This window comes from Lottia gigantea (assembly GCF_000327385.1).
Source record: "Lottia gigantea unplaced genomic scaffold LOTGIsca_144, whole genome shotgun sequence".
Taxonomy (NCBI): Eukaryota; Metazoa; Mollusca; class Gastropoda; family Lottiidae; genus Lottia; species Lottia gigantea.
Genome location: NW_008707688.1, coordinates 472929 through 528686, shown reverse-complemented (window position 1 = coordinate 528686; position 55758 = coordinate 472929). Strand labels below are relative to the sequence as shown.

The following is a 55758-nucleotide window of genomic DNA, read 5'->3' as shown; positions in this document are numbered from 1 at the left end:
AACATACGGTATAATTTAGTATTAGCAGCAGTATTGACCGTAAATATGAAAACAGGATCCGTAACTGAATCTTCCATCTGAATTTGACACTCATTTCTTACAGTGTGTACATTACTTTGATCACGAGTTTTTACAGTGCATTGTTTACATTGATCTGTTTCGCACGTGCCTAATTCTTCACTAGAACTTGAACTGTCAATTGTATTCACCGAATCTTTTTCACGTGCAGACATACAAACTTTTGCAAAATGACCATTTTTACCGCATTTTGAACAAATAACACCTTTTGCTGGGCAATCGGTAGAATTCGCGAGATGTTTTGGGGATCCACATCTGTAGCAAGTTTTCTTTTCAGATTTAGACGAATTCTGTGCACCGGATTTTTCCGATTTGCGATTACTTGAAAAATTAGTTTTAGACTTTGTATTCAAAGAATTAACATTTCCTGGAGGAGAATTTGTACCCGTAGTACCAGTAAGCACTTTCGATTCACGTATGCCGGCTTCAATGGAGCGAGCAAGTTCAACCGCTCGTTGTAAATTTATTTCCGAACCTTCAGTTAACAAGCGTTCACGAATTTTCCGATTGTTAGTCTTTTCAATAAGTTGGTCACGTATAATTTCATCGGCCATAATCCCAAAACTACATGTAGAGGCTAAACCATGCAAAGCAGTTACAAATTCATCTATAGTTTCGCCGGGTTGCTGGCTTCGTCCGCGGAATTTTGACCTTTCCGAAACCGTATTTAATTGTGGTTGAAAATATTCTCGTGCCGCTTGCAAAGATTCTTTAAATGTGTCACCTGGACAGGGAAAATTGTAGAAAATTCTTTGGCCCTCAGTGCTTAAGCAATGAATCAATAAAGCTCTTCTCTTTCTATCTGGCATACTTTCTGCAGAAATCAGCTCTAAATAATTCGTAAACATGCGCTCCCACACCCTCCATTCAATACTAGGTTTACCGGGTGATGGTTTGTAGGCTGGAGGTAGCGGTATACTTGGTTTGTAATTGTAGAATGTATTACGTGCAGCAGGTTCGTCACTGTATGCAGGTAACGATGTGAGAGTTTCTCGGAATAATGTAGGCATATCCGATGTAGGAGAATCCATTTTGTAGTATTAAACTTGTTTACCTCGTCGCCAATTATTTAGTATCGTAAGGACGGCCAAGCGTAGCATAAACAGGACAGGAAGAATCGAATATAAACAAATAAACTTTAATCATCAAATTCAGACATCATGGCGGTTACATACATGTGTGTACTTCTTTCTTGTATTCATACGCATCATAGAAAAACATAGTCCATAAAGGAAAAACAACTCCAATTAAGTATACGAGTGAGATTAATAAGCAATATAACACTTATATATATATAGGGAGTTCCTAAATTCCCCCCCCCCCCCCCCTTGCTTCCATCCACTAAATTAGTTAGGGACAAAAACTACCTGATCGTTTTATATTTTGGGTGTCCGCCGTCTGCCCGTACCACTAACCAGACCAATGCCTTCTGATTGCTGCAAAAAGAATCCCTGCGTAGGTCGTTGAGACTTGGTATATCTTCATTGTTCACTGTATATCAAAGTACTTAAATATATACCTGTTCTGAAACACTTTAGTTTTTGTCCATATCTATTTTAGTTTTTGCTGTGGAGGGGTGTGGGGGCGCTTTAATTACCAAATACCCAGAATATTTTTTGAAAATTAGTTGAACCAGTCTTGGCAGGATTAATGCCTCAATAAAAATATTAAACATATATTAATGATGAATGATTTATTAACATTAAGGTAATTACAAAATCAATTATTTTTACCTCACATCGGCTTTGCGAAAACAGAAATTATTGGTTGTTTGGTTTGAGCTATCAAATTTCAAATTTTGAAAATTTCAAACTCTGAATATGAGACATTTTACATGTATGCCCAAAGTCGAAGTTTTCACACAGATAATATGCATAAATGTCGACAACAACTCCGGATGTCCGGAAAAAGGAGAAAATGCACTATATTCAGGTACATAAAGGGAGGGTTAAACAAAATATGATTTCCGTTGGTACACATCAAAGACATTTATAAAACAGTGACGTTCTTAAGCAATGGAATGATGATGTAGCTGGAGAACGGCAATATAAAAGAATATTTTTATAGTTTATGCTGACCAATTTAAAACAGATTTATCTGGAAGAGAGAATTGGTTGAATATTTGAATGACTTAATATATTAGCTATATTAACCATTTCGACAGACCAGTGGTGACGAATGGGGTTAACACAAAAGGTTGAGCAAAACATCTATATCTTTATCATGTCATAAAAAGTTATATTTTACTCTGTGAACACTACATCGAATGACAAAATAGTTACACACACTGGAAATAAGGATTATAAAATGCAAAAATCAAGAAAATCACTTGTAAGTTGTCATAATTTCATAATAAAATTAGACCATGTATGTATGGTCCACTGACCAAACTAGTTACATTTTTACCTGCAGCTGCAGCAAACAAAAATCTGGAACAATAAAATAATGAGAAAAATCTCAAATCAATAGTTAGTGGATTACACTATTCCGAATTTACTGAATAATGACCAAGAAGTTCTTTTACTCGAGAGTCTAATTGGTGAATGTACACATGTACAGCCGACAGGAATAGTTTCTGTATCCCAATAGAAATCATAAGTTCCATTGATACACTGTTCACGAATAACAGCCACGTTATGGTAGACAGGACGACATCTGTAATTGGAACCCATACAACGGCTACATGTACATCTAGCATACCACAATTTATTGNGGTAACGATTCTCGGAATGATTCTGAACATATTCCCAAGGGCACAACGACTGAATTGCCAATCCACGATGGGAGTGTGAGTTCATGTGGGGGCATGTTTCGTCCGCCTCTTCAAAAATGTCCAAAGGGTTGGGAGATATAGGATCAAAATCCATTCTATAAGTCATGTCAATTGTATAATTTTATTCTATAATTTTATTGTATAAGTTATGCTAAATGTATAATTTATTCTACAAGTCATGTTAATTGTATAATTTTATTCTATAAGTCATGTCAATTGTATAATTTTATTCTATAAGTCATGCTAAATGTATGATTTTATTCTATAAGTCATGTTAATTGTATAATTTTATTCTATAAGTCATGTTAATTGTATAATTTTATTCTATAAGTCATGTTAATTGTATAATTTTATTCTATAAGTCATGCTAATTGTATAATTTTATTCTATAAGTCATGTAAATTGTAATATTTTAAGTCACTTAAATGGTCATATAACAATTTCTTCTTTCTTTTACAATTGGTCTTTTGGAAAATCATTATTGAGTTGACACTTCTAATTCTCTATCATGTACAAATATTAACGAGAACTATTTTGCATGTATAGTGCATAATATTGTAATATTTACATCGGTTTCAAAAAAACGAAATCATGTTAGTTAGAATGGAATGTTCACAAATGATTTCATCGACTAAAGAATATGAATATTGGGATGAAAAGATATATCAAGAATACAGCTCTTGACCCATTGTAGGCATTTAAGTATTTTACTTATGACTTACATGACAAATCAAGCCAAAGAGCTGTTAGTATCAAGATGACATAGCCCATGCTGAACGGGTAGATACAAATATATAAATATTAAGTAAAATTAGTTTTAGTACCCGCCATTTTCCGGTGTTGATTTAATTCTTGAATGTATTTAAATAGTCTTCATAAGTACTAGAACTGTACGAAAATCGCATAATTCCTTCAAAAATATCTCAAACTAGGAATTTCACTTTCTATTTCTATATGTATGACTTTTCTATATATGGCAAAATCTCAAGAAAAGACGAGTCGTTATTATAACATTCGAACGCGGATAATTCTTGACAATGGACACACATGGATTTGAAGTCTAAAATTTCGACAGTTAGCTGTGAAATCTAGTATTGATTAGCTTTGCAAAAAATTCCTGTTGCTTAGACTAAGGAAACGGGTGACGAATCTGTCCCTTTAAAGGCAAACTCATTTAACTAGTGTTTTACTTATAACATACATGAGAAATCAACCAAAGAGATTTAAAAACGAAAAAAACCCAGAAAAGATAGTTAGGCAGCTTCATCCAAATCTGTCAAGAATTGTCCTTTTTTACCTTAAAAGCTAAAATTCCAACGCGTTTAGAGGAACAAGGGCAATAACTCTTTTGATATTTACATTTTTTGATAGGGTGCATCCTTGAATGATAATTAACAATTTCACCAAATAACAATAAGAGTTAATCCTTTTAGAGTGTTTACAAGAGAAAAAATTAACAAGCATACATTATACATTTTCGCTAGAGTTCATCGTCGGATTAAAACAATTTCACCAATTTGCACCTTAATCCGTTGAGAATTTTGTCTACAAATTTTGGACCTACAAAAAAAAACATTATGTCCCTTTAACTTAGAAACATACATACAAAAATGTATAGGAAGATGATGATTAATTTGTTTGGTTTTGTTTTGGACAGATATAATTTTGTGTTTATATTTCTATGACTATTTCAAAACAAATATTTAGTATAACCTAAATCCAAAAACAAATTTTATACAAATCATGAAGCAAAAAAAAAAAACAATAATATTCTCGGATTTAGATTACATTCACATTTGATTAAATTTACTATATCAAACCAAATACATCAAAAAATTATGAAATCGGGCAAGTCAAAACGTTATAATTGTTTTTTTTTTTTTTGTTCCTTGATGAATGGTTCTTTAAGAATGTTTAGAATAACTGCATTCTGTTGGAAATCATCAAAAAATAAACCTAAAGTCCATCAAAATTTGCCGTATCTAAACGAGTTCTCTCTTAGTCATCTTTCGGCCCTTTTGTGCTTAAAATGGATAGGCATCATCCTCGGATTGTTGTAAACACACTTCAAATGTACTTGTAGAATGAGCAGAAGATGTGTGACGATACCTACGGATTGCCGGATCGACAGACAGCCTGCAGACTATATTATCAAAGCAATAATCAAATCAGTTTGCCATTTTTCTAGAACAGGACGATGGAAATTTCACGACCGAAACTGTGAAAGAACACTCAAATATATAGGCTAAGTACAGAGAATAAAGCGGAACCCTTAACACTCCAAAAAATGCAAAAAATGACTTACGTGAGAATGACGTTGAATAAGTAGAAGAAGAACTTTGAAACTCCTCATCCTGAAGGATTAACAGTGGGCAACTTGCTTTTAAAGAACGTGATTATATGGATGTTTATTATATACACAATGTCTTATATCCCCCAGTTCCATTTTCACCTGCTGATTACCTTCCTAATATTTCATATCCGTCATTTTCTGCGGACACCTTACACTCGGATATCCCTTTTGATAGTAAGTCGAGAAGGAGAAATGGACATCACACCGGACTAAATGATTGCTTTTTGATACTGAAAACTCTCAGCGACCATGCCTTGGAAGCGTGGGATGAAATTTCGAGTGCCCCCAAGGAGATGTGAAGTAATCAGATGCTTATAATTAATGCTATTCTTAAAATCTAAAAGTTTTTTTTATCTAGAAACATCTAGAAAGGCGACAACCTCCTTCCATTGACAACTAATAAACTTTATTGGTAAAATGTTTCCAGCATTGCTTTACGTGACATTTATCTTTTCTTTCAACCGCCCATATCTTTGTTCATTTCTTTACGACTTAATTCACGATCTTGAAAAGAAAGTAACTGAAAGACGAACCTGGTGGCGTGGAAAGGAAACCAAACATAAATAAGTAAACGATCTTGTTTTCGGTTTTCATATGTTGCTTCAATAAGACTTTTGCTAAATATTAGTTATCAAAATCAAATTTAAATCTTTAACGAAAGCATTAATGACAAATGAATTTGTAATAAGAGATGGTCAATCATCCAACCGAGATCATAACAACACATATTTCAAATTAAGTCATACACCAGGAAATAGTATCCAGTTCTTTTTTTTTAGAATTTTTTTACAATCTTCTCGGGATCTTCATAAATATTGTTGACGGACCATATAAATAATATTACCCCCTCCCCTCTTTCCGCCCCTTTTTTTTTATTTTCCACGCTGGTAATGGTTCATGATTCAAAAGGGAAAATTTATACCATGCTAGTCAAAACCAAATATAACGGCTCCTATCTGCTCTTACACGTACTTTTGTTATGCTATCACTTATGGAATGCTATAGGCGAAAACGGCTACCCGATTCAGATTCAGATTCAGCTTTACGGTAACTGTCGAGGATTACCAAATGGTTTTTAAAATGATTATCGTCAATCATGACAAGATACGTTACATATCGCGATACAAGGGTCACGATATGATACATATTGCGATATGGGTAATGGGATAAAAATTAACATTTTATCTTCAAAGTTGATAGAAATGGTTAGCGTCCACAGTCTTATAAAAAAATTTCTAACAATTTCAGTGAAAAAACTTGTTCTATCATAAACCAACTTTAAAAAATGCCATCTTTTGTATGGAAAGAGAGGTATCGTCAAGTATCGATACACGGCGTCTCGATACGATACGCATGTACGATTCATCGATAAATCGTGCCAGGACTAATTGTGGCATCCTTGATGATGCAACTCTCTGACTGGGTTTGTCAACTCCATTCATTCTAGATTCTTATCGTTAGAAAATGATATCCCTCGGCCATACCAAATATTTTGTTAAACAAGCAAAAGGGACACGAGAGCAGTGAGCAACCAATGATCTTGAATGGATTGTGATACTGAGGTCGCGTTGTTTTAACATCTCTGCAAACATTTATTGACGTGACAATGAACTGTCTCACCAAACTGAGGCTGACCCAGCTTCCCCTCCCCTCCCCCACCCCCACCCAATTGAACATAAAGAAACAAAAGCCCACTTGAAAATTCTGCGTCTCCTACTCAACTGTCTAATAAAAATTAGACCACTAACCAAACTTTCGTTCTGTTTTTTATTAGCTTTTGTTTTTAATTTGGCCACCTAACTGAAGTGGCTGTATTAAAAATAAAAGCTTATAAAAAAAGTTTGGTCTTAATTTAATTAGACTGCCCTACTCAGCCCCCATACTGATGATTCATAAGGAACACCACTGATTCTATGACCTTTGTGACTAGCAGTAAAGTAGACAGAAAGTATGCAATCCAATGCCCTTTTTATGTACTAACCCAAAGAACCCGTACTGAGAAGCTCTTTATATTTTAAATGTCATAATTATAACGTATTGGTTGATACTTCTAAAAGAAAAAACATACTTTTAACTTAAAGTAAAGTCGACATACTGACGTTAATGGCCAGCAGTTTATAATTTCTTCCTAGTACATAAGACCTTTTAGGATTTGAAATGAGTTGTCGAATGAAGACAGCTTCATGCAGGGGTAATTAGAAAACGCCAATTCATAACCGTTTTCTTTTCAACTTTTTAAGTATCGAGGAATCTGTAAAGTGCACAACCTGTAACACACCGGATTTAAGTTAATTGTTCCACTCGAACGAACAGGCGTGTGAGAGATTATTAAAGGCAATGGTCTGCTATTTTCGGACATTGATTTTATTTAAATAATCTTCAGAAGAATTATAAAATCGAATAATTCCTTTTAATGTATTTCGCTCACAAGCTTATCCCAATTCTGAAAATTAAGGTACTCGAAAGAAGAACCTCCTTTTGAGAAAATACCAATGATGTCGCTGTACGATATTTTTTAATTTATCATGTCTTTAGCCTGGATGCTCCAAAAAGGACGACTCGTTAAAATAACTTCCAAACATGGATAATTATGGGTAGGAAGGCGACGGTAAGCTGTGATCACTAATATTAATCTACTAACTTATTCAGATGACCAGAAGCTAATTTTTGAATGAGGCAAATGATACGGGTAGAGGGTTGAAGTTCATAGTAATCAGACCTCATAAAAGGTGTAACAAATAAAGAACGGACTAATGGTTATATGCCGTTTATTTAGACTTCGTGAAAATTTTAATGTAGCCTACAGCATAGCATTGTTCTGTGTATTCACAAGCATTGCAACTTAGCTAATGTTTTAATAATTAATATTGCAATATATTTCACATTGTTCGTGTATTTCCAGAGGATGTTGAGATAAATATAAAAAAAAAAACAGATTCGTCTACTAGCAGCACTTGCTTCGGCACCGTTTACCAAACAAGTACAAAGTCATAATGCTCATGCGATTAGGATCGTTCAATGAGGTTCAATTTTTATCTGATATTTTCCAACCGTCTAGGAAAATAACAAGAACATCCTACACTAATTCTGTCAAAACGAACTGAACATTGAGAATCGTCTAATGGAAAACAAAACAACACAGGCACATTCACATATTGTTCTCTACAATAGGAATCTTCATTGGTTCCAAAACATCGTGTACAATTACACCTGGCCTCCTGGATCACACTAGGTAACCGGTGTCGATCTCGGTTATTCACATAATACCATGGACACGAGGATCGATCCTGATCTGGACTGAAAGGTCCCAGAGCTAACATGGAAGGACATGTGTTAAACAAGCCACTCTCTCGCAGTCTTTCTGTAGTAATTTCTATGTCCCAGTTTCGCCAACTTTCTATTAAATTGGTAGACTGTAAACAGACGTGACCTTCTGAAGAATCGGACCAATTCCACAAGAGAATGATTAAAATCGTCAGGAAGTTATTTGCTGTCATGTTTCACCGGGCTGAAAGAAGAAATACAATAAGCTTATAATATGTACAATAACAAAATTCATTAAAAAAAAGGTGCTCAATGATAATAGCATTCCAATTTTCAATCATGCGTCTGTGGTTCTTGCAATTCCATAAAGATAAATGTTTGATGGTTACGTGTACATGTAAGCTTCAGCTTGCAATAAATGTACTAATATTAGTAGTTGCAGAAAAACAACTCTCGTTCCTGGGTAGCATTCATGCCATGGGGAGATCATTGGAACCCTGTAAGCTTCTATTTTAAAGGAATATAGTCGTCTAGATATTTGCTTTAGCAACCGACAGAGCTTCAGAGCTCAATTTCAGCTATTCGTGTGATTTTTCAGAAATGTTATTGGACATAATAAATACTTGCAAGAATATTACAATCTGAAAGCAACGGCAATCTTAGCTTCAGAGATTTTTGTTCAGTTGCAATGAAACCGGAAGTTGGTCGGAAGGATGACGCGGGTAGTTAAAAGAAAGCTTAACCAGCTGATAAAGCTATAGATAACGACAGAGCACAATTTCGGCTATTTGTGTGATTTTTCTTCTTTTTTCTTTTTTTTTTTTTTTGTTCTGGGATATAATAACTGCCCTTAAGAATATTATCTAGTTATCTGGAAGTCTAGTCTGGAAGTTTGTTCTGTTGCATGGCAACCGAAAGTCGAATTCTAAAAATGACACAGATAGTTTAAAGTAATCTTTATCAGATGATCAAGTTTTAAATCGAGAAAACTACAGAGTGCTATTTCAGCCATTCGCTTAATACTCAAATAATAAATAGCTCCAGTCTAAGCTTTTGTGGTTTTTATTAAGTTGCATGCCAACCGTTAAATAGTTAAAGGTATAAGCTTTGACATTGTAAACGAAGATCTTGATGTGAAAATGCAAAGGGTTAGTGTTGTAGGATACAATAGGATTGACGGTATCTACTGAGATCCTCTCCTGTGACAGATCGTCAAGCGATGGCAAAGGATTTGTTGGAACCAACCTGCACCACTTTTCTAAAGAGATTAATAGCTCTGTATCTAAGCTTACGTTGTAATTTGTAGGGCGTTTCTCTCAAATTTCATCAATCCAACCAGTCACCTTCTCCTGATGACTGTTCAAGAATCAAATTTGTCCAGATTGTAACAAAGAAGGCGTTTTAGACTATGGGCATCAGTTAAACAGCGTCAACAGATGAAAAATTAAAATAGTACCACAAAATCAAGGACAGCCATTCCACTTATGTAAAGTAGAATCTATCATAATGCAACCAATTTTTGTACGAAAAATAACATAATGTAAGAATCAAAGCTATAAAAATCATGCTTACCAGTTAAAAAGTTAAATTCTACACTGTCACAGACAAATCGAAAAACCATTTTATAGAGTGGAATATCTGATACGAACATGAGCTGGTGGTCATCGGAAGCTTCAGATCTCAAGTGAACTGTATTTTTCTTCTAAATTCTCTCATTTTGTAGGCGAACCGACGAAACAATATAACATAATCAATGGTTGGAGATGATCTTTTAACTAATGTGGGTTAGTCATTTCATTGACCAGTATAATTTGAATTAAATTCTCATAACCAGCAATGGTTTGATTTATTTTTCCCTCGTTGACGTCTCAAATTAAATCAACCGTCATCAGTTTCGCCAAAGATACAAAAAAATCTAGCGACTGTCTTCCTTTAAACTTGTACTAAATTAACTCTTGATTCATTATAGATGTCTCTTTCTATTTTGCTTCACAATGTAGGCCTCAAAATGGATGTCATGTCAACGAAAACTATTTGCTGAATAACTTGATTTGATTCATATGTATATGGTTTTTAACCCTAAAAAACGACGTCTGGTTGGTATACAATCGAACATATACCTATAAGCGGAAGTGACAACAGTGCCATTTCTTAGATTATAATCTTGTTTTTGCAGGCAAACCTAAATTCAGATTTTCATTCTAAAGTAATATTGGCGTAATATTGGATAGAGTTGGACGACCTTATCTATATTATTGAATTGGTCTTATATCTAAATGATTAATTAGTACAGTCTAATATATGTATAATTAAACTGGTAAAGTCTAATATCTGTATAATCAAATCTGTAAAATCTGATATCTGTATAATTCAACTTGTAAAGTCTAATATATGTATAATCAAATTGGTAAAATCTAATATCTGTATAATTAAATTGTTACAGTCTAATGTCTGTATAATTGAATTGGTAAAATCTTATATCTGTTTAATTCAACAGGTAAAGTCTAATATCTATATAATTAAATTGTTACAGTCTAATGTCTTTATAATTGAATTGGTAAAATCTTATATCTGTATAATTCAACCGGTAAAGTCTTATATCTATATAATTAAATTGTTACAGTCTAATGTCTTTATAATTCAACTGGTAAAGTCTTATATCTGTATAATTCAACTGGTAAAGTCTTATATCTTTATAATTCAACTGGTAAAGTCTAATATCTGTATAATTAAATTGTTACAGTCTAATGTCTTTATAATTGAATTGGTAAAATCTTATATCTGTATAATTCAACTGGTAAAGTCTTATATCTTTATAATTCAACTGGTAAAATCTTATATCTTTATAATTCAACTGGTAAAGTCTTATATCTGTATAATTCAACTGGTAAAGTCTTATATCTGTATAATTCAACTGGTAAAGTCTAATATCTGTATAATTCAACTGGTAAAGTCTAAAGACTGTATAATGACTGTATATTGTAATTGGTAATGTCTAATGTCTGTAAATTATAATTGGTGGAGTGTGTCAACAATAATCGATAATGTGTTTTATATATTTATTATATATATTATATATTATATATATTAATATTTATATTGATATATTGCACCTGTTAAAGTTTTATATCTGTATATTGTAAATGATTTGGTCTAATATCTTTATATTGGTATAATCGCAATTGTTTTATGTCTGTATTTTGCAAAGGTTATGTCTATGTAATATCTTGTGAAATCCGAAATTTCGACTTATGCAGTCAGAAATTGCGAGCTATAATATATATAAATAAATTTCAATGTGATTCAGAAAAATAAAATTTAAAACAAGCAATGCCACGCAAATAAAATTAAATGTTTTTACGTCCTACTTGTGGAATGGCAAGCAAGATACGCTAACTTCCCAGTATATTTTCAGTATTACAAGGGCTGTAGCTCTGCCAATATGTGTCAAATCTTTCCCAAATTCTATTAATCAGAATTTTGACAAGAACTATTGTATCTATTGTGTCACGTTCTACTTTTAACGAATTTGTAGTGTATCAAAGATGGGACCGTGCTTAAGATGGGACATAAACCTACACACCAAATTTCATACAAATCAGACAAAAATTGTGGCCGTCAGATGCCAATTGTAGACGGACCAACCTACGGACATATCAAACCGACAGGTCGAATATCACTTCATAGATATCTTATAATATAACAAGATATCTATGGGTCACTTATACATTAGCATGCTGGCGTGAATGTGGGCGTATTAGTTGCGTGTTTAGAAGGGGGTGATATAAACAAAATAAATAAAATCAAAATGCCCCTTGTCAATGAAATCCTGAGGCGTATAAAATTATATTCCAGGTGTGCCTAAAAGGAATTCATATATATTTCATATATTTCCATACAGTCATTAAAATACAATAAAATAATTGTTCAGATCTAGTTTATTATTGGTAAAAAGCAATGTTTTAACAAAAACATAGTAACAAGATTATAAGAGTGACAAATGAAAAATGAAGAAGTTGGTGAAAAAATTGCCAATAAATGTTTGGTTGTAGATTTTAGGCACATCAGTAAACCATTCAAAACATCAACACAAAAAATTGATTCTGTGGAGATTTGAACTGGTAGTGATAAATTAATGAATGCATTGGTTTAAAGGGAAATGTAATAATTTATTCATTAAAATATGTACCTAACCAGCTGATAGAGCTGAATTTTATCTATCCATATCACTTTTCAAAATTAAATCTGACAACTGAATCTCCTATAATTCAATAGCTAAAATTTAGCATTGGGTATGAATTCATTGCTTATATTAAGCATACAAAAGCGATCAAACAGAAATTCTGAAATGGAAACAGTCCTGATGTGCATACAAAATTTTGGCATTCTTTAGTAATTGTTGTTTTATGTCAGAAAATTATCATAGGGCCACTTTTATAAAAGTACTCACTCCCATTGCTTTCCAGGTTTGGTGGTCCTGCTATATAATAATAGTTTTCAATTTACATTTTTAGGTAAAGTGATTAATGAGTTTGATCAACACAAAATATGAAAAACATTAAACTTTTATCATAGGTTACAAATGTTTGGACAAGGTAAAGAGTTATAATTCTTATCTGAAAATCATATCTACAGAAATATTCTGAAATATTCTCTTAAAAATGATATGAAATGAAGTTTAACTTCCTACTTTTAAGGGGCTTAGGCTAATGACATCGGGCAACGCCATGTATTCCAATCTTCTACAGCCCTGACAATATTTTTGGAAATTTCAGCATACAAGAACTTGCCATTTAAAAATTTTATGAAACCAACAAACTTGAGGAGCCCTCACACAGTAGCAATTACCAACTGCATGTGGTAGCAAATATTCTTTAGCCAAGATGGTTTTCTAATTTCAGAAATAGTTCATTAAGAATGCATTGAACAAAAATGATAGATAAATTAACACACATGAATAAAAAAAATTAACTAAGATAGCAATTCAAGACAAAGCAACTTCTAAAACAATAACAAGGAAATCATTTTTTACATCTAAGAGGACACTAACTGAAGGAAAACTATGTCCAAGTTCAGCAAACTTCACTTTTGCAAAAAATATTAGTCATAAATCATATAGTTAACCTTTTATTAGTTGTTTTATGACAGATCTTTATAAAAGACCTTGTCCAGCTTGTTCAAATTTTTCACAAAATTATCATTATGAGTTGAAATATGAGTCTGTTTATTTTTGACACCTTTGTTAAGTATTCCTTCAGACTGCAGTAATGTACAAAATATAATGGTTTCATGTATTATTGACTTTTAAGGTGAGATTTTTTGGCAGAATTAGTTTCTAATAGAAAGCATTTAACGCCTAGAAAAAAACAACCTATTAGAAAAATGCAACTATTAAAAAATTAATAAGCTCATTAATAACAAAAACAATATCCACCAATTTAACAAAAAAGCTTATATACAAGTATTTTAGTAGTTTTTAAAAATAGGATTACTATTAAAAAAGATTTTGACACATATTTACAGAGAAAACATATAACAAAGGGCTGGATATTATAAAATGGTTTTGATAATTCTATCTGAGACAACAAACCAGTTAAAATTTAAGGTGGGATAGACAACATTGTCAAGTCTTCAAAAGATCAAAGTTGAAAAAATCATTAAAAAAAATATGGAATTAGTATAATATCAAGTTTTTTAATGTTTTCAATTGTTTTCTGACTTGTTATTCAATTCATATTAAAATATCATGAACCATTCAATTTCATATTTCTTTATTCAATTCGTTTTAAATTTGGATCAAATTGTTTAACTTATTCTTTTACAGTATGTTTATGTATTACAGGCACCATCAACACAATGATTATAAAATCAGAAAATTCAGGAAAAAGGGTTTTTTTGAATTTCCAAAATTACACCCTTCACTGACAAAATCGAATATTGGAGATTGGCGCACCTAATTGGTGAGTTCTGAACAGGCTATGTTTGTTCCAATTCTGGCCTCAATCGAATGATACAGAACCAGATTATGTCACATTCAAAATGATCCCTTCTTTTTCTTTCTCTCCATTTTGAATTGTCTGAACTTGAAATTGATTCCATGAATTCCGCAAGTGCAGAACTTATTGACCGAGCAGCTCCTAGGTATTAGAAGCTTATTACAAATTTTGAGTCCAAACTGTTCGTTTGATTAATTTGTTTTACATGAGACAGTTTATGGATCATTCTCATGTTTTATATATTCATTAATTCATTTTCTTATCATTAAATGTTATTAACTAAAGAAAGGAGTGTTACTTTTGATTTTTAATGTTAGAGGCAACAATATGTACAACTTCCTTTATGTACAGAATCATTTTAATTAAACTGTACAATTTCATATTTCAATATTCACAATCAAGGAGTTATATTTTTAGCTTCAATTTATTTTTAGTTTATTTCACTGACATTTTAATTTTTCTGTATCTACAGGTATAGTCTTGAAAATTAAATATCCAGTTTTAAAGCCATGTTTGTATAAGCATTAAACCTTACATGGATAAAACATTTCTGTTCATTTCTAATACTATGTAATTTCATCTGAATATTTTTTTAAGGATTCTAAATTCTTGATAGCTTAAGAGGCAATAGATTGCAAAGTGACATCAAGGTGATCTGGATGGGCATCTCACAGCTCTGCATTGGTATCCTCTGCCAAATTTGAGACAACATGCAAGTAAGGTCAAGGGATCAAATTCAACCAGGCTATAAATTAAGGGTCAACACTCTAGCTAGCTTATTCTTCCACACATCTTCAAGTAACAAATCTTGGCGCTGTGCAGCCATATTGGAAAATAGTATCATACTGATTCACCATTTCTCTCTCAACTAATACGGCTCCATTTTTTGAAAGCTCCAACTTCTTTGACGGGTACATTACAAGTATGAGCTTTAAGTCGTAGATTTCTATCATCTGTTAACAAGACTACATCACGATATAGATGAACTGGCGCATCTAGAATTAAAACATTAAAGATCATCATTATCCACATTAACCAAGCTATTATCAATCCCTCAGGCTTCTAAAAGAACAAACAGCGCAACGCCATCCTTTATTCTTAAGAATGAAACAACCATTTTTAGAAAGTTAAATTTATATATTTAAATATTCTTTCTACCAGCTTGTCATTGGGCAAACCCTTTGGAATTGATCTTTCTTGCATTATCCATACCTATTTATATTGGTTTTGCTAAAAGATGACATATCTATGTATACCAGAATTACACACCCTGGCAGTGATTAGAACCCACAGTTACCATTTGTTTAACATAAATAAGCAAATGACAACATTCCAACACTCTAACCAACTGTGCTACAGCTGTCCTCATCCTGTCATAATTATGTAGCGTGTATAGTGTAAAGTAGTTTAGAGTTGATAACAGTATTGAAATCCATATTTTCAAGAAACCGATTCAAAGAAGAAATTAAATGGACATACCTTTTCCTTTGGGCATGAAATCTCTAGCTTTATCTTTACAGTAATGTAAACAGCATGATAGAATGAGATCATCATTGGTACCCTAAAATATATAGCCACCTTTCTTGTATCACAGACATTTTTAAATGCAGCCATCTGATTGGATTGTACACTACCGAATACCCCAAATCATATAAAATAAATGAGCAGTCTTGATTTGATTGTACGGCAATGTACTAAATACTGCTAATCAAAGGTCTCCATTACACACGCAGCAAAATTGTTTGAAGTTCATAAACTGTGGATTTCAAGGGTGAGTCACTTTAATGAATTCATGCTATGATGAAATTTGGTGCCCAGAATTAGGAAAAATAAAGTATATTTCTACAATAATTGCTATTCAAATATTACAGGAACAAAACCTACCGTGGCATCAATTTCTTCACTCCTGAAAGCTATGGTTTCTAAGATAGAACCTTTTGATGTTTGAGCTCTAAGATGTGAATGTTTACGTTGAAATTGAGCCTCTAGATATTGTAAAGCTGTGGTAGCGTGTTGCTGTACCATGGAGGCGTGCTCTTTACTATCATATTTAGCTTCTTTACTTCCTTTAGACAGTCCATCTAACTCATTTATAACTACAAAAACATCAAATACATTGGAGTTTTACACCCTATTCTTCTACAACTGTAATGAGATTCTTGATACTTCTATAGTTCTGTTCTGTAGAAGTTTGACCTAATATTATTTAATGACTGCTTCATTTTTTACAAATTTAAAAATATTATTTTATACCTTTTGCTTTTGACCCAATGTGTCAGAAGGCACCTGATCAAATCTTTTTTTTAACAATCAAAAACACTGTTAAAAGTCAGTATCCCAATGCACTGTGGCTGTACAGTTTGAGGTCACTTACCAACAAGGGGAATAACTATGGTGTATTTTTTACTCTCTAAAATGGAGGCTAGATTGTTAAACTGATCAATGAAACAATTGGTATCAGGAACCAAAAATCTGGGATGAATTTCTAATTCAATCTTCTTATGTCTGTCTTTCTCTAACAGAGCCTGCAACAATACATTGAAAATATGGATCCATTTATATGTCATTTACAACTGGCAATTATTACTTTTCTTATACTGAATGAAAAATTGTGTCTTTTGACAATAATTGGCAAGTTGGAGGATCTAAATCACACTAGATACAGCTAAATGTTGACATAATTATTAATATTAATCAGACTTTATCAATTCACAGCTCCTTAGGAGAATAGTAGACCAAGACTACTTTTTCAGTATGTAATTACAACTATACCTCGACATTTTCTTTATGTTTTGTTTGCTCCTTAACTTTCTTTTTCAGATGTTCACGTTTAACTTTAAGATGGCGGACATGATCTTCATCCCCACTAATAACCTCTATTTCTTCTTCACTTTCAACAATAACATCTTCAGACTATAACAAAATGACACACAATATCAATCAAATAATATACAATAGAGAGCAAATCATTGACTACATCTTAAAGTGAGTTATCCAACTTTTAATTATATTTCAGGATAAAACAATTTAGCATTGAACTAACTTCAAAGTTATTGTGTCCATAATACATTCAATTTTAGGTACCAAACCTGCTTCCAAACATTTATTTGTCTTTTTGAGTTCTGTTATTCCATTTTCTAAAAACTAATTCTGGTACTTATGTCAAAGATAATACTTAAAGCCAATTGACTAACCTCTGAATAGTCATTTTGCTCATCAACAGATTCATTTTCTCCTTCAGTAACGGGTGCTATAGAATAATACTGTTTAGTTTCTACATTATATGATAACATAGGTGGTTCTATACCGCATAGATAATCACTAAATAAACCAAATTTCTCTAGCCTTAAAGCATCTCTCGCTATTTCCTAAAAGATATAAAAAAAAATTACACAATGGTTCTAAATCTCAATTTGACAAATTACAAGCTTTTTACATTCAATCATACCAAAAATTTTAATGTTTTGAAAGTCACTTTGTGGAATTATTGCGATCAAATATCAAACACAACATTTAAAAAAACATTTTTGCTCAAATGTGCATGAAATTGAAATTTTTGCTAAAGGACATTCCCTTATTTAATAAGTTCAAAAATAGGTGAACATAAACGGATCTTATACATATTCAAATGCCATGTAGATCTTGTCACTAGATGGGTAGAAAATTTGGTCAAAATCAGAGAAAGATAGATAATTCAACAAAGAAAAGTAATTGATTTTAACAATACCTTATCAACAGTAGAATGAACAAAACAACTTTCTACAGGTGCTCCTAGCATAGGAACAAATCCTGCCATTAAATTATCTTCATTTAATATAATAGCATCACAATTTTCTTTCTTATGTCTATAGAGTTTAATATGGGATGTATCAACATCTTTCAATATATTACACAGATCAGCTGTACATTTCCAGGGATCTATCAGTGGTCTACAATACATAAAAAAAAACACATAACATGCTTGAAGCAACTTTATCAATGACAAAAAATACAACATAACCATCATAGCGATAATATCAAAATATCAGATCAGTTACTGAAGGAAGAATGATATCCGCAAACTTTAAATTCTTCAATTTAATTAATTGGAACCCCTGCTTACAGTTTTCTCAAATCAACACAATTTTCAATGTAATTAATTGTTTGTTATGAATTCCCATCTGTTTTCATTTCAAAGTATTGACTGAAGCAAAAAATGCTTGAAAATATGTCTGTTTAATGATATTCTAGATCAGGAAAATAAAAAAAAACTTTTGTGGTCAAAATTTAATTCTGTCCATTAGAGGTCTATAAAACTCAAGTGTATTATTCCTTGAAATCCATTTCTAAAGTATCATGATAATTAAATAGTTTCTCGATTCCTAACCTTCCACAAGAAAGTCTCTCTTACCCTACGTCAGGAGGTCTAGGAGTTGGTGCAGGATTCCACAGACCAGAATGACACATCATCCAATCAGTCCAGACTTTTAGACCAGGTGTCAACTGATGTAAATCTTCATTCATTAGACTAGCTGGGTACTCTGAAGACTGGAGGTGGGTAGCCATTAACTGTGAACATCGGGTAGCTAACAGACCGAACATATCCAATCCCATCTGAACAGCATAATCTTGTAATAATGATCTACAACTATCCTCTAGTGATTCATCTATAAATACAATCATAAATATTGTAATATCATATTCATATCTCATATCCTAATGTCTTATTATAATGTCATATTGTACTGTCATATTGTACTGTCATATTGTAATGTCATATCGTAATGTCTTATTGTACTGTCATATTGTACTGTCATATCGTAATGTCTTATTGTAATGTCATATTGTACTGTCATATTGTACTGTCATATTGTAATGTCATATTGTAATGTCTTATTGTAATGTCTTATTGTAATGTCATATTGTAATGTCTTATTGTACTGTCATATTGTAATGTCATGTTTGAGATATTCATAATCAAAATGATAAATCTAACTTGGTAATATATATATATATAAGCATCATAATAGTAAATGCAGATTAACATTACAATGAATGGCTAGAATGGTTGCAATCAATGATTATCCTATTCAGGCATCATTTCGAAAAAGATTTGGCAATGTTAGTTGTGTTTCAAAAACATGAGTCAAAAACAAGAAAACCAAACCCTGGCACACCTGGCAATATAAGTTTTGTATACCTTTTAAAGCTGTATTTTCAATAGCAAACATATTTATAGCCATCAACTGTATTAATCTATGACTACTGATGACACATGGTGAATGATGTAATAAAACATCAAACTCTTGTAACATCTGACTACAACTCTCTGCAAATAACTCCATTCTGAAACAAGATGTGAAATGTTACACCCACTATGGCAATGGAATAGTTCGGTCGATAGCAAGATTGATTGTCTTCGTCTTCAAGGCAATTAGGCGCTGTTGGTCTGAATCCTCCTCAAGGTATGAATAGTCCTGGTGTTGGCTTTTACCCCTTACCCTATACAGCAGTATCAGACTGACAGGACCGACAAGTTTCTTGTCCAAGGATTGCACAAACCATTAAGCACAGGATGTTGATTATTTGCCTTGTAATAGAATCATGAATATAATTCCTAAAAAATGTCAACTGATTAGTGTCTACCTACCGATTAAATGCAGAAATGCTAGTATGCTAATTATCAAATTCAAAATAAATGGATGGTAAAAACACTTTTTGTCAATTAGTCATACAACCTAGGTTGCCTTTGTTAAATAACCACCTTCATTTAGTGGCCAATTCTCAACATACCTTGACCGCTTGCTTAATAGATTGACCGTACTTACCCAATTTTAGTAAATAATTTTCCATGTACTATCAGAAAACTTAATACAAATCTCTTATTCAACTGAAACATAATATGTTTAGTGATAAAAGAAATTGTATGAAACCAGTCATTCAACATTTCTTTTCATTGACATTTTTGACAGCATTTTTTAAGTTAAAAGAGCACAAAATAAATGCTGTACAAAATGTTTTAACCCAAATATTTAGTCAGACTATGACCTCAAATTTTTTCACACCAGTTGACCATTGCCATGAACAAATTTCATTGCTAAGCATTTCGTCTAAAAATAGATTAGTTGAATACCCCTTTCCTTACCTCTATTCCAGAGAGTTGTGACAAATCTTCTTCCTGTGAATCTACGTCTGCTTGATTTTCTGTACTACTGCCATCTGATGAGATCCATATTTCTATACGATGTTTATTAGTTTTCTCATTCTGTTCCATTTTCTTTTTCTTCAACTCTTTTTCTTCTGTCTTCTTTCTCTCCACAGTTTCAGACTGAAATGGAGATTTCTGATTGTATTTTGGAATCTAGAGGATTCATTTGTTACAGTTGATTTATTTTAACCTGAACTACCAGATGGACACTAAGCCTGTGATCATTGTCCCATCTGACTGGCCAGATACTTTTTCCATGTTAACCCTTTTTGATCTGCATTACTGAGAGGGAGAAACCGTGTTAAAAAATTTGATCTTGTTGGGTTTAAACCCTCGTCCATTATGTTAGCGAGCAAAGGTAACTCACTGAGTTACTGCAGCTCCTATTAGCTGGTGAAAGCAGATATGAATACATGAACCATTGCCTATATGTGTTATCCAAATACATGTCAAAACGAGAAGAGCAACTGGCTATTGGACTTTTGCACTCATCTTTGGCTTTCCACACACGTTTTAGACTTAAAAGCTATCATCAGAACAGCAATTTCAATTCTTCTAAAGAAATGACTTACCTTCTTCCTGGCCTCATCAAATAAAGACATCAAACTTTCTCTAGCTGTTATAAATGGATTACTAGCAGCTAAACTTCTCATGTAATAATATACAGCATCTAATTTTCGTCTCTATATCATAATACAAAAAGATGTGGTTAGCTTTGAAAATTCAAATATGTTAAATCACACCAGTGAGTTCAAGACAATGGTCTTTTTTTTTAACATTTGGGTGAAATGAAATGTTTTTACTTTTTTTACTTTGTTCTTTTCTGCTTCTTTTTTCCTAAATATTTGTGACAGAGTGGGAATGTGTCCTCTCATCCATCAACACTAAATTATTTTGAGGGTGCACGCAAAGTTACCTTCTATTGATCTCACTGGTCACTTTTTATACAACAGAAATATAACTGGATAATTAACAGGAAGAGACCTGAAGGCTGCTGCAACCATAATCATTAAGCATGTATATCAGACTCGCAGAATTATAGTTCAAATTTTGAAATGAAGCACAGACTGAAACAATCAAAATATAAGGTTTGTTATACTTACTGTATAAAGAGCTAGAATAGCTAGTTGATTGTATGGACGGCCATTTTTAGGAGCTAATTGTTGAGCTTTCATATACCAACTGTAACATAAACATATCAGACTGTAAGGTCAAGCCTGGTCAAATTTAACCTTACAACCCTTGCCCTACCCATTTCTTCAGACCTGGTATCTTCACTAATTAAGGATATGCATTTAATGTGGTTTAACATGGGAGTTCATTCAGCATTCAGATCCATTTTTAGGTAGATACTTTTTGAGAATTTTCACCATGACAAAAGTCAAATTAGGTATTTATACAAAGCTCATAAAAACATCATAAGACATTCTACAATATCCCTGTGCTCTAAAAAGTTTCACAACATAGTCAAGTAATAAGCTTTCTCATTATTCGTACATTTCCATTGTTTAATCTAAGTAAGAACGTAATTCATGTGATTGAGGTCATGTTGTTGTTTGTAGATAGATATGGAAGTAGTTAACTGACTAATCCATGCCTAATTTTAAAATATTTTCTGGATATCAAAACATCCTACCTCCTAGCACGACCATAATTTGTAGTTTCATTAGCTTGTTCTCTATATCGTGATATATCCCCCAAACATATCAACAATTTCTGTGATATCATTAAACATAGTTTAACTGTTCTGTTTAAATTCTCTGGAGGCAGTTGATTTGAATCTAAAAATGTCTCTAAATCAAAACTATACACAGACTGCATTCTCTTTACTAAACCTTCAAAAAAATCTGTGCCCTGAAACATAAATTGTTGGAACTAGCAATATTATGTCCTTTCTTTCTGCTACAGATTTAAGTTTTTACAAATAGTGAGAGAAATTTGGCCCACTCTTTAAATTTCCAAGAGTTTTTTCCGTTTATTATATCTTTGGTTTGAGTGCAAACATTGTACTCACTAAGCTTTCCTGTTCCTACACCTTGCACCAAGATGTCCAAAATCTATTTATGATTGATAGAGATGGTCTTCAATGAAACAAGCTTCAAAAGCAACCTTACATTTTCACATTTGCCAAACATGCAGCAAGTTTTAATAAATTTTAATATAGTTGACTAACTTCTTGTAAAATCTGTAACAATTGAGTTTTCATATTTTCATCATGTTCTTCTGTTAAATTTTTTCTGAATACTTCAATAACTTGATAATAGGCTGATTTCCATAGCAACTGTTCTATATTATGTTTATTGGCTAATGATGGATCTAATAACAAAACCTGTTGAAGACGACCTTTTAACTCATGTCTACAATGAAAACGATAAAATAAATATGTAGTTTAATAATATATGGCATGCCCATACAGCAAATTTGTTTCTTTTAATATATAAATATAAAATCATTAGCAATGTGCACTCGGCTAAGACTAAGACTTAGACAGCGAAGTTGACAAATCTCACTGCTGAGAGGCATTAGGCATGCTTAAATTGGATGTCAGAATTGAGAGTTCCAATGATTTTCAGTTATTTTTTGGCAATCAATGGGTATTTGAAAATTCCAAGTAACATCGATGATTTTACCTCATTCTATGTAGATTTCTCCATCCTTCTTCACCATTGATTCTACAAGCTACTATATGTGATAGTTGATTATCAATCTGTAATGCCTCGTGTAAAAGTTGTTGAGCTACCACCTGACATCTATGTTTGGACATTGTTGATATCAACTGATCAAAATCAGAATTACTGAAATAAGATAAGATAAATAATTATTGAATCCTTACTCAACTAGTAACACACATATAGGATCAAAAGTTACCAGTTCATCAAGAGAGAGCACCTTTTTTCTGAAGTTGTTTAGTTACATATTCTTTGACTTAAATATGAATGGGGTTATATATTAGTTGATTGGTTGATATTCAACACAAATGCAGACTTTAGCTCGACAGACATTTTTGACTTAAAACTTTTTTATCGTTAAATTTTTTCATGTCTTTCATGGCAATTGTTGAAACCTGCAGAAAAACACAAATGAAACTAGATCAGCATTTTAATCATATCACTCAAAAAGAGACAACAGACATCATCTGGAAATATTATAATACTTTAACATACCTATGAGAATAAGGTCCTTCAAATCTCCCATCATCCTGTTGCTGTTGTTGATTGTGAAATCCATCTGACTGGTTGCCATGGTAACCATGTGAGTTATCTTGGAGGTTATAGTTACCATAACTATAGGTATCACTATCAGTTGGACTAGAGGCAGCATCACCTGTATCTTTGAACTTTAGTTTTGAGTTGGTGATCACAATTGGTTTATTAGGGTTATTTGGATCATACAGAGTTCTTTGACCACCTTTGCTCCTTCCCTGTCCTCGACCTTGACCTCTGTTGCTGTCTCTATGAATGTCTCTTTGTTGTCTGCCACGACCTTGACCTTGATATGATTGAGGTCTATCTGCTTGTCTATAGTCTGAAGAAACACTGTTGTTAGATGTCTGTATCTTCAGCAGACCACCGCTATGTGGTTGAGGAGACAACGGTTCCTGTTTATTTCTTTGTTTATTTTCGTTTGACATTTGAACTTGTCTTTCATTCCGACCTAATGTTATTTTCAAGTTCAAATTTTCACTGTCACCTGAAGGATGCCTGACTTTTGGACCAGCAGAAGAATGGCGTTTTCGATTTCGTCTGCCCCTTCTTTCACCTGGCCAATTATCATCATCTTGGTTACCAGCACTACTTAAACTAGAGTCTCTACTACGATTACTATTTCTAGAACTTTTACTGTTTCTTCTCCGATCCTTCTTTCTGCCTCTATAGTCATTTCTGGGTAAACTTGAATATCCTTTAGGATGTTTGTGATCATTAGTCTTCTCTGGTTCTTGTGGAATCTCCAGATCTGGCGGTGGATAGCCAGCTACACAGCTCTCTAGATATTCATTTAATTTCTGAGCTTCATTAGAAACTTGTTGGGATAATTCTCTTTCTACTTCAGCTCCCCAATCTAAAACTCTTTGCATGGCAGCTTCATGCTCTTCATCATCAAAATTATCAATACTCAACTCGCTACTGACACTCATATCACTGCTGAAACTACCAGCTCTGTGACGTGAATTTGAAAATTTCTTGGCTTTCTGCTTCTCTCCATCTATCTTATCTCGTTCTTTTAACATTCTCTCTGTGATGCCTTTCACCTGAAATTTCCTATCGTCACGTCTTTCTGTATATCTTCTTGCGCCTGAGTCTCTCTGTGAGTTAGCATTCCTATCTCCTCTATAGTAGCCTTCATTTCTTTCATAACCCTTTTCTGAGTATGAATCACCATCTTGGGAGGAGGCTGAGTTTCTTCTACGATTCCTACCATAATTATCTCTGTGGAACTCTCCTGGCTTTGGACTAGAACTTCTGCGACTATTTCTTCTTGGTTGGTCATTCCTATTGTTGTACTTATTACGTTTTGGAAAAGTATTTGATTTTTCATTTTCAAAATGGTGATCTGGCTGACTATCAGGGGTCTTCACAGTCACCTTAATATCTCCAGAAGTATCTTTCATATTGATTCGTCTGTGTGTTGGTTCCTTGTTGTCCCAGGGTATACTAGAAGTTTTAGATGGAGATCTTGCCCAAGATAATTCTGTTTCATTTTTAACAGGACTAGACAGAGCAGAATGACTTTGACTTAAAACAGAACGCTTCAAATTGGGTGAATCTGAACCTGAATAATGTCTTCTTGAAGTTCGTGGACTGTAAGTGTCTTGACTAGTAATGCTAATCTTCATATTGTCAGTCTCAGTAGGTATATCCATATCCCAATTTTCTTCTAGTTTTTTATCTTCTTTTTCTAAAAGTCGACCTCTTGGAACATAAACTTTAATGTCAGGTCTTTTCTTTCGTCTGTAGTCTGATATGGAACCTCTGTCAGTATTGTCTCCTTCTTGAAGTCTGTTGTCCTCAGCTTCTGCAGGGGAATCATGACTCATTTCTAGAGACTGAATATTTTTAGTAATTTCTGTGAAACTTCTCTCCATGCTATTTTCCTTGCTATCAATATCTGTTTGGTTATCTTGGCTTGGTGACATTACTTCAGGATCCCAATCTGTTTCACCAACAAATTTTATGTCTGTGTTTTTATTATTCGGTAGTCGTGATCCACCTGGTCTGTAAATTTGTTGGGCAGGTCGTTTAACCCTTGAAGGCCGTTTTTCACTTTCATCTTTACTTGCCTTAGATCTTTCAGCTGAAAAGGATATATAAACAACGCAATCACTTACTTGTGTCTGACTATAAATTCAAGTCTAAGCTTATAGCAACAGAAAAGTTTCATTCCTTATCAATATTTGAAGTCTGTTGTAAGTCAAATGAGCTTGCCAAATACATTGCTTTAGACATTGCCAATATAGTACCATATAAAAGCTTGCCTACATTCAGGGCAAATTTGACCGTCTCCTTAATATCAGGCAATTTATTTAGCGTTTAAAGCTGTTCTACTCCTAAACAAGAACATTGATAACAGTTGAAAATTGATTTATTGGGGAAATCCCATGAAAGTTGTTATCTCTTCAGCCACTTTCAGTTCATTTAGTTTTTTAGTTCTCAATAATACTATTCAATAAATGATGTTATCTTCTTTGAAGTTTGTGACTACCTTAAACAATGTCCTATAACAATGACACTTCTGCTAATAACTGGGGTCTAGCACCCTGACACAACTGTTACCCTTAGTTTCTGTTATATTACTTTCATTTTCTTCATTGTCTGTCAAAATCTTATGATCAAGAGATCTCAAAAAACATCAAAATCAACAATGCATGCAGTTTTATTGGCAGTGTTCAAACTCCCTAAAATCATCAACAATTAATAAGCTACAAAATATAAAGATTTCATTCTACCATTTCGCTTAGTTGTGACGCTATTTTTTATATCTTCGTATGTTATTCTCACTACTTCTCTTTTCGAAGCCATTTTCTTTTTAATTCACGATTTTTTAACCTCCCTGACAGAGAATATTATTAAAGGGTAACAACTCTTGTATTTGGATGTGTTCGAAACCTTTGTTGTGGATTGAAGAGAACAGCATTATCAAATAGAAACATCTTCTTTATGAAAAGAGAAAAGAAAAAAGACGGACAAGTCTTAGTAAATCTTAGCAAGTTCAAGAAAGTGTAGTTCCTCATATATTTGGTTCCCACGTTCATGGAACGTAGTTATTAATCGTATGTAAGAATTATATATTTTGATGGTTAATTTTTGGGGGTGTATTTTGCATTTTAAGCAAAATTTTAGAGATGATATGTTGTAAATTTTCAATTATGTGAGCCGAATGAATTGGGATTTACGAATCTTTAGTGAGATTCTGCTCTATTCGTATGATACGAGCGACACGTGTGAAAGAGAGAACATGTTCGAGTTCGCTCTTAGAGTACACCCCCATTTCAGAGTTACTCCCCTTTAATCACCGGTCGATGACAGAGAAAGAAAGCCGCTGTATTTTATATTATAAACAAATTAAACTCGAAAAGAATGGATGACGGAGAAGATATCTATGTCGAAAACCCGACATTCCGGTCAGCATATCCGATGGAACCATTACATTATGGAAAAAGACTTAGATGGGACTTCAAAGTCAATCTGATTGGTGAAAAAGTTGTTGACCCGTTGATCCACACATGTGAAACTTGTATTCAACCAATTTTAAGTTATGGAAGAATGATTCCTTGTAAACATGCCTTCTGTTTAGACTGTGCCAAAGGCGCCGGAAAAAGGTGCCCCAGATGTAAAGAATCTGTCACAAGAGTAGAACAGTCACCTTTAGGAAGTGTATTCATTTGTACATTCAATGGACAGAAACAATTGGCAAATGGTTGTCGCAGAACATACCTTTCACAGAGAGACCTAAATTCACATGTTGCTCACAGACATCTCCAGAATCTAAAATCATCACCGGGTGATGGTGCCAAGTCAACTTCTACTAGAAACCCTGTTCAAGATCCTGGTGCCACACCTCGTCCAGTTGAGCAGCCTGTATTTAACCCTGGTGCTGCAGGTTTACTGCAGTCAGTTAATGCTTTATTAGGTCACCTGACACCTCAAATGGTACCACAACCTATTCGTAATCCTGTTTCTCAACAAGCCATACCTAGATTGCCAATGGTTCAGCAACCAATTGCTTCTACAACTATAGAAAGTTACCAAACTTCATCCATACCAGTTATGTCAACTAGTAGAAATTTGATTACTGTACCCATACAAGAAGAACAATATAGACACCCTGGTGCATTCCCTGCTCCTATTGGTGCAGTTCCTGGTGGATTTCCAGGACAAGTGAATCCTCTTGCCCCAATGCAGCAATTCAATTCATCAGCGCAAGTGTCGTCATCTCAGTATCCCCCACAAATCAGTATGGCTGGTGCTCATTTTACGACTGCAGGGGTACCTCATCCACATCATGTACCACCACCTCAAATAATGAGTGGACAAAATCAACCAAGATTTTCTAGTCCACATCAACCTTTTGATGATAAACATCCCCCACAGTTCAATCAGCCTGGTGGAAGTCCTAGGTTGCCTTGGAACTCGGGGTCAAGACCGCCCGGACCAGTTCCCCCTACTCAAAGACCTCATGGTGAAAATTCATCTTATAATCAATATTATTGATCAAGTTGCTATGTAGAGAAAATTATTTTTGATTTAGACCTATTGATGAGCCTGTGAATAATAATTATTTGGATGTTCAACATGTTACATTATGCTTATAAAAAAAAAATAATAATATTAGGTGAAAAACAGTGTTTTATTGTCAGTCAAGCAAGTACTGAGAATATGTAAAACAGTTCACTTAAGGTGCCATCACACCATGGCGATTACTATTTGCGAAAAATTAAAGTAGTCAAGAGTACCAAATGCAACTCACGAATCATTTGCATGAGAGTTGCTTTTGAAACTCATGATCGATATTCTTATTTGCAACCTGTGATACTATGGTGTGAGATCCCTTGGGGTTCTCAGAAGTCAATAACTTCTATTAGCCTTTATAGGAAATAAATTAAACTGAGCTTGAACACGTTGAAAATTGAAGAAAATTATGAGGAACTAAACAATGCATATTCAGACTTAATTGAAAAATTGGATGAAATTTAATAGCATTCATTGTGTTATGTGCTCAAAGTTGCTAAGATGAAGTTACATATTGTCTAGTTATCTTTAAATGTTACTTTATCATTTACATAATTAAAGATAATCTACATGAAATATATCACCTTCATATGTATCACATTTCTGATGCATTTTTATCTGTGAAGTGTATGATATTGTATTTAAATTTCTTTGTAAATTTATCATAGTATGTATCATCATTGTAAAATATAGGCAATTGCTAAATGGTTGTTTTCTTTCATAATTCCAGTTTAGACTGAAACCCAGGTCTCTAAAATAAATTGGAGGGTACCAGTACTGAAAAAAGAACTAAGTATTTGTGATAACTATTTAATCTTGGTCTCTAACAATATCTGAACAGATAAATGCAGATGTACATTATATGGCACACTTTATTAACAAATAAATTTGATATCTTTGATTTTGTAAGTCACTCCAGTTTACACATAGTCTGCATTATCATGAGCCAATCAACACTTCCAAATCTTCAGAAGTCCTATCAAAAACATTAATCATTTGGTGCAATATTCATGTAATTTCTAAACACTGCATAAAGAGCATTTTCTGATAATAAAAATGTATCCATTACCTCTGAATCAAAGTCATTAGATAATGTAACAATTTTTACAGTAAACCACAAATAATAGGTTGCTTTAAACAAATATCTTGAACAATTGAAATAAAAGAAATTAAGAGAAAAGCACTATTTGAATGTGCAACAACAAACATAAAAATTTGATCGTAACCAAACCACTGCACCGCTCATAACTATTTCCATCAATTTTGTGACAAATATTCTCTTTACCAGCACATATCAACAAAATGCTATATAATATTGTTGGACAAAGAAGTTTGCACACATCACAGTACAACTCAACTCAAACCATATCATGAGCAATTAAGTTTATTTTTAAGTACTATCAATAGTAATTGAAGCTAAAGCCCACTTATAATTCATTCACCACAAGGTACTACAGGAACCTATTGCGGTTCAGATCATTAGTACTTGGGTCTTTGCATTTATATTAACTGCTCAGTATTGACAGTTTGAATCATACTAGGATATGCCATTGCTGACTATGCCTTTACATAGATAGCAAATTACACTTCATTGACTAATCTGCATAGATACCAACTTAACAATTGCAATAAGAACATCAAAATGAACATTTGAAATCAATAAAGGTAATGCCAAGTTCACAAATATAAAAATTCTACTTCACAAGCATGGTGAAATTTGACTTTAAATTTCACCTCTAAATATTAAATTTTATTTTTTTTTGAGTAGCGGTTTCTTGTGTACATCTCATCATTCATTGTTCAAATTTTTACCTGCTGTGAATATTCAGAATACTTGACACTTTCTTTAATTTGAAAACTAACAAAGGCAACACCTTTAAAGATGTTCATGTTCAGACCTTATATGATATACTATGTTCATTGTTCAGACCTTATACTATTAGGTAACCCTGTTTTTATGCTGTAGGTTAACGCTGAATGAGTGCACCAATATTTGCCATGTTGACCTATCATCCATCAATTATAACATGTTTAAGATCAAGTATCTGCAGTATATCAGATCAAGTACTATTCTATTTAATCGTTTTTAAATGTTTAAAAGTGATGAAATTATAAAGTATGTACAATATTTGTTAGACACCACAATATGTTAGGAAATCTCTCACTGATAAATACATAGAGCACTAATTTCAATTCCTTGTATTTCCTCTTTAATTCTAGAATTTACTTGTTGACAAAATCTTCACCCTTCTTGATGTTATCTTTTAATTCTGGTATGGCAGCCTTTAATAATTCAGTTTCATAATCATTCAATTTACCCAATCCTAAATTTTGTGATATTCCCTCTTTCTGAAATTACAAAAGAAGGTTGTGTGGTAATATGTAATACAGAAAACAAACTTCCTGAAAACCTCAGTCAAGTGATCAGTTGCGGTCCATCAATACCTTAGGACATGATGTACCCCTAGTGAAACATTCATTCATTGCAATACAATACAGTATCTAAAAGCATCTGACATTAAATTACCATTTTTTTATAGTTTTTTTTATGAAATATCAATCTGTTCATTAAATGCAACAGTACTTTAAATTATAATTGAAATGTTAAAATCAGAGGGGATTTCTTCACACATTATACCTACCCCTAATGCAATTGGTGTGGCAAAATAAGATGCATCAGTTAGACTTGATCTAACATAGGCACATTCTATTTTACCATCAACACCAGCCATAGCTTCTAATAATGAGAAACAGAATTGAGCAGCAGCATATGCCATGGACAAAGTAGCTGATCCCTGAAAACAAAAGGCACAATCTATGAATCAGATATGTAAAAACAAACCTTTAATTACACTGCATATTAAGATCTACAGGACCACTGTATTACATTTGTAAAAGAAATGAAACCAGGGTTAAACTCCCTATATACACATTGTGAATCTTTCAATATGCATTTGAAAAGACTAAACATGCCATGCTTCTTTTATGAGTTCAGTCTTTCATTCAATCTCATAGTTAAATTCTGAAATACATGTAATACTTACAGCACCAGCTTTGGCTTCAACAACTTCTGTACCTGCATTTTGGATTCTGACAGTAAGCTTGGCTCGTTCATCCTTATTAAAAATCGTAAAGAATTAATGCAAATGACACTTGATAGTCTTGTATCCTCCTTAACCTAATAACAACTACTGTGTAATACTTCATCTAATTGGCCCATAAATATATGTCGGATGTTGGATTGTTCAGAATGTCATTACAAACCCAAGTGATCATTAATATTAATGAATTTACAATTATACTAATTTAGGTTCTGTGAGTTCAGATCCTCAAGGTAAGAAAAATTCTGATTCCTGTGTAAGTGTTTCCAGAAGTCAGTCCGGGTATCAGCTTTCACCCCTTACTACTACTCAGGAATCATGACAACAATATAAAACCTCTACTTACTGAAGGGAAAGAGACTGGAGGGTTAGCTTGTGACATGACAGGTATAATAGTTATACCACTATGACCACCAATAACAGGTACATTAACTTTACTCACATCTAAACCCTAAATATAAAGCCAATATCAATAATACACTTTTATTAAACATGTAATGATAAAGATCTACCTCTGAGTTGTAATATTATCAATTGATGCATTTCAAATGATAGTCAACAGTTAAATTTTTGGAAGAGTATCAAGAAAAGAGGTGTAATTTTTTTTAGAAGCTGTGAACATCATTACCGATCAGCTTAGATAAATCATTCCAGTTTCTGTTTATAATTTCATACAATAATGCCAAACTTGTTCTTGGTGAGCTTTCTTGAAGCAATAAATCTAGGTCTGATATCTTACAATGTGAAAAAAGTTTGGAGTCATCTAATTGCAGACAGTCCCTCTTTAAGAATCTTAACTGGTTCACATTACCTTGGCTTCAGCTACAAATGTGTTTGATCTCACAGTGTCTAATGTTGTTACTCCAAATATTCTTTTGGCAGCATCCTGTTCTTTAATACCATTTCTTTTGTACATTTCAAACGCAATAGGAACTGTTGAATTGACCTAAGTAAAAAGAGTTATAAAAATTAAATATCATTAGAAACGACACAAAAAGCAAAAGTTAATATATAACAGAATAAAGGTTACAACTGTACTCTTCGAAACTTTATCAACAATTTTTACTCTGCTTAAAGATACCAGAGAATAAACAGGCTTACTGGATTAGTAATAATTCCCAACATGGCTTTTGGACAAACTCTAGAACAAGCATCAGCTAAGTCTCGTACGATTCCAGCATTAGTATTAAATAAATCATCTCTCGTCATTCCTGTTAAAAAATATTTTTTAAATAAAGTAATATTATGTACAATAACAGAATATTTTCACTGTCAACATAGTGCTCTCCCTATCAATTGTGTATATATTACCACCCATGATCATGAGCTTTTCATAAACAGTTTTTTTAACAGTTTTAATAATGCTTTTTCAAATATCCAGCTCATCACAAAACATTAACTATCTGGTAACGAGCAAATTGACCAACAATATGCGGGCAAAAATGACTAGAATTTTTGAATCAACTTCCTGTAGCCAAATTTACCTGGTTTTCTGGGAACACCTGCTGGGATTAGCACCACATCTGAACCTTGCAAACATTTCTCTAACTGGTCTGGTCCCATAAACCCTTCAACTTTTGCTCTGGTTTCAATGTGGCTGAGATCTGCTGCTACACCAGGTGTGTGAGCAATATCATATAAAGATAAACGTGAAATCAATGGAGAGTTCTTCAATAGAAGAGACAATGGTTGTCCAATTCCACCACTAGCACCAAGAACACAAACTTTGGCATCTTCCTAAAAATTCATAAATATTTACTCTTTCATCAAAATTGAAATCAACAGAAATAATGTTTTGAATGTTACATAATCTTATAAATACCAGTTCATGCTCAAGTGTTCAAATTAAGTTTGTAATATTTTAGAAAAAATCAAGAGCAATAACTCAACATCCCCTTGTCAGAACATCAAATTTATCTGACATCTTGTTACAGATTATAGTAACATCTGACTCTAACAATACCAAAAATGTGTAGTCTTAGTTAAAGTTCAATTACAGCAGAATAAAAAAAGTGCAACCAGTTGTCTGTCTTATAAAAAGTTTCCAGAAAACAATTTGTTTTGCCTCCAAATCAAATATGATATTGACAGAATAACTTTAGCAAGTCTCTTTTAGAATAAAATGAAAAAAAATGTTGTTTAGGCGCAAGGAGGTATTTTTGTTCACTATATTGAATGGGAAAATGATGCAATTAATGGGAAATAAGTCACTGAATTTAGTTCAAGTATGTCAAAGATAGGAACAAGTTCCTCTGATGAAGGCAAGGTGACACTTCCGACTTGGAACATGATGAGGATGTTTAATGTCGTTAGTTAGTTAGTAATACTAATAGTGTTGAGTTTACCAGGGAAAAAAATTATGTAATGATAATAGGCTATTAATAAATCATGCCTCAGAATTAGAAAGTAAAATGGAACTCTTGATCTTAATATTTCAAGGAATGTTATATTTAATTCAAGATCAAATGAGTTGCTCCAGTCTCAGGTTTTACGTTGTAATTGACTCAGTCAGGTTGGCAGTGCGTGGTGGCAGCTATCGCAACGTTTTCGTGCAACTTTTTATCCTTGAAAATTAATTCTTTTGTCTAGGAAAAACCGCAACTTTATCCACTCTTTTCTGACTTTAACTTGACGAACAAACCTTTGCGTGGGTCGAAAATGATCGTCTTGCGACAATGAGAGTATTTCGGTAAATTGCAGCGAACATTTTGTAAGAGGCTCGGAGTCAAAGCACCGGTTGTAGAATTAATGGCGAAGCTGAGGAAGTGACGTATATTTGACCTTGACCCCTGTGCTTTTCATATTGGTACGCACTTGACAACGTCAAAGAATCTTATTTTAAAGAAATTTTAAAGGATCAATTCTGATTAATATCAAATTATAAAAAAAATAGTAATTATTCTTTGAAGAACTCCAATTTAGTAGCCAGGTTATGTGATTTTTTATGAATCTATTGCAGATATAAAGAGGACTCCATGTCAGATCGAATTGTTATTTGTTTACAAAGGCGGTGATCAGAGCCATTGAAAGTAGCAAGTGAAAGTTGATATATTGTGCAGAAAAATATTTTCACGACTTTTTATCATAATTAACTTGATCTATTGACACTGGCAGCATTATGGATGGTTTAAAACTTTTAGAGCCAAGTGAATTATACAATATTCTACAACAATCCACTGTTTTTTCATGTTTAAGTGACCCCAACTATCTTCTTTTAATGGGTAAGTCCAGAAAAAAACTAGGAATAGAAAATAGAAATAAATTTTTATGGTACTAATATCGGAAACATAATACCTGTGAATAAAATTATTTTGATTTGAGAGGATATCATTAATTGATCTATCTTGTTTGATAATCAATAAACTTGAGCTTGAACGTGTGATCTCCAAAATAGATGCACACAGTTGTTTCAGGCTTTTAAAGTGTGTTCATATGTCTAACTAGCATTAACAGTGTTATGTTAAAGGAGCTTAAAGTTTTTGGAGTCCAGAGCATTACTTGCATAACTGGATTTGTAATATCATTTATTTATGTATTTATCTAGATGCAAGGAAGAAGAATGAATACAATGAAAGTCACATTATAACAGCAAAGAAAGCACCGAAGGTACTGGTATTGGATATTTTGTTCTTTATTTCCAAAAACTGTTGTATGTATATCAGACCAAAAACAGCCTCATGTGTTACCTCTATGATGTACAGTGGTCATATTAGTTAAATTTTGAAAAAGGCTATAAGATATTATTTAAGCCTTCAAATTTCAAATTAAAGGCAATTTCTAAACCTTTAACCATGATTTGTTAAAATATTATAGCCTTTTTAAAATTTGACTTATTAAGTCTTATTATTGAGGCTCAAAATGGCTGTGAACTACATTCATGTGTGTTTCTTCCATGTAAGAACCATACGTATTTCCGTATGGCACTGGTGAATGGGTATGTTGGTCTATCATAATGCTTCATAAGTTTCATATCATTTTATCAAAAACAGCCTTATGTTTGACCTTATGATTTACACGAGTATGTTTGTCTATCCACTAGATTATTTGATAGCTTTATAAGTTTGAATATATTTTTTTTTTCCTGTTTGGGTTTCAGAATGAAGAAGATCAGTTTATGATACCCTATGATGCAGAGTTAGAATGTAAACAAACAATAGTTGTCTATGATAGCAATACAGAATCTTTGAAGGAAGAAAGTAAGTTGATGTGATATGATTTTCAGTGAGGATATAATTATGATGGTTTCTTAATAGACTTAATGGGCCTCACCTCAGAGAGACACCTCTCATTTTTGGCCTCCTCCTCAGATATTTTCTATATATGCCTCTGGGAAAGGATCAAACAGCAGAGGTTTGGCCAAGGAACAGCTGGTAAAAACGATCCTGGTGAACCTTAGTTTTGATTATCCTTGAAAACAATGGTTATTCTCTCTCACTCTTTCTTCCTTTCTCTTATTCTTCTTTTTGTAAATGTGAAATGGAAGGCAACAGACATAATTAACTGATTGGAAAATGGAAATGGCTAATGATATAGGTACATATATACATCACTCCAAATAACTCCAAATGACTTGTTATATTGGAATGAAAAAATGATTACAGAACTTTTACATAACACTGAATTGACTAATTCTAGCTCCTGCTACAGATTATGCCAAGTTGTTGTGGAAGTTAGGAAGTCGTAATGAAGTCAATATTTTAAAAGGTAGGGTATGGATTGATTAGTTTAAACAATGTATTCATTCATTTTAACTATACAACTGTATTGATTAATACAGTGACTTATGTAGATGTATATTATCAGTATTTTAAACTAAAGATTTCAAATGATATACTGTATATTTGTGAATATTATGCGCAACATGTAAGCTTATAATGTACACCCCTACCTTACACTCCAGGCTCCAGTATATCTGAGGAAATCTCTGTCACCGTAAATAATGCTTGCCCTATTTGGCATAACGCATAACACTGTGTATAATGCACATCCCCAGTTTTGCAAGCCCTTGTAATAGTAAAATACCATGCACAATTGACATAAATATACAGCAAGCGGTATACTGGTAAATAGTAGTATATTCTATTCAATTCAATTCAATTCTATATATTTTCATAAAGAGACTCTTATCTCACTATATGTTCTATCCCGATTTCCTATTTGGAATATGTTGTACCTTTCATTTCAGACACATTTGCCGATTATGACACCAGTATCAAAATAAGACTTAGCTTGAATAGTCTGAAAAGAATCTATATACACAAACACCTTCCAAATCTATTGAAATGAATGAATGATCATAATATTATTTCATTTTTTAGGTGGTTATGAAGCTTTCTCAGCTCTTTATCCATTTTTAAGAACACAAAAAATAATTTATATGCCAAGGGTAGGTGAATTTTAGTTATTCATAAATCATCTTGAGTGCATTTGAGTAAATTGGCTCACCTTATATGTCAAGTTGAAATTTATACATGCTTATTATTAATTTGTGAAAACTACACAACAAAATCTAGAGAAATGTGTCCTTAAAGTGTCTGAAAGTTGTAATTAAAATAAAATTTAAACTTTACATAAACTTTTAAAGTTCATTATGCTTTTTGGATGCTGTTAGAAAACTGCTGTACGGATTTAATTGAAATAAATGCTTTAATGAAATGAATGAAATATATCTCCTACGTATTCAACGAATATCCAGCCATTATAAAGCTTAACACCAAAACTAGGTTAACCCTTTAAAAACAAATTCAAGAAGATACATAGATATAAATTGCATACTTTACAATATATTTATATATTTACGATGTTTTTGATAATGCAAATGTTTTACTAAGAAAGCGGAATGCCCTGTTTTGAGGGATAATAAAACATTCATTCTTGACTTTTCAATGAAATGAAAGATTGACGATTCCCTTCCAGGAACTTGACGATTTGAAACCATATCCTATTGAAATTATTCCTGGTTTATTATATCTTGGTAATTGGCAGCAAGGAAATGCTGCTTATGTACAGAAAGATTTAAAGATTAAAGGTCATATAAATTGTGTTATAGAATCAGAAACATAGTAAGTACAATTTTTGGTTGAGATATTTTGGTAATAAGCAGGTTTATGTTGCCTTGGAAACCTCATTCCATTTTATCAATATAGCAGGTGGTATTTTTGAAAATATAAATAAGGGACAAATAACAGTGACACTCCTTGACAGTTGATTCCTGCTCAGCTCTAAGCCATTATTTAAAGACTGATACAGAGCGCTAGATAAATTGTGGTCATGGATTATATGTTAGTAAAACCAAGAGTTTTAACTTAACTGTCCACTGTGTGTAATAGAAAACGATTTAAGATAATAATCCATCAGAGACTTTTCCAGACACAAACTCTATTCTAATTTTTGAGAAACAGGAAACCAGAATTTTGTCTGCATTGTTTCCAAATTATACTAATTTTTTTGTAATTTCCAGTTTCCCTGAGTCAGGTCCACAGTTATTACATATACAAGTTGAAGATCGTAATGATGCTGATATTTATAACCATTTTGCTGCAGCTTGTGCTTTCTTAGGTAATAAATCTTATCATATACTATTTTATACCTATTTTATACCTATCTTATACTACCTTATAAACAAGTTGAAGTAATATAGTCATAAAGATCACATAGCGTGAAACTCTGAATAACAACATGTTTTGTTATTATACATTTTATGCAGAAGAACTTGCATTTTTATTTTCCATTTTTGATGATTTATCTTTGGAGAAAATTGTTCTTTATTGTATCAGTGGCATTTCTCTGAATCTTTAGGTGGAGGGGCAAGTCAGGGGTCACACTGGATGGGCCAAACCCAGACCAGCTTCATTTCTGGCATCCCCCGTTCACCCAATTGAAAAGTATTGATACTATTTTACATTGTTTATCTTAGATACTCATAGAAGACTAAAGAAAGCTGTCCTAGTATTTTCTAATCTTGGTATTAGTAGATCAGTAACAGTTATAGTAGCTTATTTAATGTATTATAAAAAATGTTCATTAAAGGTAATGTAGTTGACATCTTTATAACATAATATATACAAAAGCTTAATAGATGTTGTGTCTGAATTTTACTGACATTTTTCATTTAAAAGTCAGTCACTTGGAAACAAGGTTAATTTGAGAACAATATAGTGATATCTGACTTTAGCTCAGGACTGACAATATATATGGCAAATGCATCACTTTTAAACAATGACCAAAGTTTATAAGTGTCTTTTGTTTTCAATTATGAAATCCACCCAGATTCACTACCCACTTTTGTGTTATTTTAACATGGCATCCATTGTTATTTACATCTGATAAGAGCTTAATTTTTCTAATTTGACTGTATTTTCTTTTCATGTCTGATCAGATTACCAAATTGCCTTCCCTGAATATATGAACTTGGCACCAATGACTCTTATTTCCTTTCTGTGTATACAATGTCAACAGCCTTTCATTGAGCGTTTGCTTATTTTGCTATGACATAAACTTGTTGTCTTCATAGCACAGGTTGATTACTTTACATAAAATACATTTGCTAATAAGTTTGCAATGGTTTTGCATTTCAGGAAGCATATGAGATTGTTTCCAAGTGTTGTAAAAATCTGCGACCAAACCGAGGTTTTATAGAACAGTTAAGTAATTGGGAGGTAGAATTGTTTGATACACAAAAAACAGATATCAGTGATCCAAATTTTTGATTTTACCACTTTTTTGTAATTATGTATATACTCTGTGATATTTATGTCTGTGATAAAAATATGAATTGAAATATCTCATTTATATTAGATCGGTGCCAAGGGTGTAGCATTCAGTTCTGTCCTTATAGAAATAACAAACCAAGGGTCAGCTGTGATGAATAGTTATCAGACAGGATCAGCTGTGATGAATAGTTATCAAAGATCAGCTGTGGTGAATAGTTATCACACAAAGATCAGCTGTGGTGAATAGTTATCACACAAAGATCAGTTTGGATGAATAGTTATCAAACAAGGATCAGTTTTGATAAATATCTAAAAGACACAGATCAGCTTTGATGCATAGTTATCAAACAAGGATCAGTTTTGATAAATAGCTATCAGACAAGGATCAGTTTTAACGAAAAATTATTGGACAAAGTTATCAAAGATTGAAACGACAGGCGCCTGATTGAAAATAGGAATGGTGAAAATTGATGATATCAATGACCCCGATACACATATTTTTTATGAAAACCTCTATTCAATCCAGGAAGTAATAAATTTCATTTATGGCATAAATCATTAGAGTTACTTATGACATGATATAAACATGACATCTTGAATCACTCCCTTTATTATTTTCCAATCCATCAGAAACAGGACATGATATCGCTTCACCTAGGAAATTTTTTGCATAAAAAAACGGTTGCCTTTGGTATGTTTTGACCACAAAGGTTGGGCACGTTTGTCTGATGGTGACTGTAAACCCGTTAACTTTAAAGGGGAGGTCTAGTAAAAAAAAAAATTTCGAACATCAAAGAAAATATATTTATTAGACTTTTAAAATCATAAAATTTTCATCAAAATAAAACAACAAAAATGAACACAAAAGAATTAGACGTCATAAAGATTAAATTACAAAGACGCAAAATAATGCTTAGAATTCACAAAGCTCTTGACACAAAGACGATTCTTTACTTTTCATAACACTTTGAAACTGGCGCAAGATTACATCTTTCAATATTCATATCATAAAGGGTTCCCCCTGCACATCTCTGTCTGATGCGACCATTTTGGGTACATCTGATGAAGTATGCACAGTTATTTTTATCTGCATAATAACCGGAAGTTGGTGGTGGACAGGTCATGGTGGAAATTGGAACTTTGGGCTTTATTTCTAAAATATAACAAAATTTGGTTCAAAAGATAATCTATCAACAGATGGTAGTAGGATAAACCTTGAGAAAAACTAACAGTGGAAGTAAGAATTGGATGTTTTGTTAAGATGAAATTTCCTGCTCAGAGATTTCAAGGTCAAAGTCCTATGGATCTATCTGATAGTGCTCTGTGCCGAGTCAGCTTCACGTAGAAACAAAGTATTCAAGATGATGGAAAGATTTTTTATACACTTACCAGGAAAACAATTGCCTGGAATTGGAGTCACTGTGGTATCAGTTACTGGAAAGAAAACAAATCAGTCATGAAACGTTATTTACAGGGACCAATACCGCAACTATGTGGCATGTTTTATATAAATTGAAAATTGATCATGCTCAGCAAAGATATTCTATTCTATTATAGGATACCTATGATTCTGTCTGAGCGGATGATGTTGATCGGGTGCAAAAGGTCTTATGGTAAAAGGACAACTTAATCATTAGTCGATGCAATTTCAGTTCTACTATATACCTACCGTAACATGTAGCACTAGCCAAATATTCCAACAGAGAGCCTAAACCAGTATAAGATCCCAAACTAAACAAGCTACACCTATCTTTACCCAGAAACTCAAACCCAGGTGATCCTCCATTGGATGATACTGCGAACATATGAATACCAGCTGCAGCAGCTCGTTGTCCAGCAGCTGTAAAGACATTTCGTAAATCCTGTTCATTGTCTGCAGATAAATCTTCACCACCAAAGGTCATGATAATTCCAATCTTTGCAGCTGCTGGACGTGTGCTGGATGCGTGGAGGTCAATAATGGCATCCATTGCTTTAACGACATTTAATCCAGTATCCATGTCATAATAAAGTTCTCTTTGGGCCAACATGGACACTTTGGTATTGACGTCTCTTTTCTCCTGGTCTGTTGTTAATCTGTTGATGACGTGTGGTTCTGAACCATACAATACAAGTCCAACATTGGTATGAACTGGTGAGATGGTGTAATAATTGATCAGATTGATGAGAAAATCTTCCAGTAGGATAAACTCTCCCTGGGGAACAATTTGTTTTGAGCCAGGTACAGCAATAACAATATCGGCTTGTCCATTACAATCTGTGAAGTAAAAATCGTTAATTTAGAAACTAGTTCCATCATCTTTATATAACACCCTCCGTCGAACTACCCTAATCGGTATCGCACGATAGATTACCATTCTCTGTGGCCCGACTAATGCCCTATCTAGTTCCACAGATATGGTTGTGATGCCCAAGTCGCCTAATATTAAGCATACTTTTGAAGAATCGAGTCCGTTGCAAATTATAATGGGATTGCTTCATTATCTAGAATTGTGTCGCTATCCATCATAAAACTTTTATACATTTCTCTATCTCAGACCATACCAGATTCCTAATTTTCATGTGGGGCTAAGGCTTTAAGGAATACACACAAAGTAAAAAATCGGATGTCATTGCTTATCTCCAATAAGAAATTACTATTTATTTTATTATTTAGTCAGTTTATAGACTTAAGAACTTATACGTACCAAGAGCTTTAACTCCCGTTAAAACAGCTGCCACAACCAGAACCACCGAGAACTTCGTTTGTTTCAACATTATGTCTGAAGGACCAAACATAATTCAATTATATCTCATTTACCTGGATGTCATTCACGTGTGATTTATATATAAATACAGTAAAGGTGGTAGTAAGAATAATTTTCAAAGGCTACATCGAGACTTATTGGTCTTTATCTTGCTAACCTCAAATTCTTAACCCTCTCTCTCCCTAATACTTAACCTTACCTACCTACCGTATGGTCGTTTCACCCGAAAATAATTTTTTGTAAGTGCAAGACCCTGTCCAAAATTCCAAATATTACAGCAAATGAATTCTTAACCCTGTAAAGTGCAAAAGATAGTGTGGAAATTTGTGCTAGAATGGAAGAGAACCTTATACATTGATGACAAAAATTGTATCTTAAAGATGGGTTCTCAAATTTTCATTTATGGAAATGAAAATGCTAATACTTATATGACTAGAAAGTAGAGTTGTTCTAATGACTTGGAAAATATCAGTTTGTCCAGAATTAATTCACAGTAGAAGGATATTACCAGCAGATTTCCAATGAGTGACCGATCAAGAAAGGTCAAAAAGTCTCATTTATGATAGGTTAAAACTCTTAATCATATGCAATAAAAACATAATATTATGATTAAGAATACATGATAATTCATGAGAGACAATCAAATAGTTTGCTTAATTTGACACTAGAAAATAAAGAAACCCATCTTTAATGCTTAACCACTGCATATCAGAAATTGTTATGTTTCTAGGGTCAGCAGTACAGATGACAGGAAAGACCACGGAAGATTTGATGTATTAGCTTCATATGATCTTACCTTTTTAGCGTCCTCGTCTGTTGTAAGTAACTACACACTTAGACCTACTTTTATAAATAAATGTCTCTTGCTTATATTTCAACATTACATCCGTGTATTGAATAATTACTTTAAAACGTCACTATGACGAGGTGTGTGGTAAATCATGAGCATCGAAAGGATTGGTCAAAATAAGTGTTTTGTTTACAAGGGGATTCTTCCTTTTATATTGGCATGATCAGAGATAGAAATCATAAAGTAATTTAACCCAGTTTTAAATCAACTTCACAATGTCAAGCTATAAGAACTTCGTCTTATACCTTGGCTGCAATAGTCAACTTACTTGTATCATGCAATGCGCGTATGGATTGTACGCTAGAGAATAGCCAATTCGAGCAGTCGACAGAAAGACAGTAAACATTATATTTGGTTGTATTCACCAATTACTACCTAACCAAATCGCTTCGTTTACAGACTTCCGTGATACAAGAAAGGTGGCTTTTGCAGTCAAGGTATAAGACGAAGTTTGACATTGTGTAGATTCAAGAGGGTTTGTATCTGGAATCTAGAAATGACCTCCAGGCTAACAGGTACAAGGGAAACTGGTCGTTGGATTTTAACTGGGAAAATGATATGAGTATAATTAAAAATGAGCTCTTTCAAATGAAATATAGCGAGATGACTTTGTTTGTTGAAAGACAGCCTAATAAAATCTTTCTTTTGACCAAGCTCAATATGGGGAATTTTAACAAATATATAGTAACTATATATTGAACGATATGCACTCAACTTTATCATAACAGAAAAGGGGCTTATATTTTAGGATGTGTTTTATACTAACAGGATCTTGTCTTATATTGCCTAATGTGAGGTCTTACACTTTTTTGTTGTTTTTTGATTTATATACTTATTTTCGTGCACTTAAACTGTGTAAACTTTATACTACACTACAAGTAAACAAGGTGCACGATCCGGAACATTCTATTTTTCGGGATCTATGATACATCAGTTTTGGATATTGAAACTTTTCTATGTTTGATAACTGTATTAGTATAACGTCTTATATGATCCAGTGTTTAATTCTTGCTGTACAGAAACTATGGTCTGGCGTTCCGTGTGTGTGTGTGTGTAACGTACGTGTGTGTGTAAAACCTTCAGAAATGATTACATGGAACATGAAAGCAATATCTCTAATTTATGATATTCGGTTTATTATATAAGATACTTGACTATAAAACATCTTACTGTTAATAGCCCAAGCAAATATTTATTGAAGGCGATATATTTGTTGTATCGTGTATGTAAATTGTTCCCAGTACACAAAGTTAATTATTTGTGGGCTATTCTCTCTTCATATAAATTGATAGCCAAACTAATGAAAAATCTTCAGAAACGATTATGGATATGCATACATAGAGCGATATAAAAAAAATAATTAAGGAATGGGAATGGTAGAGGGGTGTCTCTGATACACATACAAAGCTTATTTTGAATTATAACTGCCCATGGAATCTATCCATATAAACTATTGCCAAAATTTATATCAAATTCACCATCGTTGTGATTGGCAGAATTTGATAGCAACGGGAATCCCAATGACTTTTTGCAACTGACGGCATCTGTGTAAATTAGATCAATCGCTGGATTCATTTGACCTGAGCGCACAAAGTCTGTTTCACCAGCTGCCATCAGTTGCTCATGTTCCATCAAACTTTGTACCTAAGCGGTCAGGATATTGGATTGTTGATTGTACTTGTTAGCAGCCAAACAAACGTAAAGTGTCTGAGACGGATCTGATAAACTGCTGTGACAGTCGATCTAAGCACCCCTCCCCACTCTTCCTTGTGATGACTATGCACACACCTGAATAAGTTGTTTTAGTACAGTACGTTCGAGCAGCTGTAACCGATGATAAAGGTGTTATACACAATCACCGTAATATATAGTATTTATATTTATTTATATCCCAAATAAAGTTTTCAAATCAAACAACAGTTTCTTGTGTGTCTTGCCATGTCCTTTGTTGCCATGTCCTTTATTTCCACCAGTGGCACACATGGCGTTACTTGGAAAATCACAATAACCCATAGCCATATTAAAATGTAACCCGGCTGGACACGACTGTACGTAAGGTATATTAGCAAAACAGTTCAGGTACTTTCCACAATCATGTGGGTGACTGAAGAGTCCCATTGGATGAGGACATTTGATCTTACTCCAGCACGTCACAAACTCTTTGTGGTTACATCTTTTAATATGTTCGTCAAAAAGAGTTCCACCTGGACACCTTGTTCTGTACCGTTTATTTGATGTACATTGTAGAAAATAGGCGCAGTTATTTTTGTCTGGGAAGAAACCGGAAGTGGGTGGAGGACATTTCATAAGGTGAAGTGGTTTCCTTTTCAACACAACTGAAAAAAGAAAATGATAATTTATACCACAAAAGAAAAGACATGCTGCAAAGGTTGAGTCAACCTGCGGCTGATTTGCATTTGACTATCCCGTTTTACAAAGAGATCACCACAAAAACAGTGGCGTTTCTAGGAAACATTAGTTGAGGGGGGCGAGCAGGGGAGACAAAATTTGCCAGGAGGGCCACAAGCCAGTCTAGTACCATAATATGATAAAAAAAAATTTGAAAGTGATATGATGAAGATCACTTGGAGCGGTTTTGCCCACCAACAGTCATCTGGTTTACTACAGTACACACTCTTCACAATTTTGACCTATTTTACCTACTCCGTCTAATATAAGGAGTCGTAATAATTTGACAATGTGACTAGTGAAGATGCAGTATTTCAGAATAATAACAGAAATCAAACATCCAATGTTCGACCGAGTTGACAAACAACCTATCAAAGGAATGTGGGCCACATTATTCATGCAGATGAAGGCACGCAGAAACTTTGGTTTTAAGTACTCAAAGAAAAGATATAGAGACCACCATTTTCTTGTTAGCTTACCTGGAAAACATTTGGTCGGTGTCGATTTAACGTTTCCATCAAAGGCTGAAATTGAATCATTAGAATGTACTGACAATTGATGTACGATAGTATGAAAGTGACGTTCTTTAGGACACAGGTACCTCGAAATGATCTGGATGAAATTGAATTAGTCTGTCTGCAAAGGTAATAATACCAACATCGTAGGTTGCTTTCAAATTTCAAAAGATCAGATAAAGGTAATTTGAGCCCCAATTTAATAACTTAACCTTATGAAGAGAATTAATTGAGTACTTGGTAGAAATCAAGAGAGTTCCTTACCGTAGCAAGTACCACTAGCAATGTAAGGCAACAATTTGTGTAGATTACTGTTGGTTCCTAAGCTAAAAAGTCGACATTTATCCATAGCTATGTGTTCGAATCCAGGTACAGATCCACCGGCTGTTACCGCAAACATGGTGATTCCTGCTGCCCGAGCTCGTTCACCAGCCTTCATCACGGCACCTCGTATAGCCATATTGGTGATTCCAGATAAATCATCGGATCCATAAGTTAAGATGACTCCAATTTTGGGAACCTTGCGTTTACTATCTGTATGTAGCTTGATGATAGAATCCATAGCTTTGACTACATTGGATCCCTCGGCCATAAAGTGATATAGCTCGCGCTGTGCCATAAGAGATATCCTAGTAAAAATGTCTCTTTTATTCAAGCTCGGCATCAATCCGTTCATGACCATTGGTTCGCTTCCATAAATTATTAAACCTACATTGGTTCTGTCCTTCTTGACGGTATAATAATTCACCATGTCTATCAAGAAATCTTCATACAGATCAAATTCACTTTGTGGTACTTGTGTTCGAGATGCTGGTATAGCTAGTACAACATCTGCTTCGCCATTACAATCTGAAAAGAATCTTCATTATTAATAGGCTACAGTATGTTGGTGCCACCTTCACAATGTCAAACTATTACGAACTTCGTACTTATACCTTGACTGCATCTTATATCGTATCATGGAATGCATGGAATGATGGATTGTACACTAGCGAATACAGCAAATAAGAGCCCTCGAGTGAAATGCTGTAACATTGTGGCTTTGTGTTCGCAGATTTTCTATTTGATTGGCCGTATTCGCTAGTGTACAGTCCAATCAAATCGCTCCATTTACAATCTTCCATGAAACCAGATAGGTGGTTATTGCAGACATTGCAGTCAAGGTATAAGTACAAAGTTCATCAAAGCTTGACATTGTGATGATGTGATGGTGGTATAGTTTGTCTCATTCTCTTACTGCATGCCATTTACACTAGCTTAAATTATATGCAATGCGAGATATTTGGCAATAATCTCCAATTTGGAAAGTTACCACTGTGCGATGGAATGACGATTTCGTCATTGTATGACCTTCAATCAACGACTTCTTTTCTAACTTATTCAATTTTCAGAGAATGTTTTATCACTTTGCCTGAAACTATCTCAAAGCCTGTACATATTACTATTCGAAACTTGTGTTAATATGCCTCACCAAGAGCTGGACCAGCAGCCATGATGTTTGGAACTAAACAAAATATTAGAAACAGTACCATTTCTCCACAAAACCTTGAATTCATCTTAACTGCAAAAAAAGATAAACATACAAGTTTCTTAAAACAATAATGGTAAAAAGGGTAAAACATATTTTTTGAAAATAAAGACTCATTCTTCTGATTACCTACTTGAAACTTCGAGATTTCTCCAAAACATGACCTTATATGATGTACATACACCAAATCATTATATATTCTATGGGTGTAAACCAAACTTGGTGGTTTTTTCTTGGTGCTCAGTTGCGGTTTACCAAAATAACAATACACCTCACAAATACTAAATTTTCGTAAATAACAAGTAACTGTTTTCCTTGTTAGTTTTTCATATTGATGTCACACAGTGTGAATGTGTCAAGCCATGTGTGCACTTTGTGCACGATTCTGTTTCTGATGGCATAGACGCACTTTAAAGGGATTTTTCTAAAAAAAAAATACATGTGTATCGGGGACACTGATAGCATCAATTTGTACCATTCCAATTTTTGATCAGCCCTCTAGTGGAATTACAGAAACCACAGACACCTGGTGCAATGATGCAAATTGATGCTACTGATACAAGTAATTTTGTTTTAGAAAACCTCTTTACAATTCCTTTTATTTATATGTCAGTTAGGGAGTACCCTTAATGGATCCATATCTATTTTGGCAGATACCACCAAACACAACACTAACACTTCTTTATCTTTACAAGGTAAGCCCCCATCCTATATGCTAATTCTTTCGAATTAGATAACTTCACAAATATCCAATAATAGGAGCATTTTCAGTCACTTTTAAATATTCACTTTTAAATCGGAAAATACAAGGTTAAACTTACTTCTAATCCGTATCCTAACAATGATACATGCACTCTGATTGTACATAAACCATACTGTAATTACATAATTATAGACTCGTCCAGATAACCTTTATCCTACATAAATCCGATTAATTTGATTTTTAAAATTATTCAAATATTAGAGAAAAAAATTAAGTCAACAGCCTAACCCATTAAGCTTATGTATAATATTGTACATTGTCTAAACAATTTTACAAAGAGCTATAAAATAAATAAAAGGGCAAGCATCAATAACTTTGTATAATATTCTTTCCTTTTCAGGGTTACAACAGCGATCTCATTTTGAGACATTGTAATTTATTTTTTCAATCGATTTAAAAAGAGAACTTAAATATCTATACGGTTTTTAGACTGTTCTTTAAATCTTTGACTTAAGCGGCTTTTGCACGATCTGAAATTAAATTGAATTATGGTCAAGGCCAGATAGTATTTTCTACCATATACATTTTCTTGGTGGAACCTTAACGTATCTTAAAGACAAGTGTCCTTGATAATCTGTATTTTCTGAAAATATGGCTTGTCCCTTAACGCATCTGAGGTTTTAACTAAAAAAAAAAACTTTTTAACGCCAAAACTAATTAAATGGTTTACGTAAACTTTTTAAGGTTGTTATGGTTTTAGGTAGTTGTAAGAAAAATTACGGATTTAAGTAAACTATATCTGTAATTGTTCTGAAAGTTTCATCTAAAAATATCGAGTCTTTATAATTCCCAACACCAGAATTATAGTTTAAGCTGCTATTAGTACACGTTTTTAATTAAGCGCTTTAAAACAAATTCAGTTTGATACGTAGGCCTAGATGCAAAATAGCACATTTAAGAAATATTTTCAGGTAAAATTTATTACTCTTTTAACGGAAATTTTGCATACGGATACGGCTCTATATATGAATCAATCAGTACATGAGGAAACTGTCATGTGATTGAGATTTTACTCAAAAGATATGCGGATATAGTCCGCATATTTAAGGTCATAAATAAATTCAATGAAATATTTTGTGCGTAATCCTATTATATCTTTTACTCTCAGTTGGCTGTGTGTACATTAGTATCTCGTACAGATATGTTTAATTACTAGAATGTCGAGGGTTAAATAGCCTACATCATCGCCTTTTTTTTGAACCAGGAAGTGATCATAGTTTCTTCCCATTGCATACTTATTATCGTGTACAAATATGCTTAAAATGTGGCAATATTGTTTTCATCGCTTCGTTATAGTTTCAATTATGAAAAAGTTAGTTTTTATTGTATGATGGGCGGTATGGTCAAAGGGGAATAATCGATGATTTTTCTCACTGGATTGTCTTTTCCTCTTTTGCATTCTTCTTGTATGGAGGTAATTTTGATACAATGTAGTCTTTGTTATCTAATCTTTTAAGGGACCAAAAAATCGGTAATGTAAGTTAAGACTTGTTAATCGAGTATGCAAAGTAGCCGGAAATGAAAGGAAGTTAAACTAAACTTCATTGTAAGCGCAAATTTTATCAAATTCTTGAAATTTGACCTAATTTGTGAGCTTACCCTTTGTCAGACAATAAGGTGAAAATTTACTTAACCTTAATGTAACATAAACAAGCCATGAAAATGTAAATAATTCAATCACCGAAGACCAAATCAAATCCCTCAGTGCTCATCAACATAATGAATATGATCACAATGCTATACAGTTCTCGATATAGTTTATGTTGTTAAGCCATATCAAGTCCATGACTCAGGCCCTCAATTTACCGTCCAAGACCATCATCAGTCTTTGAACATAATCATGAACCAAACATACTTCACAAGTCAAGTGAATGATATTAATTTCAACATACTGCCCCTGGTGGTGTTGAAATTAATTGAATTCCTTTGCTGCATTGATGGAAATAAGTAATGAGTTTTTCTCAGCCCCCAGTTTTCATGTGCCCTGTAACTTAAATTTTATAACTTAGGTTGAAAGATTGAAATGTTTTTTGTCCTTCTTGAAAATACTTATGCCATTATCAAAGATATTCTCTGTGGCACTACTTAACAATTTTTTTTCTTTGCCCTAATCTTGTCTTACATAGAACAAGTATCCTTTTTAATTTAATGTAATTCTGAAAATATGGCTTACTCCAGATTTTACTTTTGTCAATTCAATTTTCAAATCAAGATTTGAATTTTTTTTTTTTTAAAGTACCGGTACTGTATGGGGTTCCCAAGATTTTATTATCTAATTTGATGGTTTAATTAATTTACAAAATGACAGTTGAACATGGATTTAGAGTACTCCTTCAAGAAAAAAAATATTTTTAATGATAAAGTATGACTGTACAATATTCACAGCTTTGACTGAAAAACTTTAACCAGAAAATAATTTCAAACAAATAGATCTAGCAGAAAATTTAACAACAGATAATAGAAATTTCTCCAAAACATAATAGTTATTATTTTGTCAATTTTTTGATCAAAGTACTGTCTCTTTAAAATCATTGATAAAGACTCTTTCGTTATATTGGACTGAGTGATAAATGGAAGAACATTTTATCTTTGAAGGATCTTAAGTCAGTCCTTTATTTGAGTTTTAATAATAGTAATGATGATAATAATGATTTATTTACTGTATAAAATATGTCTATGACCCATAGCTACAATAGTTATGACATCATCCAAATACATGTATATAACATAAAATAGTACGAAAAAAATGATGTATTTTTATAGTTTCACATAAAATATGTCTAGAATTAAATGGAAAAAAATGGGATGAAACTTTGTTCTCTATTGAAGAAGCAAGTTATAGGTGCAGCTGCGCCATTTTGGGGGGTTGATTTGAGTCTTGAAAATATGTAAATAGTCTTTTGAAGTACACGAAATGTTAAAAAATCGGATAATTCCTTCAAAAATATCTCAAACTAGAAATTTTACTCACTATCTATATATCACAGAGTATCTTAAAATAACCAGTCGTCATTTTAACATTCGTACGTGGATATTCTGGACAGACATGGATTTGAAGGCTAAAATTGTGATGGTGAGCTGTGAACACTTTTACTGATTAGCGAAGCTAAAAAATACTGTTTCTGAGATTAAAGTATGATTGGTCAAAAATGGCGAACTGTCCCTTTAACAGGTGCACTTTTAAAGGGACAGGTGCCATTCTTTTTGACCAATAGTACCTTAGGTATTTTTCAGCTAATCAATGTGTTCATAGCTCATCGTTGAAATTTGAATATTCATATCCATTTTTGGACCAAGGCATTGTAAAACTATCCTACATTTCCTAAATCTAATCATTTGAAAAAAAGATCTCACAAATTGCCAAATAAGGGCCAATTTTGGTATCTTCATTGATTTTTCTTTTCTAGACTGTGTGTGGATATCTATTTCTGATATTTTATAGATTTATGCCAAACATTATCTGTGCTCTGTTCACATAGGGAAAGTTTGTTTTTTTTTAACTTATTTGAACCTAAAATTAAAGTTTCAATAAAACACAACAACTTTGCATTCTAATGGAAAAAAATACCCAAAAAACAATTATCAATGATAAAATATTTTGGAAATGAATTAATAATGCATTTGTCATTGTACTAAACACTAAAAATAAGAGATGAGTTTCTTTTTGCTCTGAGCCTTTGCTAAAGGTTTGATTGACTCATTTCAGTAAAGTAAAATATCTTTTATATCCATTGTATTCACCATGTTGGATGTTTTCTGGAATTATCAAATTAGATGATGTATTTTTTCAGTTGATTTCATTGGACTATTTTCAGATCAGAATGTCTAAAAGAAAGAAGGTTGCTCCCATGATAGATTCAGATTCATCATCAGATGACAGTGACAGTGGTTCAGATTTAGATGAAGGTCTTCGAGCTCTTGCCAAACGAAAGAAACCAAATGCTGAAAAAGAAAAAAGTGCATCTCCGGAGCCAGCAGCCAAAGATGACAGTGATTCTGAAACCTCCAATAGTGATGAGGAATGGACTGCAAATGGCAAAGCTAAAAAGAAGAAACCAAAGCAAGTGAAAAAAACACGGAGATCCACTGCGATAAGTTCATCAGATAGTGAAGCTGAAAAAGAAAAAAGTGCATCAGAACCTGAAGAAGGTGAAGTTTCAGATTCTGGTAGTGGTTCAGCATCTGGAGATGAATCTGGTTCGGATGATGAGAAATTTGTTGATGGCTATGATGAAAACTTGATAGGAGATGAAGAAGATAAAAAAATGTTGGAACAAATGACTGAAAAGGAAAGAGAACAGGAACTGTTTAATCGAATGGAAAGAAGAGCTGTGTTGAAAACTCGCTTTGAAATCGAAAAGAAACTGAAAAAAGCCAAGAAAAAGGAGAAAAACAAGAAATCAAAGAGTTCAGGTTCTAGTGATTCACCATATCAATTAAAATCAGTCAGTGATCGAAGTAAGGAAAGACGGAAGGATATAGAAAGTAAAAAAGACAGTAAGAAAACCTCAGCTTTGGAATTGCTCAGATTGCAAAGAGAAGAAAAGAAAAATAAGGAAGAAAAAGTAAAAGAAAAACAAAAGAAAACATTGAAAATCAGTGAGATTTATAGTGATGATGATGATGAAGATGATGATGATGATAATGTTGATGAAAGTGAGAAGAAGAGAGAAGAGAAAGAAAATCAAAGAATACAGGATGACTCTGATTCAGATGCTAGTGAGAGATCTTCAGACTATTCAGATGATGATTACAAACCTAAAAAAGTTGTACCAGTATCTAAAAAGGAGGAAATCTGTAAAATCAGACTTTCAAGACATAAAATGGAAAAATGGTGTCACATGCCGTACTTTAAAAAGACTGTGGTCGGTGCTTTTGTTAGGATTGGTATTGGAAATCATGATGGAAGAGCCATTTACAGGGTTGCTGAGATCATTGATGTAGTTGAAACAGCTAAGATTTATCAATTAGGAACCACCAGAACAAATAAAGGATTGAAACTCAGACATGGAGCCGCTGAAAGAGTTTATCGATTAGAATTTGTCTCCAATCAGGATTTTACAGATACTGAATTTGATAAATGGAAAGAAGCTGTAATGCTAAATGGTTCTCAGTTACCTACAGTTGATGAGATTGAAAAGAAACTGCTAGAAATAAAAAATGTTGGAAGCTTCCAATTCAAAGATGAAGATATTAAAACTATTGTGGCAGAGAAACAGCGGTTTCGTAAAAATCCTCATAATTATGCCCTCAAGAAGACTCAACTTATGAAACAGAAAGAACAAGCTGAAATTGCTGGGAACCAAGCAGCAGTGAATTCAGCTAAACAGGAACTGGAAGAATTGGAAGATCGAGCTACCAAATTAGATCGTAAAAGAACAAGCACTATTAATTCTATTAGTTTTATCAATCAAAGAAATCGTCAAAATAATATCATAGCAGCTGAAAAAGCTTTCAAAGTAGAGGTAGCAGCTGCTAAAATTGCTGCTGCTGATCCTTTCACCAGAAGACAGTGTCGTCCTACTCTAGTAACTAAAGCCAGTGGTAAATTTCCTGAAATGGCCGTTCCAACGAAAGTTGGTAATACAGCAGCAGAAAAAGCTGGTTCTTTGATGCCAGCACCTGTTCTAGGAGAGTTAACTTCCTTAGATGATCTTGTGTCCGACAGAAGTCAGTCTACTTCCAAATCCAGTGACAAGAAAGACATTGAAGATGTGTTTGCAGTACATGACTTCGACATTAAACTTGATCTTGATGTACCAGCAACCAACCCAACTATGGTAATGGCTAGTCGGGCACCTCAACCTGTTCGTGATATTACTCCTCGAAGATCATTGAATCTTGAAGACTATAAAAAGAGGAGAGGCTTAATTTAGACCTCATTTATCAAATTTGATTTACCGGTTATGTTTCTCTTCTGTGTTATTTTCTAGAGGATCCTGGCCACATATTCTTGAAACGATCTTTAGGCTAGGATGTCCTAGGTTCTTATCCTCTAACGTTGATTCTAGGACATCCTAGAGTTAAGATCGTTTCGAGAATACGTGGCCAGTCTTCTAAAAGAGCTAGACAGTAGGATGTAGGATACTCCATTTTATTCATTGTTTTTTAGAAATCCTTTAATAACCATTGATTTTACTTCATATTTCAAATTTCATCATTATTTATGAGGGAAAGTATATTTGAATTGGAAGTGGTCAATAATGAGCATTCAAGTCTCTAAACCAAAACATACAAAATTATGTGTATGACGTTATGACCAGATGGAAGAGTCAGTTGTTTATCAAGTAAATGTTCACTGTCTTATTTTAATGTCATATCAAGACCAGAATTGACTGTTGCTGTATGATTTTAACATGTAAAGATTTTGTTAGCAATTTATGTTGTGAATATAGGCTACTTAGAATTAAAAAAATATTGTTTTTGAAAGAACTGCATGATGTTTGTAACTTAAAGTTAAAACCCTATTTTGGTCAAATCTCATTTAATTATTAAATAAAAGGAATTGTAAAGAGGTTTCTAAAATATTTGTGTATCGTAGACACTCATAGCATCAATTTGCACCATTCAATCAGACGTCACTGGTTCCTGTAATTCCACTAAAACTAGGTGTGTGATAATGTCACTAATAACAAAATATGCTGATATCACGTAAGGCAATTCAACATCATCTTAATTGAAAGGGACCTAGTTGTCTCATTTGTTTATATTCATGAAGAGAAAAGAATTAAATCAATCAAATTATCTTGTGTAAGCATCTTCACAATGTCAAGATATTATAAACACAGTCTAATACCTTGACATCAAGGTTTGAAATGCAGTGATTTTATTGGATTGATTATTAGCAAATTCAGTGAATTTAACAGAAAAAACTAATTCGACCAAGTAGTGTAAAACTATGACATTGTGAAGATGTATTGAGAGTTCTCAGATACATTTCATTTTGAGCACTGACTTCTACAGTAAGTTCACTTATAAAACTGTTTTGGTTATCATAAATTGAGAACGAAAGCTTATTACACCAGTTAAAGAGAATTTATCCGTGGATGACTGAAGAAATGTGAAGTTTGTAGTTGAATCTGATTAGAAATGTGTGCAGATGTAATTCATATTTTAATGTTTTTAAAGCTTTATTAGATATTCTATTCTTGAAAATGAGAGGCGCTTCTATTCTGCACGTGTGATTTTTTGTTTCAGTTTTATCAATTATAAACCATAGCCAAGATGTCAATCAAATATATAAATAGAAAACCACAATAGACTTTGTATATATATTGTATTATAGTTTTGTAAATATTTGTTTATTAGAGTACTTATTATAATTAGAATCATGGTTTGATTGTTTATTTATGTTAAATATTCATTCATGTATTACTAAATATTAATTCAATACATCAGTTTCTTTCTGTTTTAGGAAGAACTAAAATTTAGAAATAGAATGCAGAGCAGTTGGATGTTAAAGGCCAATTCTATGAGTTTCTCATAAAATATTGCACAAAAGCCTCTTTCATTGGTAGCATTAAGGCCAGACCAATTTATTTTATGGATCATCTCCCCAGAATTTTCTAAAAATAATTGGTGCCACTGACAAAACAAACCAACTTTCATTCCCCATAAAATAACATAATCAGAAACTCCCATTATTGATATTAAAATGTATGACCATTGTTGTTTTTTTTCTCTTGATCTTCACACTTTTTCAAATAAATTGGTCTGGCCTAATGTTCTATTATATTATATTTCCTTTACTTTGGA

At 33.1% G+C, this 55758-nt stretch overlaps 8 protein-coding genes across 8 annotated transcripts; 3 read left to right on the top strand and 5 right to left on the bottom strand.

Moving 5' to 3' along the window:
• Positions 1–8236: 8236 nt before the first annotated feature.
• Positions 8237–8701, bottom strand: LOTGIDRAFT_172928 (hypothetical protein; the record flags this gene model as incomplete). The annotated part of the gene is made up of 1 exon (XM_009050108.1): positions 8237–8701. One exon carries the CDS (start codon positions 8699–8701, stop codon positions 8237–8239), a length of 465 nt encoding a protein of 154 aa, XP_009048356.1.
• Positions 8702–15328: 6627 nt separating this feature from the next.
• LOTGIDRAFT_225561 (hypothetical protein) lies at positions 15329–23843 on the bottom strand (the record flags this gene model as incomplete). The annotated part of the gene is made up of 17 exons (XM_009050107.1): positions 23816–23843; positions 23282–23446; positions 22825–23008; positions 22288–22505; positions 21755–21833; positions 21224–21334; positions 20589–20771; positions 20272–20333; positions 19644–19789; positions 18855–19110; positions 18192–18393; positions 17659–17832; positions 17237–17377; positions 16839–16989; positions 16340–16560; positions 15944–16025; positions 15329–15459 (listed from the first exon to the last, which is right to left on the bottom strand). The coding sequence occupies exons 2-17, from the start codon at positions 23413–23415 to the stop codon at positions 15329–15331; spliced, it is 2475 nt and encodes an 824-aa protein (XP_009048355.1). The 5' UTR covers positions 23416–23446; positions 23816–23843.
• Positions 23844–27796: 3953 nt separating this feature from the next.
• Positions 27797–28360, top strand: LOTGIDRAFT_172925 (hypothetical protein; the record flags this gene model as incomplete). Its single annotated transcript, XM_009050106.1, has 1 exon — positions 27797–28360. The coding sequence occupies one exon, from the start codon at positions 27797–27799 to the stop codon at positions 28358–28360; it is 564 nt and encodes a 187-aa protein (XP_009048354.1).
• Positions 28361–29173: 813 nt separating this feature from the next.
• Positions 29174–34245, bottom strand: LOTGIDRAFT_225558 (hypothetical protein). The gene is made up of 8 exons (XM_009050105.1): positions 34121–34245; positions 32964–33216; positions 32581–32690; positions 32291–32425; positions 31826–31930; positions 31423–31494; positions 31021–31173; positions 29174–30727 (listed from the first exon to the last, which is right to left on the bottom strand). Exons 1-8 carry the CDS (start codon positions 34184–34186, stop codon positions 30602–30604), a joined length of 1020 nt encoding a protein of 339 aa, XP_009048353.1. The 5' UTR covers positions 34187–34245; the 3' UTR covers positions 29174–30601.
• A 45-nt stretch (positions 34246–34290) lies between these two features.
• On the top strand, positions 34291–39256 carry LOTGIDRAFT_238401 (hypothetical protein). The gene is made up of 9 exons (XM_009050104.1): positions 34291–34700; positions 35024–35085; positions 35576–35675; positions 36115–36183; positions 36798–36865; positions 37396–37541; positions 37940–38037; positions 38396–38508; positions 39057–39256. Exons 1-9 carry the CDS (start codon positions 34598–34600, stop codon positions 39186–39188), a joined length of 891 nt encoding a protein of 296 aa, XP_009048352.1. The 5' UTR covers positions 34291–34597; the 3' UTR covers positions 39189–39256.
• A 721-nt stretch (positions 39257–39977) lies between these two features.
• On the bottom strand, positions 39978–42775 carry LOTGIDRAFT_238400 (hypothetical protein). Its single transcript, XM_009050103.1, has 6 exons — positions 42735–42775; positions 42142–42233; positions 41879–41953; positions 40861–41448; positions 40581–40625; positions 39978–40344 (listed from the first exon to the last, which is right to left on the bottom strand). The coding sequence occupies exons 3-6, from the start codon at positions 41946–41948 to the stop codon at positions 40142–40144; spliced, it is 906 nt and encodes a 301-aa protein (XP_009048351.1). The 5' UTR covers positions 41949–41953; positions 42142–42233; positions 42735–42775; the 3' UTR covers positions 39978–40141.
• Positions 42776–44672: 1897 nt separating this feature from the next.
• Positions 44673–45095, bottom strand: LOTGIDRAFT_140156 (hypothetical protein; the record flags this gene model as incomplete). Its single annotated transcript, XM_009050102.1, has 1 exon — positions 44673–45095. The coding sequence occupies one exon, from the start codon at positions 45093–45095 to the stop codon at positions 44673–44675; it is 423 nt and encodes a 140-aa protein (XP_009048350.1).
• A 6972-nt stretch (positions 45096–52067) lies between these two features.
• On the top strand, positions 52068–53876 carry LOTGIDRAFT_53767 (hypothetical protein; the record flags this gene model as incomplete). Its single annotated transcript, XM_009050101.1, has 2 exons — positions 52068–52649; positions 52701–53876. Coding segments are annotated over 2 exons (1758 nt in total), but the record flags the coding sequence as incomplete, so codon positions are not given.
• Between the last annotated feature and the right edge of the window lie 1882 nt (positions 53877–55758).

Bases quoted from the DNA above. Each gene is read 5' to 3' on its own strand.
- LOTGIDRAFT_225558 (XM_009050105.1), bottom strand. From the start codon at position 34,186: ATGTTCGCTGCAATTTACCGAAATACTCTCATTGTCGCAAGACGATCA. The intron at 32,691-32,963 runs GTAAATTTGGCT...ATTTTTTAACAG, and splicing joins AGGTGTTCCCAGAAAACCAG to GAATGACGAGAGATGATTTA. The intron at 31,931-32,290 runs GTAATGTGAACC...CTTTATATTTAG, and splicing joins CATTTGTAGCTGAAGCCAAG to GGTTTAGATGTGAGTAAAGT.
- LOTGIDRAFT_238401 (XM_009050104.1), top strand. From the start codon at position 34,598: ATGGATGGTTTAAAACTTTTAGAGCCAAGTGAATTATACAATATTCTA. The intron at 35,676-36,114 runs GTAAGTTGATGT...GACTAATTCTAG, and splicing joins AGAATCTTTGAAGGAAGAAA to CTCCTGCTACAGATTATGCC. The intron at 37,542-37,939 runs GTAAGTACAATT...TGTAATTTCCAG, and splicing joins GTTATAGAATCAGAAACATA to TTTCCCTGAGTCAGGTCCAC.
- LOTGIDRAFT_238400 (XM_009050103.1), bottom strand. From the start codon at position 41,948: ATGTTGAAACAAACGAAGTTCTCGGTGGTTCTGGTTGTGGCAGCTGTT. The intron at 41,449-41,878 runs GTACGTATAAGT...TTTACTTCACAG, and splicing joins AACGGGAGTTAAAGCTCTTG to ATTGTAATGGACAAGCCGAT. The intron at 40,626-40,860 runs GTAGGTATATAG...TTTTCTTTCCAG, and splicing joins GGCTAGTGCTACATGTTACG to TAACTGATACCACAGTGACT.